The sequence below is a fragment of the Mesoplodon mirus genome (assembly GCF_964341445.2).
Source record: "Mesoplodon mirus genome assembly, chromosome: 16".
Taxonomy (NCBI): domain Eukaryota; kingdom Metazoa; phylum Chordata; class Mammalia; order Artiodactyla; family Ziphiidae; genus Mesoplodon; species Mesoplodon mirus.
The window spans coordinates 47,877,147-47,949,235 of NC_138992.1; the positions used below are offsets into that span (position 1 = coordinate 47,877,147).

General features: G+C 35.0%; 1 protein-coding gene across 1 annotated transcript; it reads right to left on the reverse strand.

Annotated features, from left to right (window-relative positions):
• Positions 1-29,088: 29,088 nt before the first annotated feature.
• Positions 29,089-30,582, reverse strand: LOC309792029 (lysine-rich coiled-coil protein 1-like). The gene is made up of 2 exons (XM_082601245.1): positions 30,457-30,582; positions 29,089-29,975 (listed from the first exon to the last, which is right to left on the reverse strand). The coding sequence occupies exon 2, from the start codon at positions 29,954-29,956 to the stop codon at positions 29,183-29,185; it is 774 nt and encodes a 257-aa protein (XP_082457371.1). The 5' UTR covers positions 29,957-29,975; positions 30,457-30,582; the 3' UTR covers positions 29,089-29,182.
• Between the last annotated feature and the right edge of the window lie 41,507 nt (positions 30,583-72,089).

Sequence of the window (72,089 nt, forward strand, 5' to 3'; positions counted from 1 at the left end):
CCCAGACCAGGGCATGAACCCGTGTCCTGTGCATCGGCAGGCGGACTCCCAACCACTGTGCCACCAGGGAAGCCCTCACTTTCACTTTTTACTTACATTTTTCTTTCTTCTTTCATATTCTGAAGTTGCAAAAGTTGGATTATTGTAATATATTCCATACTGAAGAGAAAAACATTCTTCAGCTGCTTATTTTTCCTCTCTATTCCAATTTTTAAAAATTGACTTGACATATCTGTTCATTTCAGAGTAATAGATTGAATTAATAAACTCAGGATTTTGTTCTATCATATAGAAAAACGTTATTTGAATCATACAATTTGAAATATCTCACTAATCTTGACACTGAAGTTCTATTTATCAGTTGGTAAAGTATGTTTCCTAAAGCAAATTTACCAAATTAAAATTTGAAAAGACAAGGCAATTGTTTTACCTACTTATGTTGGCTGGATTTATTTGTTTGTTTTGTTTGTTTGTTTGTTTGCTCTGATTGTCAATTAACTTAATTTTTAAGAAGGAGAGAATACATTTGAGATACATCTCCAGCCACCTTTATTATTCTTTGAAGAACTCAAGAGCAGGAGATCACTACCTTCCCACTGAGAGAAAATGCATTTTACTGTATCACTTATTCTTATTTGTTTCAAAAGTAAATTATAAAGCAAAATCTTGTCCAGTTCTTTGTTTCTTTGTTTCTTTAAGTAGTGACACAGAAGGGCAGTTTCATAGAGCACAGAATGTTTTAAGGCATGTCAATGAGCCACTGATCATATAAGAAGACTTTTTGGGGAAAACCCATAATAATAATCCTAAGGTTCGGCACATGTCCTTTTCTAGATGGCATACCTGAAAATTGCAAATTATTTACTTAAAATATAATGTGTACAGGTGATCTTTGACATCCCAATATGTTATATTAATAGGATGTTATATTGGATGAAAAAGTTAACTAAAGAGCTTTTTTTTGTACAAAAACATTGAAAAATTACTTAAAAAGTTGAAAATGTCCAGTAAGCACATTCTTTCATTCTTTTGGACACCATATGAAGCACTTTGTTCATTTTGAAACACTTTAACATTTTGAGTACATTCTTAGCTCTGTCCTATGAAGAAATTACAAGGATTAACATACAATTGTCATTATTTATTTTTCATATACTGATAATATTTTTAATTAATTTTAAATATAATAAAGAAACTTCTTGAAAAAATATTCTAGAAATATGAATTCTAGAAAATTCAAAAATGTGTCTTTATGTCATTTTCCCATGATTTTAAGCACAAAAGTAACCAAAATATAACCTTTCTGTAAACATTTATTTCCTATGTTTTTAGTAGGACTCAGTATTCTTAAATATTATTTTTTTTGCTAAAAATGGCAAAATGCTTGCATATCACTTATGTAGTCTACTCCAACAAAAATTAATAAAACTAATAAAATTTTAAATCCTTTAGTTTATAAATGAAATTTACTTTCATAAAGGATATATATTTGCAATATTGTACTGTATATATTTCAATTTAACCCAAAGATTCACAGTTCATTTTTCTGGAAACAATTTGTTTTGGAAACAATTTTAATGGTTCTTTGCATTGAAGTTCTTTGACAAGAATGTATCTTTTAAATTATTCTTTTTGGGAACATGGTAGATCATTAAATATGCAAACATAAGTAGCAATAATTAGGAAACAGATTCCTCACTGTTACTTTAGAACAAAATAAAGGAGAAAGAAAACACTTTATGTGAATCTTAATCACTTCCACGTTTCACAAGTTGGAACATCAAGCATAATAACCTTAACTGTGCACTTGCTGTAGCCCTCTACTATATAGTGATTAATCATGTAACCTTCAAAACTTGGCAAGTAGTAGTTTTGGGCAAATACTAACTAGCTGGACATGAAAATCAATGATACTTAATGGAAGCAGAGACTAGTTCCTAGTTATGGAATACATCTTTTTAACATAAGAATGAATCTGAAATCTTAAGACAATAATTATTATAATTTATTAAAGTATTTTAATGGTCAAATATTAAAGATATGAAACTATATTGTAGGAACAGTAGTTTCTTGGCATTATCAGATGCTACTTTGCTCTTCTATTTACAATAGTACACAATAGATGTACATAATAGAAATATATTTTCAGCTATGTTGGTGTAGGAACTATTTATTTTCTGCATACTTTTCTTTAACTCTCACAACTCTCCATAAAACTTTACATTTTTACTGGGGTGTAATCAATCAAAGATGGATTTGTTTACTGGTTCATAGATGATTTATCATGGAAATTGTTTAACATAGTTATAAAGCTTTCTGTTTTTAAGAAATTAATGTTACATTTTAACTGCAAGCAATAAGAGGAATTTAAAGATACAAATTTCCTTTTTAAAAAAATTCTAGTGGCCTAAGTGAACTTAAGTGACTAAAAAGAAAATAGAATCCTTAAAGTTTACCTTATGTGATATTATAATTAGTAGTACACTATGTAGTTTTACAATTGTTAAATTATGATATATTTTAAAATTCTGTCAAAATTTTTCTAAGCATTTGTGTGCTTTAAAGGATACAATATTTTTCTAAAGCTATCTGATATGTGGGTTCTTAATGTTTGTATAAATTTTCAATCTATTTTTCTGTTTAGTTAATTAAAGTTCTTCATAATTGTTAAAAATGATAATTTTAACATTTTTTTCTTGTAAAATCACATTAGATTGATAAATTTCAACATGTAAAACACATAACAAGGTTTTTTTTGGTTTTGTTTCTTTTTCCACTTGGAGTCAGAACTAAAATACTTATTTATTTTTGATAGAAAATATTCAGATATTAGCAATGCATCCAAGTGTCACACATTATCTATACCAGTAATATTGCAATGGTGATTGAAATGATAGTCACACATTCATTGATAAGGATTACTCTAAATTCAGGAATATGAGAAGTGTACTTAAATGGGAATACAACTAATCATTCTTCCAAAGGTCAAATCTGTAGCTGTGACCAAAGAGAAGAGTTTTACAAAATTCAAGGGTTAAAGATGGACTTTGGAATATCTTTACTAGATATTTTTATTCCTTCTTTACAAATGGAGAAATTGAAATTTATTAAGTGTAAACCTCGGAGTAAAATTTAAGGATATTTTTCTTTATTTTACATAAATCTAATGTGTATGGGAATTTTATCCTGACAAAAATTATTTTTCCTCTACCTACTTAGGCAAGGACGTCTGAATTTCTCCATCAGCAATTCTTTCAGGCCATAATATCTTGGGTCATTCTTTCGTTCAATGAAAATTTGTTGCGCCTTTTTTTTTCAAGATCAGCCACTATTTATAATACTAGGAATATTGCAGTGAACAATAATGTTCCTACTTTTGTGTGTGTGTGTGTGTGTGTGTGTGTGTGTGTGTGTGTGATACACAGGCCTCTCACTGTTGTGGCCTCTCCCTTTGTGGAGCACAGGCTCTGGATGCTCAGGCTCAGCGGCCATGGCTCACGGGCCCAGCCACTCCGCAGCATGTGGGATCTTCCCGGACTGGGGCACGAACCCCTATCCCCTACATCGGCAGGCGAACTCTCAACCACTGCACCACCAGGGAAGCCCAATGTTCCTACTTTCATGAAACATGTATTTAGTTGAATGGCAAGCAATAAAAAATAAGACAATAAATATGTAATATATAATAAGTTAGGTAGAAAATAACATAAAACAATTGGTCAGAGCATGAGATGAGTGCTTTTTTAGAGTAATGGTCACAAATTTCTCTTTGATACAGTGACATACAAGCAGACCTCAATAAAACAAGGGTTAACTTTTAAATCGTTAGTACAGAAGTTGTATCTAAAGGTGAAAATGGAATATGTTCCTCAAGTTTTAAATTTTTCGTCAGCTTTACCTGTGAGTTTTATACTTACATATGTTTTTATGTTACTAATTAGTGTCCTTTCCTTTCAACTTCAATAACTCCCTAGAACATTTCTTGTAAGTTTGGTCTAGTGGTGATGAACACCAGCTTTTTTTGTCAGGCAAACTCTTTATCTCTCCTTGAATTTTAAAGGACAACCTTACCAGGTAGAGTATTCTAGGTTGGATTTTTTTTTTTTCTCTTTCAGCACTTTGAATATATTGTGCCACTCCCTTTTGGCCTGCAAGTTTTCTGCTGAAGAATCTGCTGATAGTGTTACAGGGGTTCCCTTGTTTATAGCAAGTTTCTTTTCTCTTGCTGCTTTTAATAGTCTTTGTCTTTAACTTTTGGCAATTTAATTATAATATATCCTGTTGTATGTTTTTTAGGATCCATCTTATTTGGTACTTTTTGTACTTACTGAATCTGAATTGTCTGTTTCTTTCCCCAGTTTAGGGAAGTTTTTAGCCATTACTTTGAATAAGACTTCTGTTCCTTTCACTTTCTTCTCCTGGGGAACATAGAATATGTATAATGGACAGCTTGATGGTGTCCTATAAATCTCTTAATCTATTTTCACTCTTTTCATATTTTTTTTTCTTTTTGCTCCTCTGATTGGGTGACTACCACTGCCTTGTCTTTGAGTTTGCTGATCTTTTCTTCTGTTTAATCTAGTCTGTTTTTGCACCACTCTATTAAAATTTTCAGTTCAGTTACTATATTCTTCAGCTCTATAATTCTGTTTCATGATTTTTTATATTTTCTATCTCTGTTGAAATTCTCACTTTGTTCATGCATTGTTCTACTGACCTCAGTGAGCATCTTTATAATTTTGAACTCTCTATTGGGTAATTCACATTTCTGTTTTATTAAGTCGGTTTCTGGAGACTTATAGTGTTCTTTTGTTTGGAACATGTTCCCTATTTGTTTTGTTTTGTTTTCTTTTATTTTCTTTCCCTGACTCTCTGTATTGGCTTATGAGTGTTGGATAAAAGAGCCTTCTCTCCCAGTCTTGACAGCAGGGGATTAATGAATGCCAAGCCCCATCAGCTTCCAGAGCTAGGTGATTTTTGTGTCAGCCAGCCGTAACAGTTGGTGGACAATCTTCTTCGGAGGAGAACTGGAGACTTGGTTTTACTCTTGTAATGAGCTATGGGGAGACAGCAGTAACATGCCCACTAGCTCTTTCAGGCTTCTAGGAGGATCCAAGTCAGCTCCCACATTTAGGATGATTAGAAGCTGGAACTTCAGACAGCAGCTAGGAAAAGCTGCAGACAATCCCTTCCAAGGAGAAAATGAGAGATGTGTGCTTTTCCTGGGGTTTTTTTGCCCTGAGACCACAGAGGATAGTTGCAAGAAATGCATGCTCACCTATTTGAAAACATATTAAACTGATTTTATGGTCCTGTGAAACTCAAAATGCCAAACCCTGTTAGCTGTCTGAGCTAGGTGAGTTGAGGGTTCATTCTTTACGTAGCAGCTGCAAAAGTTGGGGCACTAGATGTATGGACAAGCTCATTCCAGAGAGATGCTAGCAATTTGTTTTTATTGTTAGAGCTAACTGGATGGAGACAGTAAGGGAAGTGTCACCCAGCACTTTCAGCCTCCAGAAAGTATCCCGGTCAGCAGATAGATGCAGGTTGATTAGAAGACAGACCCTCTGAAAGCAGCTGGGAAAATATACAGTCACAGCCCTTCCAGAAAAAAAAAAAAAAACTGGGAGATGATAAGCTTTTTTTTCCCCTGCTTTCTCTGTACTGAGTCCAAGAGGATAGGGATTGTTTGTGCATTTATTTAACAGCTGATGCTTTATTTTCTATAGTCCTGTGGGACTCATGAATTCAAGTCCTGTTGGTTCTCAGAGCTAGGTGATTTGGGGGCCCATCCCTCACATAGCATCCTTAAAATTTGGGCTACTACATATGTGACCCAAACCATTTGCTCCTCAGGGAAAAGTTGGGAGTTGGGAATTCCCTCATGATAGTAAGGCATTGTGCCAGGGGTGTGGTTTTTGGAGGGAAATATATTCATTTCAATGTATTTTCTCAGTCACCCAGTGCATAGGATTCACTCAGCTAGTTTCTGGATTTCTCTCAGAAGCAACTGATATGTGTGTAGTTGTATATTCAGTGCATCTGTGGGAGGAGAAAAATCTTCCTATGTTGCCATCTTGGTGGTGTTTCAGCTCACTTATGTTATAAACTGTTTTAAGAAAAACTCAGTGAGAGGGATAACATTGAGGCAAGTTTGTTATTGTGTTTCTATAATTTAGTTTTTTTCTGAGCGTTAGAGCCCTCTGGGATGAAATCTACATAAACAAATGTGATATTTTTAGCTTTTTAAAATCACTAGGCATTTTAAAACTGAGGTATAAATAGAGACAACTTATTTATTCTCTATTATAAAATGCAACTCAAATTTGTCACCTAATTAATGGCATCTAGATTTGAGCTCTCAGTTTCAAAGAGTTTGAAATTCAAATCAACAACATTGATGTACGGGTGCAGAGGAATTATATTAATATAAACACAGAAATATTGAATCAGAAACTCTCATACTAATAACTATCTGATATGAGCCTAAGGCAAAATGAAAACAGAGAGTCCCTGCTCTTTCCAAAGGCACACACATACTTATAAAAAACAGTTGACATCACAGGAATTTAAAATATATATATATTTATAATCTTCTCTTTCTCTGTTTGTTCCTCTTGCCTCCTGCAGTCTCCAAGAGTAATAAAGTTAGATTCTGATCAATATTGCTCCAATGAATTAACTCATCCATTACTCAGTGTTTGTTGAGTACTTATAAATGTTGAATATATAGAATGATATAAGCAATTTTAAAAGCCTATGTTTCAGGCACTGTGCTTGTTTCTAGGGATATACATGGGATTAAACAGAATTCCATTTTGGAGAGGGTTTATAATCTCTAATGGGTAATATAGACATTTAACTTAATTATAATAAAAATGGGATAATGCAATGACTTTTAAAATGTGAGAGAGATTATATACAGAGCCAGAGTAGCCTAGAGATGGGAATTTTATACTCTCCATGGAGGAGCCAGAGAAGGATTTCCAGAAGAGTCTATACTTAAACTAAGCCTTGAAGCATAACAAGAAATGTTTAGCTAGATAAAATAGAAATGGAGATTAATAGCAGAGGGAAGAATGCCCAGGCATGAAGATGACAGGAAGTATACCACCTGAAAATAAATATGTATGCATAATAATATCAGGTGACCAGTACCAAACCAAGACAAACTGTTAAATTATACTAACACATGAATTTTATCCTAAAAGACTTTGGGAGACATTTAAATATTTTAAGTAACTAAGTATCATGTTAACATATCCTTGTCAACACTTGGCATTGTCAATCTTTTGCTTTAACTTTAGCCTTTCTAATGCGTGTATACTGATATCTAGTTATGGTTTTCATTTGTATTTCCCTAGTGACAGATGTTAAGCAATTTTTCATGTTTATTGACATATGTATCACTTTCTTTTTTTAAGTACCAATTGTTAAATTTGTTTTTCCTCTTATTACATTGTATGAATTCTTTATACATTCTAAACACAAGACCCTTTTTTGTAATACATGTTGCAAAAAAAATTTTTCTCCTCACTCTCTGGTTCCTTTTTCTTTTTGCACCAGTGTCGTTCCTAGAGCAAACGTTTTTGACTCCTGTAAAGTCCAATTTACAAATTTCTACGGTTTGTGCTTTCTGCATGCAATTTAAGGAATCTTTCCCTACTTCAAAGTTATGGAGATTGTTTTCTTCTGCAAGTTTTATAGTTTGAGGTTTTCCATTTAGAACTATTATACATTTGGGACAAATTTACAGATATAAAGTTGTTCTAGCATTACTTGTTACAAAGACTTTATTTTTCCATTTGAATGAGATTGGCCCCTTTATGACAAACCGAATGATTAAATATGTGTGGGTACATTTCTGCACTCCTTATCTTGTTCCATTGATCTGTTCCAGGTACATCTGTCAATTCCAAATGACCTTGATTGTTCTACCCATTAAAAATTGCTCACCTTACTCAAAGTTTCTGGTATTTCATAAAAATTTAAGAATCAGCTTGTCAATTCCTACTAAAAGGTCTGCTAGGATGTTATTAATATCTATAGATTAATTTTAGGGTAACTGGACTTTCAATCCATGAACACAGTTAATGGCTCCATTTTTCTATATCTTCAATTTCTTTGAGCAGTGATTCACAATTTTAGTATAGAAGTCTTAGATACCTTTTATTAAATTTCTTATTAGTATAAAATTATGTTTGCTGTCATTGAAGATAAAATTAACTTTATGATTTATTTTTAAATTTTTTGTTATTAGTAAATAAAAATACAATTGATTTTTACATATTGACCTTGCATTCTCAACTTCTGTAAGTTGACATATTAGTTACAGTAGTTTTTTATTTTTTGTAGATTTTGAGGAATTTGCTAGGTAAAATTATGTTGCTGAAGTGAAATTACATCTTTATTTCTGTTTTTCCAATCTGTATACTTTTTGTTTGTTTGTTTGCCTTATCATAAAGCAAAGATCTCTAATTCAATGTTGAACGATATTTGAAAGAAAGCATCCTTGTTGTAAGTGATGTTTCATTCTGTAGAAATTCTTTTAGCACTTACTGAAGAGGAGGTCATATGGTGACAAATTTTCTTCATTTTTATTTACCTAAATATATTTAATTTTTTTTTACTTTATTCCTTAATAATACAGTTGCTGCACATTGAATTCTGCTGAAAGAGTTTTATTTTCCCAAGCTCTTTAAAAAATGAGCCACCATCATTTTGGTTTCTAATGAGAAATATGTTGACTTTCAAATCATCATTTCTGAATTATATAATGTGACATTTTTATTTGATAGCTTCAAAGAATATTCTTTATCTCTGTTATTCAGTCACTAGATTATGCCATATGTATATGTGGCTTTAATTGAATTATATCCTGTTTGGGGTTGGCTGAACTTCTTAAATTTGTATATTTATGTCTTTCACAAAATATGATAATATTTCAACCATTATTCCTTCAATCATTTTTCATGTCCTATTCTTTCTGTCTCCATTGAAAAGTAATACTTTCTTCTCATGGTAATTAATAAGTATCTTGTAAGCCTATACTTTGAGACTATGTAACTATATTGTGTCTTTTCATCCATTCACTCATTAATTTTAGCATGTGCTAATGATTCTTGCTTGCAACTGATATTACTAAGGTGTTAGCTAAGTGATGTTAGCCAAATGGTAGTTTTCTTTTTCCATATTTTTTCTAGTTATTGATTAGTCTTTTACTATAAAAAGTAATTTTCCTTTCTCTGCTATTAGTTATTTTTTTAGTTACTTATGTATCAACATATATTCATGGATATTTATTTTATTCTGTGTGCTTTAAGCCATTACTATATCAAATATGGCCACAGGGAACTCCTAATTGCTTCTTGTGTCCTTTGGACATGGTTCTATCATTTATTTTTCAGCTCTTACTTTACTCCTGGCACCAAAGGGTGGTTCAGTCTCATATTGTTTTTTCTCTTCCACAACATTGAAATCATCTATTTCTCTAAGAAGCTTTCATTTTATTTTATTGGAGAATGAGAATTAGAAACCCAAATCTTGTCTTGTCACTAGGTGTCCTCATGGATATTAAAGTGTCATTGCTTTCAGGCCCTCTCAGCATACAGTATCTCTATCTGTATCTGTCACTTCCCAAATGAGATGCATGTATTTTTCTGGCCTTATTGAACTAAATTATTGCCCTAGTTATGAACTTCAGTACAGTGTTGAAAAGAAGTTGTGAGCAGTAATTAACTTAGTTTTCCCCCCAAACCCAGGGGCTATTTGAAAACTCTAGAGTTATTCTTGTGAGATATAAATTGAGGAACTTGTAGGGGGTGGTAGAATTGGCATCTGGTAGACAGAAGGCAGAAAGTCTGCTGAATATTGTACAGTCAAAGGACATCCTGACACAGCAAAGAATTATCTAATCCAAAATATCAGTAGTGCTGAAGTTGACAAACCCTGTCTTAAAGAAAAGGCATTTATTTATTTTTCTATACTATGATACTAACTGTTCACTAAAAACCTAGGGAAAGAGACAAAATAAATCTTACCAAAGTGTCACCCAGCTTAATCTCAAATTAGATTTTAATTTAATTTAGATGATCATTCTTCAACCTTTATGTCTAACTGAGGCAATTTCAAAACCTATAATGTGGAATAAAACAACATATTCCACATTCAGCACCAACCATACAAGTAGCCTGGAAAATATATCTGATATTCAAAAATAAAAATAAACATATTAGGGGAAACACCCACAAGTATTCAAAATATTGGAATCAGTGTACAAGAAATTTAAAAGAGATATAAGTAGTATGTTCAACAAAAAGAGAAAAAGAAAAAAAAGAGAGAAAAAGATAGATAGTGAAATAAACTTATGGCAGAATTGGAATAGGTAATTGAAGTACAATAAATATTTGGAAATAAACTATTAAAAATCTAAAATTAGAAACTCAGTGGATGGGTTTAATAACATATTAGGCAAATAAAAATGTAAGAATTTTAAATGGAAACACACGTCAATAGAAATTATCCAAAGCACAGAGTTTGGAAAAAAAGAAAAATAAAAGAAATATAGGAGAGACATATGAGACATAGTAAAAAGAGAATATATGTGGAATTAGAGTCCCAGAAGAGTAATGAGAGATATGTAACCATAAATATATGCAGAAATAATGGAGGGGAGTTGTCAAGAAGGCAGAGTGGGAAGACAATGAACTTACCATCTTCCAGGGGCACTCCAAAATTACAACTATTTTCAGGCCAACCATTGATAAGAGCTATGCAAACACTAGCAGAAAAGATTTTCCACAAAGGTATAAAGCAGGAACCACAACAAGAACAATAGAAGTAGAGATGCAGTATAGTCAAGACCCACATTACTGGGTAAGCAAATCACAAATGAGAAGATAATCAGAACTGTAGATTTTCTTCCCAAATAGTGAGAGGTCTGAGCCCACACTGGGTTCCCCAGCCCAGGGTCCTGCACCAGAAAGAGAAGACGCCAGAGTATCAGGCTTTGAAGGCCAGCAAGCTTGTGTATAGGAAAGCTGGAGGGCTATAGGAAACAGAGATTCTGCTTTTAAAGGGTACAGGCAAAATCTCACTTAATCTAAGACCCAGTGCAGAGGCAGTAATTTGAAAGGAGCCCAGTTCAGACACAGTTGAGGATCTGGAGGAGACTCCTAGAGAGACAGTAGGCAACTGGAACTCTGCCTGGGGATAATGACTCAGGTGGCATCAATTTTGGGGAACTTGTACTACCACAAGGACACTGGTGCTGTCAAATGCCACTTTGGAGTCCTCCCTCTAGGCTTTTAGCACTAAGGGCATACCCATTCACCACCTGGTCAACACAAGTCCAAGGACACCATCTGGGGCCCAGCTGTACCCATCCTGGGACCAAACTCCAGTTATCAGTGAACCAGAACTAGCCCCAAGATTCCCTGGGCCCTGGCCTATCCCACCAGTAGACTGACACAAAATTTGGAACACCCAAGGCCCTTCAGCCAGAGACCCTGGAACTAATTTTTGCCCAACAGTGAGTGAGTACTAGCAGAAGGAGCATCTGGGCCAAGACCCCTCCCTTTTCTCTCTGTCTTTTTCTCTGGGACCCCTACAAAGCAAATATTAGTACGCTTGCTGTTGTGCTACAGGTCTCTTAAACTGTCCTCCTTTCAAAAATTATTTTCTCATTTTTCTTTGTAGCTTGAATGATTTCCACTACTCTGTCTTCCAGTTCACCTATCTGCTCCTTGTATCATCTAATCTACTGTTGATTTCTGTGAGTGTATTTTTATTTATTTTTATTTTTCCCTGTGTTATATTTGGGTATATTCTTTTTTTTTGAAATGACTTTTTTGTTTGTTTTTTATTTTTAAATTTTTATTAGAGTATAGTTGATTTATAATGTTGTGTTAGTTTCTGCTGTACAGCAAACTGAATCAGTCATACATACACATATATCCACTTTTTTAAAATTCTTTTCCCATGTAGGTCATTAGAGAGTATTGAGTAGAGTCACCTGTGTTATATAGTAGTTCCTTATTACTTATCTATTTTAAATGTGGTAGTGTGTGTATATCAAGACAAATCTCCCAGTTTATCCCTCCCCTGCCTTCCCTCCTGGTAAACATGAGTTTGTTGTTTCATCTGTGGCTCTTTTCTGTTTTGCAAATGTTCATTTGTACCATTTTTTAGATTCCACATATAAGTGATATATGATATTTGTCTTTCTCTATCCGGCTCACTTCACTCAGCATGACAATCTCTAGGTCCTTCCATGTTGCTGCAAATGACATTATTTGGTTCTTTTTTATGGCTTAGTAATATTCCATTTTATGTATGTACCACATCTTTTTTATCCATTCTTCTGTTGATGGACATTTAGGATGCCTCCATATCCTGGCTATTATAAATAGTGCTGCAATGAATATTGGGTTGCATGTATCTTTTCAGATTATGGTTTACTCTGGATATATGCCCAGGAGTGGGATTGCTGGATCATATGATAGCTTTATTTTTAGTTTTTATAGGAACCTACATACTGTTCTCCACAGTGGCTGTACTAATTTATATTCCCCTTAGCAGTGTAAAAGGGTTCCCTTTTCTCCACACCCTCTCCATAATTTATTTTTTGTAGATTTTTTGAAGATGGCCATTCTGACTGGTGTGAGGTGATACCTCACTGTTGTTTTGATTTGCATTTATCTAATAGTTAGTGACACTGAGCATCCTATCAATGTGCCTCTTGGCCATCTCTATGTCTTCTTTGGAGAAATGTCTATTTAGATCATCCACCCATTGTTTGATTGGGTTTTTTTTATATATATTGAGCTGCAAGAGCTGTTTGTATATTGTGGAGATTAATCCATTGTCAGTCCCTTTGTTTGCAAATATTTTCTCCCATTCTCTGGGTTGTGTTTTCATTTTGTTTATGCTTTTTTTTTTTTTTTTTTTTTGCTGTGCAGCAGTTTTAAGTTTAATTAGGTCTCATTTGTTTATTTTTATTTTTATTTTCATTACCTTAGGAGATGGATCATAAATGATCTTGCTGCTATTTATATCAGAGTGTGTTCTTCCTATGTTTTCCTCTAAGAGTTTTATAGTATCTGGCCTTACATTTAGATATTTAATTCATTTTGAGTTTATTTATGTTTTAATTTCATTCTTTTACATGTAGCTATCTAGTTTTCCAAGCACCACTTATTGAAGAGACTGTCTTTTCTCCCTTGTATATTCTTGCCTCCTTTGTCATAGATTAGGTGACCATAGGTGTGTGGGTTTATCTCTGGACTTTCTATCCTGTTCCCTTGATCTATATTTCTGTTTTTGTGCCAGTACCATATATTATCAGGATGGTAGCTTTATAGTATAGTCTGAAGTCAGGTAGCCTGATTTCTCCAGTTCCATTTTTCTTTCTCAAGATTGCTTTGGCTATTCATTGTCTTTTGTGTTTCCATGCAAATTGTAAATTTTTTTGTTTCAATTCTGTAAAAAATGCTATTGGTAATTTGATAGGGACTGCTTTGAATCTGTAGATTGCTTTAAGTAGTATAGTCATTTTCACGATATTGATCCTTCCAATCTAAGAACATGGTATATCTTTCCATCTGTTTGTGTCATATTTGATATCTTTCATCAGTATCTTACAGTTTTCTAAGTACAGGTTTTTTCCTCCTTAGGTAGGTTTATTCCTAGGTATTTTATTCTTTTTGATGCAATTGTAGATGAGGTTGTTTCTTTAATTTCTCCTTCTGATCTTTCATTGTTAATGTATAGGAATGCAAGAGATTTCTGTGCATTAATTTTGTATCCTTCAAATTTACCAAATTCACTGATGAGCTCTAGTACTTTTCCAGTAGCATCTTTAGGATTTTCTATTTATAGTATTATGTCATCTGAAAGCAGTGACAGTCTTAATTCTTTTCCAAATTGGATTTCTTTTATTTCTCTTTCTTCTGTGACTGCTGTGGCTAAGACTTCCAAATAAAACTCCAACTGAATAAAATGGAGAGAGTGGACATACTTGTCCTGTTTCTGCCTATCTCCACTTCATTTAGTTGTTCTTGTATGTTTTTATTTTGTTCCTTCATCTGCAATATATTTCTCTGTTATCTCATTTGTCTAACTTTCTGTGTTTTGTGCTCTTCTTTCTTCAGGCTGCAGGATCGTAGTTCCTCTTGCTTCTGGTGTCTGCTTCCTTGTGGGTGAGTTCTGGGGCTTGTGTAGGCTTCCTGGTGTGATGGACTGGTGCCTGCCCTTTGGTGGGTGGAGCTGGGTCTTGTCCCTCTGGTGGGCAAGGCCATAACAAGGGGTATGTTTTGAGGTGGCTGTGAGCTTAGAACAACTTTAAGCAGCCTATCTTCTGATGGATGGGGCTGTGTCCCTATCTTGGATGTTGTTGGGCCTGAAGATTTCCAGCACTGGAGTCTGCAGGTTTTTGGGTGGGTCTGGGTCTTGGTGACAAAATGGGGACCTTCAGGGGAGCTCACTCTGATGAATATTCCCTCGGGCATCTGCTACTTGTGTTTTTGTCCCCACAGTGAGCTAGAGTTGACTTTTGCTTCCTCAGGAGACCCTCCATGACCCCTAGGTAGGTCTAGCCCAGGTTCCCATGGAGGTAGTACTTTGTACTGGACCCCAGTGCACTTGAGGCTTTGTGTGTGGAGTCGCTGTTTCCTCTAGCCCTATGGATATTCTACACTCAATCACTGCTGGCCTTCAAGGTTAAATGCTCAGGGGATTCTTCCTCCCGATGCCAGACCTTCAGACTATCTTAGAGAGCTATTTTATGTGGGAACATCCTTGTGTATCTTGCATGGGTTTAATATTTTTTGGTGGGAGTACTGTTTTTAGTATAGATGTCTGCCACCTCTTTCCTCAGTGTATACTGGCCATTATCCTCTTGCTAAGAGGTATGACTGATGTTGTAGTAGCCAGAGCCTGCCCTGGACATTGAGCAAGACCTCCCTTTGCTCTGTGGGTGTCACTGCTGTCAGGGGTGGGGTCTGTTACCTACTTGTTGGAGTAGAGGACCTCAAACCTGTTTCTTAGCTGTGTTTCTCATCTTCAGTGAGGTAGGAGGGATTGGATCACTCTCAATGGGAGACAAGCCACTGAGTATTCCTCCTCTGGAGCTGTTCACCTGTGGGTGTTCTCTGTTGTATCACCTTTCACCTGTTGTGCAAGCTCTCAGATTACACTGTTTGGGACACTGCTCTCAGCCCCACCTCAACCATAATTATGCCAACAATTGACCCTGGTATCTCTCAGCCTTTTTATTCACAGGCCACCAGCATAGATCCACTGAAGTCAGGTTCTGGGATTGGAGTAATCATGGATCTGGACACATTGTGGGCACTATGGGGGCAGCTCAGACTCTGGTCTGGCCCAATCCCCAGGTGTACATGCCCACAAAGTCTACAGCCACTAAAGTTAGACCTATCTTGGCTGTGGAAGCACTCGTTGTCTGTTCAATTGTTCTGGAGGCACTGAGTTTACAAAGCCATTCATGGGGGTGTCAATCCATGGTTTGCACAACTGCAAAGAGAGATTTCAGCTTTTCTTGCTTAGTTGCATGGCCCCTGGTGCTCAGCTGTGGTTTCAGCCCCACTTCTGCCTGTGGGCCACCCACATGGGTCTGTTCCCAAGGCTGCCTCAGAGCACACAAATCCACCCTATCAAGGAGGGGATATGGAGGAGACAGTGTCCAGCAGTGCAAGAGAGTCCACCCCAGCAGGGACAAGGCACAGAGGAAAAGGCAGTGGTTGCTGGGGTTTTGAGAGCTTCCACTGTGGCTGGGATGGGACACAGAGGAGGAGGCAGGCTGCCATTTTCAAAAGAGCACCTGCCCCATTGGGAACCCTTCCTAATGCCCAGGGAAGGAGGGGTTGCAGTGCTGGGACAGAGGCTGTGATGCTGACCTTGTCCTTTGTGCATCACTCAACAATGGCACTTTACTTCTAAGACATTCCAACTTTCCTACATGAACATTACTGTTTGAGGATTTCCTCACTCCCATGCCTTAAGGCTGTCTCCTTGTATCCAACAGCAGTCCCCTACCCATGTCTGCTCTCCAAGCCCATGTCCCATCAGCCACTAAATTTCTGCAGCTATGGACACATCTCTCAGGCTGGGGCAGGCAGGGCTGTGGTAAACACCATCTGTGGAGGTCTCACTGTGCCCTGTCTGCCACAGACCAGTTGCTGCATTCTCCTCCAATAGATCCTGAAGCTCCCAAATGATCTCCCAACTGGTTATGGGGCTTCCCCAGATGTAGGAACCTCTCCTCTCCTTCAGCTCCCCACCAGGGGTGTAGGTTCTGTTCTGCTTCCTCTTCTCTTCCTTTCCCCTTCTTCTTTCTTTCACCCTACTCAGTTAGGCATGGATATTTCTTGTCCTTTTAGTGTCCAAAGGCCTTGGCAGGTGCTCTGTGAGAATAGTTCTATTTATAGATGTATTATTGATGTGTTTGTGGGGAGAGATGAACTCCATGTCATCCTACTCCTCTGCCATCTTGACTCCTGGGTGTATTTTTAATTTCAGTTATTGTATTCTTCACCTCTGCTTGGTTCTTCTTTATATTATCTAAATGTTTGTTAAAATCTCTCTGTGTTCATCCATTCTTCTTCTAAGTTCATTGAGCATCTTTATGATCATTACTTTGATCTCTTTACTGGATATATTGTTTAGTTCTTTTTCTGAGGTTGGAATATATTCTTCTGGCACCACATTTTGCCTAATTATCTGCTTATTTATATATATTAAGTACATTTATTATTTTTCTTAATTTTGGAGAAGTGGCCTCATGTAGGAATTGTTCTATGGGACCCAGCAGCACACTCTCATCTGGTCACCAGAAATACATACTTTAGGTGTACCTCCTATACAGGCTATGTGGGACCTTCTATTGTAGTGTGGTAGAGTACTGTGAGCACACTGTAGGCAGGGCTGGCCCCTGGGCTGGTTGGCTGCCAGGCCCTGCCTTGTTTGGTGGATGCCTGCCTGCTGGTGGTTGGACCCATGTTCTGGCTCTGAAAGTCAAAAGGCTTGTTAAGCAGTAAAGTAGATGACACATACTAATACTTACTTTATAGGTATCTCAGAGGATAAAAAGAGAGAGAAAAGGGAAGAGAAATTATTCAAAGAAATAATAGCTGAAAACTTTCCTAACCTGGGAAGGAAGCAGACATCCAAGTCTTGGAAGCTCAAGGCAGAATGCCAAACAAGATGAACCCAAAGAGACACACACCAAGAAAATTTGTAATTAAAAGGGCAAAATTAAAGATAAAAAGAGAAATTACAAGTAACAAGAGAAAAGCAATTAGTGACATAAAAGGAAACTCCCATGAGGCAATCAGCTAACTTTTCAGCAGGAAATTTGCAGACCAGAAGGGAGTGGCATAATATATTTAAAGTGATGGAAGAAAAATCCATACAACCAAGAATAGACTACCTGGCAAGGCTATCATTCAGACCTGAAGGAGATGTCAAAGGTTTTATGGACAAGAAAAGCTTAAAGAGTTCAGTACAACTAAACTGGCTTTACACGAAATGTTAAAGGAATGTCTCATAGTGGAAAAGTCCACAACTAGAGATATGAAATTTACAAAAGGAAAAATTTCATTTTTTTTTTAAGCCTACAGCACCTCGTATTCCAAGGCAGTCTCCCATCCATGTACTAACCAGGCCGACCGTGCTTAGCTTCTGAGATCAGGAAAGGTCAGGCACTTGCAGGGCGGTATTATTATAGGGAAAAATTTCATTGGTAAAGACATGTACACAGTAAAAGGAGTAGATCAATCACTTATAAAGCTAGTAGGAAGGTGAAAAGACAAAAGTAGTGAAATCATCTATATCCACTAGAAGTAGTTAATGTCTGCAAAAAGAATATAAAATATGATGTCAAAAACATTAAATTTGGAGGTTGAGTAAAAATTCAGGGTTGTTAGAATGCTTTCAAACATAAGAGATTATAAACTTAAAATAACCATGCATATATATATATATATATGTTTATATATATATACATATATATAAGTTTATATATATATATATAAGTTTATATATATACATATATATAAGTTTATATATATACATATATATAAGTTTATATATATGTATATATATAAGTTTATATATATATACATATATATAAGTTTATATATATATATAAGTTTATATATATATATATATATATATATATATATATATGTATATCGCATGGTAACCACAAACTGAAAACCTATAATACATACACACACACAAAAGAGGAAGAAATACAAACATAGTGTGAAAGACAGTCATCAAATCACAAGGGAATAGAGCAATAAAAGAAGAAAAAAACAAAAAAAGAACTACAAAAACAACCTAAAAATGGTTACCAATATGGCAATGACTACATACCTATTAATCCTGAAAAGTAACTGGACTAAATGCTTCAAAATATAGAGAGTGGATAAATGGATAAAAAAACAAGACCTATGTATATGCTGCCTAAAAGACTCACTTCATCAGATCCAAAGACACACACATACTGAAAGTGAGAATTGGAAAATTATTCCATGGAAATGAAAATGAAGAGCAAGAAGGGGTAGAAATATTGATATAACACAAATTAGAATTTAAGCAAATAATATAACAAGAGACAGAGAAGGACATTACATAATGAGAAAGGGATAAGTTGAATAAAAAGATATAATGATTATAAATATATATGCACCCAAGAGAGGAGCACCTAAATACATAAAACAAATATTAATAGAAGTAAATGGAGATATTGACAGTAACACAAAATTGTAGGGCACTTGAACAACCCACTTACATCAATAGGCAAATCTGAAAATCAATAACAGAAAATCAATAACAAAGTTTAGGCATAGTAAGACATTACTATGATCACATATGCCAATAAAATGGACAATTAATAAGAAATGGATAAATTCCCAGAAATGTATAATCTCCCAAGACTGAATCAGAAAGAAATAGAAAATATGAAGAGACAAATATCCAGCAATGAAATTGAATCAGTAATTAAAAAAAAAAAAGTCAAGAAACAGGAGTCCAGGATCAATGGCTTCATAGATGAATTCTACAAAATATTTAAAGTTAACACCTCTCCTTCTCAAACTGTTCCAAAGTATTGTAGAGAAGGGAGAAGTTCTGAATTCATTTTACAAGGCCAGCATCATCCTGATACTGAAAGCAGACAACACCACCACACAATAGGAAGTTACAGGCCAATATCACTGATGACTATAGATGTAAAAATCCTCAATAAAATATTAACAAATTCAGCAAATATATTAAAAGGATCACAAACCATGATCAAGTGGGTTTTATCCCAGGAATTCAAGAATGATTCAATATCTGCAAACCAATCAAAATGAAACCTTCCATTTACAAATTAAAGAATAAAAATCACTTGATAATCTCAATAGATGAAGAGAAAGCTTTTGACAGAATTCAACATATATTTATGATTAAAACTTTCAACAAAGTGTGCATAGAGGAAACATATTTCAACATAATAAATGCCACATATGACAAGCCCACAACTAATATCATACTCAACAGTGAAAAGCTGAACGATTTTCCTCTAAGATCAGCAGCAAGACAAGGATGTCCACTCACCACCTTTAGTCAACATAATATTGGAAGTTCTAGTCATAGCAGTTAGGCAAGAAAAAAGAAATAAATGGCATCTAAATTGAATAAAAGAAGTAAAACTTTCAATCTTTGTAGGTGACATGAATATATATAGAAAACCCTAAAGACTCCACTAAAAAAAACCTATTAGAACTAACAAATTCAGTAAAGGTGAAGGATGCAAAATTATTATACAGAAATCTGTTTCATTTATATATACTGCAAATTAACTATAAGAAAGAGAATTGCACCAAAATTAATTAATTACCATTAATAATTGCACCAAAAGAATAAAATACCTAGGGATAAATCTAATCAAGGAGGCAAAAAAAAAAACAATTGTAAATCTATGATGAAAAAAATTGAAGACAACACAGACAAATGTAAAGATATATTATACTGTGATCATAGATTGGAAGAATTAATATTTTTAAAAATATACACACCACTCAAGGCAAGCTACAGATTAAATGTAATCATTTTCAAAATACCAATGACATTTTTCACAGCACTAGAACAAAAATTATAAAACTTGTATGGAGGGGCTTCTCTGGTGACACAGTGGTTAAGAATTCACCTGCCAATGCAGGGGACACGGGTTCAAGCCCTGGTCCGGGAAGATCCCACATGCTGCAGAGCAACTAAACCCATGGGCCACAACTACTGAGCCTGTGCTCTCATGCCCACAAGCCACAACTACTAAGCCCATGTGCCACAACTAGTGAAGCCTGCATGCCTAAAGCCCGTGCTCCACAACAAAAGAAGCCACGACATTGAAAAGCCTATGCACCACATCAAAGGGTACTCCCCACTCACTGCAACTAGAGAAAGCCTGTGCACAGCAACGAAGACCCAACACAGCCATAAATAAATAAATTTATTAAACAAAAAAATCTTGTATGGAAAGACAAAGACCCTGAATAGCTAAAGTAATTCAGAGAAAGAAGAACAAAGGTAGAGGTATCATGCACCCTGTTTTCAAACTAGACTACAAAATATAGTAATCAAAACAGTATGGTATTGGCACAAAACAGACACATAGATCAATGGAACAGAATAGAGATCTTATGTGGTCAGTTAAAATACAATGAAGCATGAAAGAATATACAATGAGAAAAATATAGCTTCTTCAATAAATGGTGGGAAAATTGGACTGCTACATGAAAAATAATTAAACTGGACTACTTTCTCACACCATACACAAAAATAAACTCAAAATGTATTAAAGACTTAAATGTAAGACCTGAAATCATAAAACTGCTAGAAGAAAATATAAACAGTGTACAATCTGACATCAGTCTTAGAATTTTTTTTTTCTGATATGTCTCTTCAGGCAAGGGAAACAATAGTAAAAATAAACATGTGGACCAAATCAAACTAGAAAGCTTTTGTACAGTGAAGTAAACTGTCAATAAAATGAAAAATCAGCCTACTGAATGAGAGAAGACATTTGCAAACAATATATTGGATAAGACACAAATATACAAATAACTTGTACAAAAGTTATTTGTATATTTGTATCTTATATAAATAACTTGTACAAAATATACAAATAACTTGTACAAAACAACCTCAAGAAAACAAACAACCTGATTAAGATTGAGTAGAGGACTTGAATAGACATTTTTTTCTAAAGAAGTCATACACAGGCCAACAGACACATGAAAAGATACTCAACATTACTAATCATCTCGGAAATGCAAATCAGTGAGATATCACATCACACATGTTAGAATGGCTTTCATGAAAAAGACAACAAATAATAAGTGCTGGCATGGATGGAGAAAAGCAAACTCACATACTCCGTTGGTGGAAATGCAAGTTCTCACACTCCTATAGAAAACGGTATGGAAAGTCCTCAAAAAATTAAAACTAGAACTGCTATACGATTCAGCAGTTCAACTTCTGGGTATTTTTTGAACGGAAAAAGCCATTAGTTTAAAAGATATAGGCACCTCTATGTTCATTGCAACACTATTTATATAAACCAAGACATGGAAGCAACATAAGTGCCAATCAATAGAAGAATGGATAAAAAAATGTGGTGTGTGTGTATGTGTGTATAAAGGAATATTACTCAGCCATCAAATGAATGAATATCATTTATTCATCAGTAATGAAACCTTGTCATTTGCTACAACATGAATTGAACTAGAGGGTTTAATGCTAAGTGAAGTAAGTCATACAGAGAAAGACAAATACTGTATGATTTCACTTATATGTGCAATCTAAGAAACAACAAAAGAACAAAACAGAAAGTGTCATAGAGGCAGAAAACAAACATGTGGTTGCCCAAAGTTAGGGGAATGGGAGGGATGCATGAAATAGGTCAGGGAAATCAAGAGGTACAAACTGCTAGGTACACAATAAATGAGTCACAAAGATGAAAAGTGCAGTATGGGGAATATAGTCAATAATATCATAATAACTTTGTATGGTGACAGATGGTAAGCAGACTTATTGGGATGATCTTTTTTGTAATGTATAGAAATATTCAATCACCTGGATTGTGTACCTAGAACTAACATAGTTTTGTAGGTTGATTTTACTTCAGTTTAAAAAATATTGTTTAAATAGTATCAACGATAGTATGTAGTGATAGAAATCATATCAAAAAACATGAAATACTTGGGCATATGTTAAATAAAATTTGTTACAGACATCTATACTGAAAACTGTAAAACTTTTCTTAGAGAAATTTAAGAAGGTTTAAGTAAAGAAAGAAGTGTTAATGGATTGGAAGACAGCATCTGTTAAGACTTCCATTCTGCCCAAATTGACTTACAGAGTTAATGCAGTCCAAGCCAAAATCCTAACAGGATTTCACATAGAAATTTACAAACTCATTTACAAACTTATGTGGTAATTCAAAAGGTTTAGAATAGCCAAGATAATTTTTTAAAAAGTTAGAGGATGTATGATCCTGATTTTAAGGCTTGGTGTAAGCTAGAGTTTTGGCATAAAAAATTATTAGTGTGTTAAATAAATGAATGTTAAATATATAACATTTTTTGCCAGAGACCTGTTGTTAAATATTAACCAGTATACTACTGGGAACAAGGGAATATTTTGGGTGGTGGAAATAATCCATATATTTACTTTAGTGATGGTTTCATTTGTCAAAACTAATCAAACCATATAGTTAAAATGTGTAAATTTTATTGTATTCAAATTATACCACAATAAATTTGAATAAAAACAACAACAAAAGAGATAATAGTCACTATATGCTAAATAAGGGTAAATTACTTGTCTCAAATTACACTCAAGAAATCCAAGAACAATGAGCACTCAATGACTAAGACATGTTCACTAAGGTGACCTTGCTCATAGGTCAAATGTGTACAGTGAATGGTGTGGTCTGCCTTCATATAGACTGAGAACACATGAGAGTAAAAATAGGGAGAAAAAAATCATACATAAACACTGTTCTAGTATATCTACATTTTAAAGCATATAATTTATGAGGCAAATGATGACATAATACATTAAAAATGAATGGAACACCATTAATCAGTATATGCACATGATTAAAAATTTTGGAGATAATTAATTTATTGTGAAACCTACATTAAGTGGTAAGAATTGTAAAATGTGTCAACTTTTAAAAAATGCACAATGTTGAGGGCTCAGTTTTATTTGGGGCAAAATGAGTACTATAGCCTGGGAGACAGCATTTCAGATAGCTCTGAGAAACTGCTCTAAAGTGGCAGGGGGAAAGGTCAGTATATATGTGATTTTGGTGAAAGGGGAGTACATGCAGTCAAGCACATGTTTTTTGCAGAAGGTTTCTACTAGTCTCATGAACGTTACTTTTAGTCACGAGGAGCAGATGTCACCATGAAGGATTTTAATGCTTTTCTAGATATGCAGAGATGCAAGAATTGAGCTCATAAAATCGGCTTCTGAAAATATCTAACTATCTGAAGACCTGTTTGGCCAGTCTTTTCCAGAGCACAGAGTGCCTCATTTCTGCTCTCCACCCTGAACTTCTTTCAGGGCATGTTGAAAGTCAGCAGTTGGAACAGCACATGATTTAATCCTTGTGGAGGTAGATGGCAAGTGCCAATGGCAAGTGCCAATTTGTAGTTGACAAATACATAACATGTTCCAGACACTCAAAGAATCTTTTGATCTTTCTTATCCATGAAATGATATTTGACTTCTTGTATTCTTACAAGTTCAATTTAACAAACTATTTTCATAAATAACGAAATTTAATTTATTATATTTTATCCAACATATTTGCTACACCTAAGACAATCTGAGAGTTCCTTAAATCATTTTTTGCATTTAATTTCTTCCCATGGAAATCAAGTAAAAAAAATAAATTTTTATTTGATGAACATGTAGTTTCTCAACCTCCTTGGACCAAGCAGAGAAAGAGGTCATTTTGAATTGTAATTTCTCCTGAGTAAATAGAATTCCATTGAGAAAATATGTTCAATGACCTCTTGGTAATGTGCCACCACATACTGCCAAAAACTCCTCACATTTCAGGGAAATGTAGAATGTTCCCTTACAAAAAAACAGTACCAAAGCAGAATTATAGATTAAAATCCTTGTGGCAGACAATAAATTGTATTAAACCTGATAAAAGTCTCTTCAAGGATAGAAATACAGGTTACTTCACTCCTGAATTCTTTTAGAAAATATTTTCTATAGAGATATTTTTTACAAGATTTAAAAAAAAATAGGTGAGCACATTGAAACTTCACTCAATTTTGGAGAAAATTTTACTTAAAGCAATTGTTGTCTGATAAGTAGCTAGACGTTACTATTTTTTAAAATTCTCTAAACTTACTTTGCTTTCAGTTGATTAATAAAATGCAAATACAGTGACTTGATAAGTGTTGATTTTACATGGAATTATTTGTTTTTTAATATGAAATGGCAGCTACAATGAAATTCAATTTTTACCCCTAACATTGATCATCCATTGATAGTATGTTTATAAATTTGTTTTGTTGTCATTTGCCACTGATTTCTATTATGTAGTTAGCAGGAGGAGTATAGTAATATGAAACATAAAACTGAAAAGTGATGATGATATATATACACACTTGGAATAAACAATGAAAAGGAATCTGAATGGTATGAATGATAGTCACCACAGTACAATAAGAAGTGAGTTTAATGACATGATTGCAAATATGTTATGCTTAGCTTTCATGGTAATCTGTATATTCAGAGGACATTTTCTGTAGGTAGAGGCACAGTGATATGGGGCCCAAGTAAGCTGGGGAAGAAAAAAAAATCTTGATTATTTGTTCATTCAGCAGGCAAATATTTGCTAAGAGATAAACATGCATGTTTATTGGTACACTGATGGCCATACCAATGTGAGAAACAGACCCTCATTGTAAGAACAATTACAAGAGAAAATGAAAGTTATGCACATGGTACCTACCACAATTCAGTAATCAAGGTTTAAGGAGGCATGCTCTTAGGTGGTTAATTATAAGAGGTGATTCCTGAGTTTAAATAGTTGGATACTACTATATGTGATGTGATGTAACCTTCACAATAACCTTAAGAATAAACTATTATTTCCATTTTATAAATGATGATATAGTGGTTCAATAAGGCTAATAAAATTGCCCACATTTACACTGATAAACTGGTAAAGCTATCTAAGTTGAACGCTTTTACTAGTTCTAGTAGGCTACAATTGCAGTCCTATTACTGTATTGTAATTATTAGGTTATGTGTATCTGCTTTACTAAACTGTAAGCAACATGAGGGCAAGAAATAATACTCTAGGCCTAGCATCCAGCAAAAAGCATGTGTGTCAACTGAGATGGAGTTAGAAGTGCAATTGATTTGTTAAGAATTAGCCTGTGAAAGATTTAATGGAGAGGAAGCAGATCATTCAGACTGTGATACAGATATGCTGCCAGTGAAAGGAAAGGGAGAGAAGAAGCAGGATTGAGCAAGGAAACTTTCAGACTGCAATGCATATCTGACAATATTTTGAGCACACTGATCAGGAGATTCAGAGAAAAGACTGCCTATTTTGAGTCTCTATTTGGGCACAAATAGCCAGGTCCTAGTATTCCTATCATACTTGGTTTTGATTGAAGGAAGCCTAGGAAGAATCTGGCCTCAACTCAAAACAGACTCAGCTCCACTGCAGGGGGAATAAGCTCCATGTAGCTTAATGGCAAGTTATTTTCTTATAGAGATCTGAGTGGTACCATTCCTTGGCTATGATAGTCTGCTACTGCATCATTTCATTGAATGAACTAATGAAGTTTTAGAAGGAATGATGAATAAAAATTGATAAAAGAAATTTTAAGGAAAGCATTTTGAGTGGAAATTATTTTCAAGGAGGTAAGGGAGAAGAGATTAATAAAAGGAAAAATTAAATAAAAATTGTCTTACTAGATAAGCCTAAAACGATCATATGAATTGGAAAGAATAAAGCTGAGTTGCTAAATAGAAAATAGAACAAAAATACCAAGAAAGACATCAAGAAGTCCAAATGATTTTGTTGGAAAATGAAGTGACTATCATCTGTTAAAAATAAGACTTATTTAACATGAAAGGTAATAGATATTAATATTATGAAATTTCCCTAGAATGACAGAGAATATTTGTCAGAAACCATGAATAAATATTGCATAAAATGCTAAAATCATTCTTATTTTAGACAAGAGAAGGAAAAGATGCTTATTGTTATTGCTCTTACTTTATATCATTGACCTTCTGGTCAACACCATTAAGAAAAAGGAATAAGGGAAATAAATGCTGAAAATGAATCATCAAATCATGATTACTCACAAATACTATGAATGAATACCTAGAAAACTGAAGAAATTCAAATGAAAATTACAGAACCAGTGACAGTATATAAAAATGTGGTAAAATACTTTGAAAAATAATATATACATAAATATACATAAAGTGATAAAAAAATTAAAAGGAAAAACTCATATTTCACTGTTACTAAAATAATTTATAGAAAAACTGTAAAATTCCAAGGTCAAACATTACATGAAAATTTAATATGAATGAATAAAATCATAAAACTTTCTTGAGGGGTATATGAGATCAAATTGTTGATATATTTAATGTATTTTCAATCAAAATATTAACTATTTTGAAGAGGTATTGACATGTTGATAAATTAACCTTAATAATATGGAAAAAGTCATAAGAAAATTAATAAGGATATATTATTTATTATTTTTAAAACATTAAACACTATCTTGTTATAGTAACTGAAACTGCTTTTATAGTATAATAATATAAAATTAAGGGGAAATCATTATGTATGAGCAGAAATTTAATACATGATAAAGGTAGCATTTCAAATTGGGAGGGGGAAAAATTTCTCAGTAACTAGTATGTGCTTTAGCATTGCTCCAGTTGAGAGGGATCTATGGCTATTTGCCTTCAGTGTGATGTAAGTATGGATGTGAAGGGTATTTCCTTCCACACGATTATCACCTTCTATAGGTTCAGGGACCAACTTTTTCTGTTGAGAGTTCATTGATACCCAAAGCCATTAAAAAGAAGATTTCATTTAGACTAACCTGTATAGGGATGAACAAAATTTAAGAAAACACATTGGCCAATAGCTGATGTTTCTACACCATTAATGGAATATTCTCATGGATCCTATGAGAAAATAAGAGCAGATACTTCACACAGACAATTCATGAGGCCACTTTTAGTGCAAGCAGAGAAATCTCTGGATATTAAATTTATTATTCTTCCTATAGGTCAGTCTTGGTTTAGTTCTACTGAGATTGTATTCTATGACTGTCCCTTGGCTCCTCACTCTCCCTAAACAAAGTAAATATGTTTGGTCTTAGAGAAAACTTACTCTGATTCATATTGTAGGGGTTCAGAAGAGGCTTCCCAAAAGATGTGCCATATTGGCATGTGGATTATTTTGAGCTAAAGGTAATGGAGACCTAAGGGCTCAAGATAAACTACTCTCTGTTCCTTAATTACCTAGAATAATTTAAATTCTGGATTTTTCCAGAAAAAGAGTTATAATAAGAGATAAATTTTATCTAAATGATGCCATCTACATGACAGTGCAAACTTCTAATTACCAAACTTCTGGTCTTCTTCTCATTGCCCTGTTCTTGGAAGCTCTAGTCCTCTATCCTAGTCCTTGTTCAGGATGGTATATATACCTCATTTTACCTTCTAGTTTTGAACCTCTCATGTATGTGAGATTTCCATACACACAAATTAAAATCTGATTTTCTTCTGTTAATCTGTCTCAGTCCCAATTTAATTCTTAGATCAGACAGAAGAACCTAGAAGGGTATAGGACATTTCCTTTCTCCCCAACAATATTTTTTTCTGGTCTAATCTAAGTTACCTTGATTTTAAAAATCAAAATGCTTTTTTTTTTCAGTTTCTTTTTTTGCTTTTTTACTAAGAACATATTTTAACATATATTAAAAGTTATTACAATTATATTTGGAGAAATTCTAAATATAATTAAAATGGCATTTATTTTCACTATTTAGTTTTGAAAGATAAAATAATTGATAATATTCAATGTTGAAAAGAGTGTGGAAAATATAAAATTTCATATGCTTTTGGTAAAAATTTGGTGTTCAAAATTTTGATGGAATTTGACACTACATATAATTTTAAATGTGAGTAATATTCTATCTCACAATTCATTTGTAGAAATGTATCTTACAAACATAAAGATTTCAATCAGTACACTTTTTATAAAAACTAAAACAAAACAAAGAAATCTGTCATTTGTAATTGCTTAAGTAAATTTTGGTAAATCACCTTACTTGAAAATTATGTAGGCATTAAAGAGATACATACATACAGAACTTAAATGGGAAAGTACTAAAGTATATTACTAACTGGAGAAATGAAATTGTCCTAAATTATGTATATAACGTGAACTGAGAACCACCCAAAGCCCTCTTACTTTCTCAAAGATGCTACTCCTCAATTTTCCCTTTTATATCCCACATAATCCATTTTTTCCCTTCTTAAGGTTCATTTTCATAAGACCAAAATATGTCAAATTTCAGCAATTTTAAGAAAAGTAAGCCTTTCCTCACCCTAAGCTTCTTCTAAACATGACCGAATTTCACTGCTACTTAACAGAAAAACACCTTGAAATAATATTATATTTTTCTCTTCTCCACATTCATATTGCTAGCTTAATTATTTCAGAATATTTCTTCTCAAATTTTGTGTGTGCTTTGTTGAAATAATACAATACAAAACAGTTTACTGAGTAACTTGTGCTTTAAATTAACTTTATTTGAAATATGTGTAAATGAAAAACAAAACAAATAAAACATTTTGTGAGATAGGGATGTGATACCATTCAAAGGGTTATAAAATGCTGCACAAATTGAGAAAAAAAAAGTGTTTAGGAAAAGAGTAGCTGGGAGCTGAGGAGGGTGTCCATCAACTGGTGAATGCAAAAATATAAAATACCCATACACCTGTTCACATGAAAAGAGCGATATGAACATGGACATAGTAAAACCAAGCTCCTTAATTATTTTTTCAGTTTAACCTCAGGAGAACCAATGCAAGAGCTTCAAAATCCAAGGATAGCCTGGTCCCAAAGCATGTCCTCTTCTGTCCTTTCTTTCCCTTGTTCCTTTTTCTCTTTTCTATGCTTACGTTTCTCTTTCTTAGAGGCTACATCTCGGCTTTTTTTCTCCTTTTGTTTCTTAAGCTTTTCTGTACTGACTCTGACTGTTTCCACCTCTGTTTTGTTTCTTTGGATGCTCTTGTGTTTGTCTAAATCTGTTTCCTCATAATCTTTCTTCCTCTTATGCTTGGGCCGCTCCTTTTCTGGTTTTTCCCAGCCTTCCTCTGGGTGCCTTTTTCTATTCTGATGTATCTGTTTATAACTAGTTTGATGGGCACTGGTACTGTTTTCTAAGGAGAGGTGCCTGTAAACTCCAGATTCTACACTGTATGAGCTACAGTTATAGTCTTGTTGACTAAAGTTCAGGGCTACTGGTTTTCCTGAGAAACAGTCCCTGGTGAATTGACAGTAGCTCAGGGAGTCTAGTCTCAGCCTGCTTTCATGAGCTGGTAGCCACTGAGGTAAATGCTTCTCCACTGCTTGTGAAATATTGCATGGTCTTTGGTAGGTCTGGATGGGTTCATAAGGGAGTCTTTGATAAAACATTCTACACCTGGGTCTAGAATCAACCTCTTCTTTGTATCCACAGGTTTCCAAATAATCCTCTCTCATCTTTCTGAAACAAGTCTTTGGCTCTAAGCCTCTGGCTTTCTGCACTTTGATATAATCTTCAAGTTCATCTTGAAAAGAGTCAGATGTCTTCTTTGAATGCTTCATTAGGTTGACAAGGGATTCTCTGTAGAGAAGATGGGAGAAAATTATTCTTACTATATTATTTTATGCTGAAGATTTCCTTTACTCTTGAAAAGGGTATCAAAAAACAAAATAAAGAAGTCCAAACAAATTAAAACGTACTTTGGCATGAAAGTTAAACATCATGACATTAAATGCCAAAAAGGAGCATCAGAAAGGTCAAATATTGCCTAGGCCACTCACAAATAATTTTATCTTTCTCAGAAATGGGATGAAGAGGGTAGAAAGGAGCTGACATATAGACTTCTTTTGTAGGGCTAAAAACATAAGGAATATAGGGATACAACGACTTACACATCCATGGTGACTGGCCTGATCTGAATGTTCAAACAATTTCTAAAGTTCAGATTAGTCAATTTTTTTGTATACTGCTGTCTAAGAAAAGTAATAAACCATAGAGAAGTAATTTGATCTTTAAAATCTTCTGTTTACTCAAACAAAATAAAATGAACACATATACTCACCTGACTAGAGTATTGTAAGACTTAATAATAAAAGGATGTTTGTAAAATGGTTTGGGAATGCTGGAAATTAGAAATTCAGCTATGAGACAAAACTAATCGTAGGTATAGGGCATGAGGAAAGACGAGGGAAAATAGTTTTGTATCTTCTGAACACGGCCTTGGATTTCATTCCATTCCTTCTGATTGGTGAAAAAAGCGTTCTAGAATGCCTTCTGGTTTGTTCTCTATTAAAGGACTGGTGGGAGGGTTAAGGAAGGAAATGGAGGTGACAGCTGAGAGGGGGTAGGGTTTATGTAGAGAAAAGTTTCAAAAGAAATTTAAAGCAGATAATGCTAGTCTTTGCTTGTTTAAATTTCTTTTGGGGGGTGGGGGTAGTACAACTACTATTTCTCTCTCTCCACCCCACCTCAAATCCTGCGTTACAAATCTAGCAGAAAACGTACTCACTATGAGATGATAATGTGCTAGATATTTTTGTTATACTTTTTTGTTTTGGAGAAGCGAGGCGCCGGTTAGGGCCCGGGGGGTCGGTCGCGCCCTGTATTTCTTGGCAACACGTCACAGGCTTTAAAGCTGAATTCTGCAAACTCCCCGCCGTCCCGCGGCCGTCGAGGGGCGCGGGTGGGTGGACGCTGCGCTGGTGGGAGCCGAGGCCAAGGGTGGAGGCCGAGCCCAGGGGGTGGGGGTGGGGGGCGAGGAGGCCTCAAAGTGGGAAAGTGGCCCCCTTGCTTCCCGGCAGGAACCCGGGCTCCTCCTCCGCCTGCCATCAATCACCGCGACAAACCCATTGCCCCCAGTCTGGCTTCTCCCCCCGGGGGAGGAAATCCCTAGACCGAGTGTCCGCCCCGCTCACGGGCTGAGCGCACGTACTCGGTCTGCGCCGGGCACCCGGACGTGCGGCCCCTCTCCGGGCCGCGCGCGCCGTCGCGGGGCGCACTTGACACCCCGTAGGCGTCCCCGCAGGTAGAACTCGACCAAAGTCCCTACCTCCTCCGCCGCACGCGCCCGCACCCGCACCCCGTGCGCCCGCAGCCTCGGCGGCCCCTCACCACCCCCACCCCGGCAGAGGTCCGCTGAAGATCCTTGCCCGGAAGCCCACCCTGCCCCCGTCCCGGCGCCCCCACTCCCTGTTCTCCCCTCCCCCGCCCGTCCCCAAGACCCTCGAGGCCGCTCGCTCGCTCTGCCCCCAGGCCTCAGGGGAGGAGCGTGCGAGGAGCATCACTCGTGCCTCGAATCCCGCAACGCCCCCTTGTGTTATACTTTATTTCCAAAAATTAGGAGGCAGTGTAACCCATGTAGAATCAAACATTTCTTTTCATTAACAGAACAAGTCTGAGAGCAACCTAGAGTCACTAATGATCAGCTAGTTTTACTGGCAATTTGAGATTAAAAAGAAAGTCTAAATGAAGCCTAATTTGGTGAGTCAGAAAATTTAGCTCTTATTCTACTCAAACAGTATAAAATTTCTGACTAGAGCAAAATAATGTAACAAATAATTGATTAAATATGGGTAAAAAAAATTGAACAGACACTTCAGAAAAGAATATACAAATGGACAATAAACAAATGAAAGATGCTCAAAGTCATTCATCATCAAGTAAATGTCAATTAAAACCACAAAAAGGTACTACCCCACACTCACTAGAATGACAGAAATTAAAGAGACTGGTGAGGATGTGGAACAATTGGAATTCTCATACATTGCTGGTAGGGATGTAAAATGATGCAACTACATGGAAAACAGTCTTGTAGTTTCTGAGGAAGTTAAACATACACCTAACATACAATCCAATTATTCCACTCCTAGATATTTATCCAAAAGAAAAGGAAGTATATGTCCACACAAAGACTTATACATGAATAGCAGTGTTATTTGTAATAGCCCTGGAAAAAAAAAAAACAGATGAATACATAAATCAAATAGTGGTATATCTATAGAATGGAATCAATGATAAAAAGGAATAGATTATCAATACACTTGAAATAGATGAATCTAAAAAAAAAATCCATACAATGGAATACTACTTAACAATACAAAGAAATGAACTACTGATAAATGAAATAACATGGTTGAATCTAAAAATAATTTTGTGGAATAAAAAAGGCAAAGAAAAGAGTACATATTGCATGATCCTGGTGATAGAAAATTCTGAAAATGAAAATTAATCTATTATGACCAAAGGTAGATCAGCTGTTTCAGGAAAGATGAGGAGATAAACAGGGGCAGGATTATCAAGAGGCACAGGAATCTTATGGAAGAAGTGAATGTTTTCATTATTTTCATTGTGGTGATGGTTTCCTGGGTGAATACATATGTCACAAGTTATTAAATTATACATTATAAATATTTAAAGTTTATTATTTGCTAATTATAAATATATACATGTATTGAAAAAATTGAAAGGAATCCTTCATATATCTTACCTTGTCCTTTACTCAGTCCTGTTCACAGACTTTTTTTTTTAAAGAAAGTTTCTTTTATCAAAGTTACATTAAACAATCACTATTTTAAAATTTCATAAGACAATAGCATAATAATTACAATCATTTCATGAGAAATAAATGAGAGTACAAAAGAGGAGGAAAAAGAAGCAAAATAACTTATTAAAAATGGTATTTGAATGGAGACAGAGAACTAAAAATGCATTTTGTTCTTTGAGAAATCGTGTCTTTTGATTTTTCATTTGAATATGCATTAATCTTAGAGGAAAGGTGGGGGTTAGTACATGGGAAATAAGGAAACTGAATTCCCAACCTGAAGGTGACAAATTAATTGTTCACCATTAGGCCCATTATTCTTATCTCCTCTAGAAAATGAGATTAAATCTGATACTCTTGAAGGTTTTTCTTTGTTTGTTTGTTCTACTCTAAGACTATGTGATTTGTGACTCTTGAATAGAATTTTAAAGGCCAGGAGTTTAGAAAATAATTCCATGGGACTTCTAACATAAACACTTTATTTATGTCCAAACAATTAATTAGTATAATCCTTATGTACACCATGTTGGAGAGAACAATTTGCTGGCTCATTACAATGAATAATAGTTTAAAATGTCCTACAAAAAACAAAATGTACATTGTAAAAGAATGATAAATTTCACTAGCTTTAAACTGTGAATAGAGAATCTTTTATTGAGCATAATACTCTTATCAACTCAACTTAGTTATATTAAAAATGTATTCACGTATATGAAAGGAAAATAACCCATTTTAACTTGTAATAACTATTATAAAAAATGAAAGATACATTATAATATCTTGAAGCAAATCAATATTTACACATAATTTTCATAATATTGCTATGAAATTGATGAAATATGAATTGTGTATATTGAAAAGAACACATGGAAAAAAAATAATTGCCTGTTTCATTCGGAATATATTGTGAACAAAAAACAGTGTTGTTAAATCATGTGTGAAAAGAAATGGAAATCAAAATAACAGAAAATTTCTAAAGCTTATCTTTTTTTTTTAAAAAGCTTATCTCTTAACTTATGGAATCACTATTAGAATGATGGCCTTTAACAAATATTTGGGGAATCACTTTGAAATATCTAAGTTTAATTTATAAAATAATTCATCACTATTATTATTATTATCTATTTTTTTGTCTGTACCACACAGCTTGTGGGATCTTAGTTTCCTGACCAGGGATCGAACCCAAGCTCTGAAAGTGAAAGTGTTGAGTCCTAACCACTGGAAAACCAGGGAATTCTCAGTTACCATTAATTTTTAAAAGATAATAATTCCTTAAAATGAGACTTCATAAAGCAGCTAAAAAGTAATCATTGCATGCAGGCTGTGCACAGCTTGCACTTTTGCAAATCTGTGAATATTAAATGCTAGTCTGTTCAACTACTTCCAAAAATCAGTGTGAAGAGGGTCAAAGAAGAAAAGCACAGCAATTCTTGTGCATGGATGCACAGTTATAAGCTAAAGGAAATGTTTAATGTTCCATTCTCCTTAGGGAAATCTTTGCCTCAGAATTCTCACTACCTTTAAAAGGAAATGATTTCTTTGAAAGAGAACAATTTCAAAGAGTTTCATGACTGCGAACTGGCATCAGAAGAAACCAGCTTCATTCTATGTCTATTTACATAACACTTACTACACAATAGGAAAATAAACATGGGAAACCATGGGGAGAGAAAGGAAGTGAAAGATAAGGAAGACACAATACAGAAAAACAAAATGGTATTGTATAACTGAAAAAAGAACTCAGGCTTGTAAAGAAGGGTTATCTGTGCTTCAGACAAATATTTTTGAAGTGTAAATGATTCAATAATGAGTATTTTATTTTATAATCTCCAACTCTCAGTCATACCACAGATAATTATGCATTTCATAGATAAACCAGTCCCTAAGGTTTTCATATCAATTAACAAAATGATGAAAATAATACATTAATTAAATAATTACATAAACTTTATCAAATCTAGTTAGAACAAAGTTTTGCAAGCATTAGCTAAATTAATTAACCTATAAATGCCTAGACATAAATTGTTACCTTTCTGCTGTCAATAATTTTTGTCATTTTGGAGTTTCTTAGGTGGTTTACCAAAAGTAGGAGAAGGCTGGAATAGAAACTGAAATTAGTCAATTCCCATTTATTTACCAGTTCTGGTCAAAATGGTTTAGAAGATGGAGGAGGATTATGGATTAAACTGTACTTTCTTAAATTCTTCTGGATTATTAGAATCAATACTGCTTTTTTCTCTATAACTAGAGATAATTTATAGTTTCTGTGGTCTCAATAGCAGTTTTCAATGTACATATGTTATTCTACTTATATACAGGATCAGAATAAAAGTACATAGTGCAATTGTATCCATAATAAATGTGGAACAGATTAACATTTATAATATCTAAGACCATTTGTTGAGTTTTCAGAATTATGTTTTATAATATCCATCAGTCTAGATGAGAACCAAAAGGGAAAAAACAAACAAACAAACAGAAAACATTGATCTATTCTTTCATGACCATTAAGAAGTCCTGGTACTTTCCACAATCATTCCACACATCACCTTGCACAATCTACCCCAAAGCATTTTTGGATAACTTAACTATTCTAACACCATGACCTCTTCTAGTCTTCTTTACAATACCCAATGCAGTATCTCAGCACAATGTCTCCTCTTAACAAATTCCAGAGCATGTCTGTCATAGATATTAGTCAGCAAAACATTTATTGAGCACCCACTTACTTTGTAAAACTGATTGTCCCAGCACTTAAGAGCTAGAATTAGATGAAAGAATATAGCACAGAATGTAAACCAAAAAAAAAAAAAAACATTTTTAGTGAATGCTTATATTTTTTCTCTTCTTTTTCTAGAGCATCATAGCAGTTTTATTCACAAAAAAAGGCAATTTTCCTTCATTGAACCTGACACAGGTATGAACCAGTCATTTCAAGTTTATCTCATATCCTGGTTTTCTATTTCTCCTGTAAAATATTTCATAAAGACTGAAGTAGATCTCAGTCATGGTTGGTCCCACTACAAGAAAGAATTTTTATTTTTTACTTTATTTCCCAATTTACTGTTTTATTTCATGAGCAATCAAAATGTCCAATGACAAGACACCAGATGTAAGTAACTGTAGTTCAAAATGAATGATACTGTGAACTATGGTTGTTAGAGATTCAAACTGCAACACCTCTCAAATGTGGAAACCCCACTTCAAATAAGCATATTATATTGAACAGCTACTCTTATGACACAGAGACATTGTAAGACTTTTTATGAAACTAATACTTCATAAGGCTTTGTTATAACTGTGCAAAAAAGAATAGTATTATCATATATATGAAAAAAATATATATATGTGTGTGTGTGTGTTTTTTGTGTGTGTGTTCATTAGTAAAAAATATATATTCATTTTCTGATGGGAAAAACGAAAGGAAAATAATTAGGCTACATATTTGAGGCGGTTACTTCTTTTTCTTAGCATTGTCTCAGATTGTCAGAATGGGTTATTTGAAGGCCTGTTAAATAAAAAACACAATGTGAAAGTTTATGCTTTTATTCTTTAAAATAATGGCATTTTATGTTCTTGGAAATATTTCCCAAAGAACAAAAGCAACCTAGAAAGAGCTCAAATAAACACAATGCATGGCAAAATGCTTTAAGAGGAAGATGCTGGAGACAAAGTTCTGTTCTCAAACAATCATATAGGTAACCAAAGTGCATTTCTTGTTGAGAAAGAGAGTCTAGGGCTTTGCTAAGAGGTTTTGATTAACAAGGCTGGGTCTGCTGACCTACCCCTAGGAGCTGAGCACACTTGATAATAAGCCATTTGTCTTTCAGAAACCAAACAGCAATAATTCTTTGCCTATACAATAATATGTAACACATATTAAGAATCATAGAGTTTATTGTGTAGTTAGAGAAATCACAACAAAGTACCACAAACTAAGTGTCTTAAAACAACAGAATTTTTTGTCTCACAATTCTGGAGACTTGAAGTTCCAGATAAAAGTGTTGGTGGGGCCATCCTTCCCCTGAAGGCAGTAGGGAAGGATCTATCCCAGGCCTCTCTCCTAACTTTTGGTACTTCCTTGGTTTGTGGCAACATGACTCCAGTCTTCACAGTGTGTTCCTCCTTTGTGCATGTCTGTGTCCAGATTTCCTCTTTTTAAAAGAACCCCAGGCATATTGGGGCCTTCCTTTTTCCAGTATGACCTCATCTTAACTAATTGCATATGCAATGACCCCACTTCCAAATAAGGTCACATTCTGAGGTATCAGGGGCTAGGACTTCAACATATGAACTTTTTGGGAATACAATTCAATCCACAAAAACATGTAAATACATGTCTTCCTAAAAGCAAAAAAGTAATGTATTCTCACACCCAGACTTTGGAATAGTACCTGTAATTCTCATAATATTCATGCAAAAATCACATTGTAATAAACTCTATGCAGTGGTAAGCAAAATGAAGCCTATTTGTTTGGCTCTAATAAAGTTCCATTTTTGGGGGAAATAGTCACGACTTGTAGATAAGCAGCAAGAATAATTTCAAAAGCTACTTTTAGAAGATTTTCAGATTTTAAATCCAGTGCTTTATCTATTAAAAAAATTTTCACCTTGAAATGTACTGTTACTGAAGATTTATGACATATGTTTACTAGAAGAGTTATTTGATTTTCTTGTAGGCACAAAGAGAGACAATCTGAAATTTGCTGAAAGCTAATTCTTTTAGCACAAAAATGACATAATTAACTCATTTTCACTTTATCTGATGATTTTCTGACTGTCAAATCTCTATGAAACCACTTCTGTTAGGAGGGGGAAAAAAATCCCAGCGTTTTCCTTTTATAAAAATGTTAGTAAACAATTGTGGCAAGGCTTTGAAGTTTACACTTGTGATGCAAATTTTATACCCAGTCTACATCAAAAGGAAAATAAAAGCCTACTGATTTTCAATGTTATTGTACCTGTATATTTCTTCCTATGTCTTTAGTTTCAAAAGGCTTAAAGAGCAAAGTTACCAGTTCTTTATATTAGAAGGACCAGACCTTTAAAAATATGTATGATCAGATTTCCAGTAAAGTTAAGCTGTCATAGACTCAATTCACTTGTAGATTGCCAACAACATGAAACACATTATAGCAAACACTATGGAAAATGAAAAAGGGAGTAAAGTAAGTAGCTTGACCTTAAAGACTATAATGTTTTTAGACAAACTGAAACAACCAAAATAGAAAACTAAAAACAGGTGACATCACTATAGAATTGATTTTAATGTATAGTAGTTGTAACAATAATTATAATAATGATACATAGCATGATATGGTACTTCTCATATGCCAGCTTCTCTTCTAAATGCTTTATATATGCAAGTAGTATTATGATTAGATGCTCTAAATATCTCTGTTGTACAGGTAAAAAAAAAAAACAAAACAACAACAAGAACAAAAAAAAAAACTAAGGCAAAAAATGCTTGTGTAAATTGGTTCCTGAGGCTACACAGTTAACAAGAGTTGCAGATAGGTTCAAATCTGTCTCTAGCTTTTTTTTTTTTTTTTTTTGGCCATTACCCTATATTGCCTCTCTCCTCTTAGAAGCCCTGGAATCACATGACAAGTTAAGGTATTTTTAGTCTATACACTAATACAACTCATCAGATACAAGAAAAGTAACCAAAAAGATAAGAATGAAGAAATATCTTGTCACCAAATCAAAAATTATGAAAAGTGTCTTTCAAACTTTATAAACTTTGGACCAGATTAGCAGAATGTTGGGATAAAATATCAGATACTATAGATATGGAATAGGGGAGGAATTGCTAGTCTTCTTCCCAACAAATACCTCCCTAGACCCCACTTAAGGGAGAGATTTCATCAAAAGTAAGTGAAAATGACAAGGAATTTTTTTTTTTACTTGGAATAATGAATCTAAGGAGAAGGGTAGATTGTTGAAGAAAGAAAATATATTATTGAAAAGACCAAGTTCCAGCTTCTGAATAGCAGAGGCACAGGACTAAAGGAGAAATGTCACACAGGCTGTCTCTACTTCCCACAATCCATCCTCCCAATCTAAAGAAAAACTGCCTGTAAAAGCTTGGGTAAAGAGACAAGGGAAGGAGCAATCACCTATGCAGTTGCTATTTAGAATAAGGTGAACCACACAAAAATAATCTGGCAAATGAGGATTCACTCACTGATTTTTTTTCCTCAAGGAGGAAATGCCAATAATTATGGAAGATTTGTTTAGAAATTATTTTACTCCAGATTTACAAATTAAACTTGCTGATTGCCCTGGCTTACTTCCATACCCTAATTCAGAAAGGAGTAGTAAACAGAAAGGAAGCAGCACGGGGCCTCTGCTGATAGATTTTTTTTTTTAAGTCAGGAAAATAATGTAATAAACAAAAAAATGACCCCCATCACTATAATCAGCTCTACCAAATCCTTCTGAGAAACAGAGAGAACACTCCAATTTTTGTGCTTTTTAAAAAATGTTACTACTCTCAATAGACCACACTATTGAGACCCAAAGGAAGAAGCAGTCTTTTCCAGATAGTCAATTATAAAGAGACCCTTTCAACCAAACTAATTATTAAGAATATGGTTTGAATGTATCATAACCTTATCTACCTGACTTTTCAGGATAAATGCTGGCATCCATGTTTATTTCTGGCAAGGTTTGAAGCCTCAGGTTTCCTGGACATCCATTTTCACTAGAAATTTCATTATTAATCAGGTGTCTTCATCATTTTATCTGACCTATTCCCCTAACCCTTCCTTCCTTTTACTGTTCCCTCAAGTACTGTATATCAAAGCTAGCAAATCTTCTATATCAATAATCTTTTATTTGAACTTTTCCCAGTCCTTCTTGTCTAGACTAAAATGGCTTTCCCCCAAGGACACCACATCCTCTTTTCAAGGGGAGGCTATTTATCTCTCATTTCCCATGTATGAAAGGCTCATTTTTTCCCTTTGTCTTCTTTCTCTCTGCCCCTTAGTCTCTGACTAGAGCAGCAGGAAGATGGGGCAGGAAAAAAGTAAACGTTTCTTAAAATGTAGTGATGAATGCAAGGCAAAAATAAGTAAACTTAAATAATTAAAAGGAATGAATTAATTTGATAAACTGGTGATTTGAGTTGGTGACTTGAGAACCCACCTGCTACCCAATTTGACTTACTTCAAGAGCTGATCCTGAGCCTTCTCTTTGGTTATCCCTTCTCTTCCCAGATAAGCTCATTTATTCCCATGATTTTAAATACCATGCTAATTTCTCAAATATTCATTTCTTAAAACCAAACCATTTCCCTATAAACTAAATGCATATATAATCCAACTCTCTACTTAATATTTCCAACATATGCCTTATACACATATGCCCCCCCCAAAAAAAAAAACTCTTGTTTTCTCCTTACGCAGTACTCAAACAAAACCAAGGCCTTCTCCCAGATGTCTACTGTTAATAAATGCTATTACTATTAACCTGGTTACTCCAACCCAAATCAAGGTTCATCTGTGATTCTGCCCATTCTTTCATCCACTTACATTGAATCCATCTTCAGTTTCATGGGTTCTATCTCCAACACATCTATTTCAACATAGGCCCTCTTCCATAGCCCCAGTATAAATCACTATCATCTCTTATTTGGATTGCTTCATTACTGTATTAGTCCCACAATTAGTCTCCCTGCAGCTATGTACTTTCTCCATTTTACCCAACTGCAGTCTGTTCTGCACATGAGCAAATAAGATTGTTGTTTCCTTGTTTAAAAGCCTCTAAAAAATTCCCGTTGAACTTAAAGTTAAATCCATTCTCTGTCCTGACCAGAAAGTGCCCTAAATCATGGGTCAGCAAGCCATTTTCTGTAAAGATCCAAATAGTAAAACATTTAGGGTTTGTAATCCCTAGTGTTGTGCCTTTGTAACACAAAAGCAACCATAGGAGAAATATAAACAAATGAGCATGGCTATGTTTAGATAAAATTTTAATTATGACACTGAAATTTGAATTTCATATAACTTTACATCATATTTTTCTTATTTTGATTTTTCCGCAGCAATTTAAAAATATAGAAAACATTCTTAACTTGTCCAAAATCAGGCGGTAGGCTAGATTTGGCCTGTGGGCTATAATTTGTCAACCCATCCTAAACAATTATCTCAGACTACTTTTCTGACATCTCCCTACACCTCTTTACCCTACGTCAGTGTGCCCAGCCATACTGGCCTTTCTTCTGTTTAAAAGTACTTCAGTCTCCTCTTGACCCGGACCTTGTGCATTCATTCTTATCTTGACTGAGCACATGACTTCCCTTGTGGTGCAAATGACTTGTTATTTATCTTTATCCCTCCACAAAAATATAATTTCTTCATAATTTTGTTTCTTATTTTTCCTTTTTAAAGTGGCATTTTTACTCCATCCTGATATCCTTTTATCTTATATCACTCCAAGAAATTATCTAAAGAGTGCCAAGCATATAGTAGTTACTCAATATAAGGATGACTAAAATAAAATAATAATGTTTCCATACTCGCATATAGAAAAATAGGAACATGGCATCTTTGAAAGAAAGTGGCACTCCTTATTAAATATAAATACTATAGAATAATCACCCTTCACATGTTGGCAAAGTTAATAAACTTCAAGGAAAAGAAAGGAATGTATAAGCATCCAGATAAGGGGAGAAATCACATAGAAAAGAGAAAGTGACAGTTCCAAGTTGATCTCTTAATACACTGTAACTTTCAGGATTACAAAAAAAGTGCAGCAATGTTAAATTCTGGGAGAAAGAAAGCTTAAATCAAGTAATTACTCAAAAGTATAGGATACTATAGGACAGGAATGACAGCATGAGGAGCCCCATAGACCCAAATCCCCAACAAAAGAGTAACTGGTAAAAATTATTCTAAAAAATAAAGTCTCTGGAAATTTTCCTTAGGGCAAGCAGTTAATGAATAAACACTTATTCAAGAAAATCTAAATCTCAGTGAGAACAGTAAGAGTATAGGCAATTGAGCAATGACTCACTTTCTCCCCAGCCCCCTTCTCATCAGCAAAGCTCCACGGTGCAAAGGTTATATTCTAGACTAATGCAACTGAGAAGTTAGGCAGTTCCTTCTGCCACCCAGCTCCACTTTAAGGGTGAAGACTCTATTCCAGGCACAGCAGGTCAAATACTAAGGTTCCAATCATCCTCTATTCACTTTGCTCATTGGACAGAGGTTCAACTTACAAAAAGGAAAGCAAGAAAAATCATAAGCTACCACCCAACCTAATGCTCAACTCACAAAGCAGGAGAGTCACTTCAAGACGAGTGGAACAAAATATAGCTAGTTCTTTAAATTTACAGTTGACATAAATTTTACTATTTTTAAAATTTTTTAATATCTTTATTGGAGTATAATTGCTTTACAATGTTGTGTTAGTTTCTGCTGTACAACATAGTGAATCAGCTATATGTATACATATATCCCCATATCCCCTCTCTCTTGAGCCTCTCTCTCACTCTCCCTATCCCACTCCTCTACATGGTTACAAAGCATCAAGCTGATCTCCCCGGGCTATGCAGCAGTTTCCCACTGGCCATCCATTTTACATTTAGTAGTGTATATATGTCAGTGCTACTCTCTCACTTTGATCCAGCTTCCCCTTCTCCACTTGTGTCCACAAGTCCTTCCTCTACATCTGCAGCTTTATTCCTGCCCTGCCACTAGGTTCATGAGTACCATTTTTTTAGATTCCATATATATGTGTTAGCATGTGATATTTGTTTCTCTCTTTCTGACTTACTTCACTCTGCATGACAGACTCTAGGTCCACCCACCTCACTACAAATAACTCAGTTTTATTTCTTTTTATGGCTGAGTAATATTCCATTGTATATATGTGCCACATCTCTTTATCCATTCATTTGTCGATGGACATTTAGGTTGCTTCCATGTCCTGGCTGTTGCAAATAGTGATGCAATGAACATTGGGGTGCATGTGTCTTTTTGAATTATGGTTTTCTCAGGATATATGCCCAGTAGAGGGATTGCTGGGTCATATGGTAGTTCTATTTTTAGTTTTTTAAGGAACCTCCATACTGTTCTCCATAGTGGATGTATCAATTTACATTGCTACCCACAGTGCAAGAGGGTTCCCTTTTCTCCACACCCTCTCCAGCATTTATTGTTTGTAGATTTTTTGATGATGGCCATTCTGACCAGCGTGAGGTGACACTTCATTGTGGTTTTGATTTGCATTTCTCTAATGATTAATGACATTGAGCACCTTTTCATGTGTTTGTTAGTAATCTGTATGTCTACTTTGGGGAAATGTCTGTTTAGGTCTTCCACCCATTTGTGGATTGGGTTTTTTGTTTTTGTTATTGAGCTGCATGAGCTGCTTGTATGATATAATTTTTAAAATAAAAGATTCAGTTATTAATTTAAATTCTTAATTATATTTCCAAAAACTTGTAACTGAGAAAATTTGATTTTGCTCCAAGTCTTATATGATAAAGAGGAAAACTGTTTCATTTGAAAGAAATATGCTTTCTTAATTATCTCATTGTGCATTGTAGATATATCTGATATTCAAATGTGTCTTTTTTCAAATCCATTTTTTTTTTTTTTTTTTTTTTTTTGTGGTACGCGGGCCTCTCACTGTTGTGGTGTCTCCCATTGCGGAGCACAGGCTCCGGACGTGCAGGCTCAGCAGCCATGGCTCATGGGCCTAGCCGCTCTGTGGCATGTGGGATCTTCCCAGACTGGGGCACAAACCTGTGTCCCCTGAATCGGCAGGTGGACTCTCAACTACTGTGCCACCAAGGAAGCCCTCAAATCCATTTTTATGGATAAAATAGTGCCAACTATTAGATCAGGAGGATATCAATACTAGATATCCTTGAGTTCCACATATATAGATTTACAAACATAGCAGAGGCTCTCACCTAAAGGGTTAGTTACCAGGAGTTGGTGGGGTGGAGGTAGGGGTACCTATAGCCAAGTGATTATTTCCAAAGGGAAGTACCTATCTACTTTTTACTACTTCCCTTCTAATGTATTGGTGCATTGATCTGCTTATATTTTTGAGAATTTTTGTGTATTGATATTAGCCTAGCATTTTTTTCTATAATGCTTTTGTCAGATTTGGTGTCAGATTTATGTTGACTTCCTAAAACACATTGGAAAATGTTCATTCCCCCTCTATTTTCTGAAAGAGTTTGTGTAAATTTGGCATTATTTCTTCCTTAAGTGTTTGATGGAATTCACCTTTGAAACCATCTGGACCTGGAATTGTGTTTGGAGATTTTCTTTTTAACAAATTCAACAACTTTAACAGATAGAGGATTCTTTTAATTTTTTTTACATGTGCCCATTTGGGTAAGCTGGGTATTTTAAGGAATTTGTCCATTTCATCCAAGTTATGGATTTATTGTCATAATGTCTAAATATTACTTATTATTATTTTGAAGTCTGTAGAATCTGTGGTGATAGCTGCTCTGTCATTTCAAATATTGGTAATTAGTTTTTTTTTTCTCTCTCTCTCCCCTGCTTCCCTTTCCCTATCTCTCTCTATCTCCACTCAGTTTGGAATATCTTATTAAAAATGTCATCTCTTGTAAGGTTTTGGCCTGTTTTCCAGCATCCTAAATATTTAATGTGTCTCAGATTTCTCTACAATGTTACTCATCCTTTATGCTTATATTTAGACTTTAATTTCTGGAGTGATTAGTCTTACCTAGCAGTTTTCTTAAAAATATTGAGGACCCCTGAAAACTTTTGTTTATTTGAGTTATATTTATTGACCCTATAATATTAATAATTAAACTGAAGAATTATTAAAGCACAAAAATATGCAAGGACACATACCAGTAAGCATCTGAGTGGCTATGCCATCATAGGGTAATGTGGTCTCCAGAGAACTACATAGTAAGTTTTGATTGGATAAAAGTGAAAAAGACAGGTAACATCTTAGTACTATTGTAATCTCCTAAAAAGGTCTCAGGAACAAACAAGAGTTCCCAGATCATACTTTAAGAACTACAAGCCTAGGAAGAAAGACTCTTCTAAAGTAGTTTCATGTGAGAACAAGATTTTGTTAAGTTTTATCCAAATGGACATGCCATCTTTGGTCTGCACATTCTTTGTTTAAATTTGTAAGTATAAAATATATAACTTCTAATGGTTATCATCTAGAGATATGCTAATCATTTGGCAATATCTTTTAAATTGTTTATTTTTATCATTTTTAGCATTGTGTGTCTTGCCTCTTCAAATATAATTTATTGGTTATACAACAGCATCTCATATCTCTTTAATAAAAAGCTCTCTAGTTCATATGTACTGCAAAATTTAACAATTTATGGACTGATTCTTATCCTGGGCCATATTCTCTGGAGATATCTAAAAACCACTGTGGAAATGTGCATTAGCTTTTTCCATAAAGATTCATGAATTCTATAAAATTTTCTGAAAAGAAGCCATAAAATATAAAACTATGCCTTATAATATTGTTCCCTATTCTTCTTGTCTATATTACTTTAATAACACCATTGGCAGTCCTTATGATTTTATGAAACACAAACTTCATGCCATATGTATTTTGCCAATTTTTGAAGAAAACTGTTTATATAATTTTCTACTTAATAATACCAACACCTTTAATCAGACTATAAAAATAGATTTGTTTCTGTGATGAGAACACCCAGTACCCATATCTTTATTCCTATTATCATTTCTTCAGTAAAAGGAACCAGGATTCCTTGGAGGAATTGCTGATTCTAGGGTTGGAGCTTGGAATAACCAAGATGAGGCTGGAGCACCTTATAGTGACAGAAAGTAAGGACATGCTCAAACACACACATACACATGTACACAAATGGTTGTTTGTCAAAGGGACACACTGGAAAGAGCTAGCTTTGGACAAAGTTGGAACAATTTAAGCAACAAAGTAGTTAAAGTTATATTAAATTATAATTCAAGATATAAAATTAGTATCAATGAATCTGTACTCATATAAATAACTGAATAAATAAGTAGATGAAGGAGAATAGACAAATCTTCCATAAAGAAGAATTCCAAATAATTTATGTAGCCACCTACACCTCACAAGTGTGAAACATAAATCTCTTCCCCTTAAGTGTGAGCTTCACATAGTGATTTCTTTCCAAAAATCATAGTACGGAAAAGAGGAAAGAGAGTAAATTTAGAGTAAGAGGAAGCTAAAAAATACAATCTCATCCAGTTTATCAAGTTTAATATCAACAATGGCAAGTCATTTTGATACCATATACCTTTGATATGATGTGAGAATGGTACTTTGTCTGTCTTTGTAGTTTTCCTCCTCAAAATCCCTAAACCCTGTGGAACCATGAGAAAAATATCACACAAATCCAAATTAAAAGACAGACTGTAAAATACCTGACCAATACTCTTAAAAACTGTCAGGTCATCAAAAACAAAGATAGCCTGAGAAATTGTCACAGTCTACAGAAGTCTAAGGAGACATGATGACTATATATAAAATGATGTCCTGCATGGGATCCTAGAACAGAAAAAGAAAGCACATCGGGGGAAAATAAACTAAGAAAGTATGAATAAAGAATGGTCTTTAATTAATAATAATGTATCAATATTAGTTTATTAGTTGTGACAAATGTATCATACTATGAAAGAAGTTAACAGTAGTGAAACTGTGGATGGGGTATATTGGAACTCTACCGTTTTCACAACTTTTCTGTAAACTAAAGCTATCCTAAAATATTCTACCCAATTTCATTTTGCTTATATTCTTTATTATCAATAGATTAGATGTGTTTTTCTCTAAGGTTATTTATAAAATTAAATCCTATGCAAACCACCTGAACCCTTTAAACATTGAATATGTAATACAAGGAACATTCCCCACAGTTTAATGTTATTTTCTCTGGAGAAAAAATATACATAAGACACTTTTAAATGTCACTTAGTATATTTGAGAGTTGATTATGTTATTTCTTTTTTCTTGGATCTAATTTTTTACTCCTATGCTTTTAAAACTTCCCTATGCCACAGTCTTACTTTTGTATGTGCAAAGCAACATATGCAGGTTACTGTGCAATGGGTGGAAACAAGTTCCTTTTTATTCATCCTTTTCAAAAGCAAAGAGAAAACAAGGTTATTTGGCTGAGCCCCAGTTCTTGTTCTTCATTTCCATTTCAACTTAGTTTTATTTATGACTTGCCAAACTTTAATTTTTTGTTGTTTCAAAGTGAATTCCACTTTTTATTCATTCTTAGGATTCAAAGAGTACAAACACTAACAATTTTTGTACATTGCTAATGGGGCTTTAGGATGAGGAGCAAATCTTTTCAGGTAGGAACATTTTAAATTTGAGTGAACTCTGATAAGCAGCTGAAATGTGTTTACAAAAGTTTCCCCTGGAGGAGCTCTCACATTGAGATTAATGGCTAAAAATAGCATGATCACAGTAATAATATCTTCTGCATAGAATTGTTGAGACAGTTAAATATGGTAATTTTTATAATGTATTTATAATTTAGATGTTAGCTAGTATACTAACTATACGATACTATAGTATATACTATACTATTCTAACTATACTATACTATACTATACTATACTAAAGCTTAGGATGCTTTAGTAAAAACATCATTTCTTTCTTGCATATATTCATTAAAATACCAACCAGTCCAAGGCCTAGTCTTTTCAAAAAAATATAAAGAAACTGAAGACGTTATGAGACACAATTAATATTCCTCACCTGATTTGTAAATTTGTAGTTGAGAAAATAGTCCTCAAATAAATGAATGTTTAGTTATATCAGTGAAAGGTGAACAAGTATTTTTTTTAACCAAAAGAGTACAAACCAAACCAAAACCAAAACAAAAAACAATGTATTCATTTTTGGGAAAATATTAATTATTAATAATGATTAATGATTAAAATTATTAATTCTTAGCATTTACTCATTATTTTAATTAGGTCAATTTTTATTTGCCTACCATTCTGACATTGTTTCAGAACTTCTGCTTGGTGCTAATAATTCAAAGTTTAAAAAGACGGATGTTGTCCTTTTCTTTGATTTATTATCTAGCTGGTATCAAAGGACATGAACAATTAATTTTAAGTGACTATGTAAGTGGATGGATATTTGGATCTGAAATTAAAAAGAGAATGTAATGTAAATGTAAACTGAATTGGAATATAATCTGACAGGTGAATTGATAATAGCCACTAAGGGAGTACGTGTAATTATCTAGGGAAATAATAATTAAGAAAGAAAAAAAATAGGACAAATTTCTCAGAAACTTCAATACTTAATGTCTGTGTAGAAGAAGGGAACAGATCAGCCAGAGAGGTTATGGTTAAACGAAGTGAATGTGGAGCGATGGAAGTGGAGGAAAGAGCTTGTTTCAAGGAGAACGTGATCAGCTGTGTTCAATGTATCTGAGAGGTAAAGCAGCTAAGAGCCTCCACAAAAAATCCACTGGGGTGTCTTTCAGGTCCCTAATGAGAATCGAATTGATGAAGTAATGAGGTGGAATCTATTTTAAGGTTAATGAGTGAGAGGAGTGAGGAATTGGAGCTCATGAATGTAGATTTTGTTTTCTGTCGTGAATTTGGTTAAGAAAAATTTAAAACAGAATTTTTGCTTTAAGGTGGGGCAGAGTTGAATATACTTAATGGCTCAAAAATGTAAGAGAGACAGTTTATCAAGGACAAACTTCTGAGAATTTAGGAGGTGGAGTGTAGAGCAAAATTGACTTAAGATAAGCGAAGTAGTTCTAGATTTTGATAGGAGGCAAGATGAGAAATGCTCCAGAGGCAGAGAGATGTGGAAATGTGCTGATAGAAAACTGACTAAATATTGGGGTGATAGTTTTTATTTTATCTACTAAGTAGAAATGTGATCATGTTGAACTGGTCAGCCAGGGGATAGGAACAGTCAGAAGTTAGAAGAAACCTACAGACTGAAGAGAGTAGGAGAATTGTCTGTCTAGTGTCAAACAGCAATCAGTATCAAGGCTGCAAAGAACAAAGACCTTTATTTGGAGGATTTTAGGAATTGCAATTTGGGAGACACAGATCTGGGTAAAACTGAAAGATAGTTCCTGAGAAGAAAAAGAGCCAGGGGTTCATAAAAGCAAATCCACGAAGTTGTTAAAATTGTCTTGCAAGAATTATAATTGGCTCTGAGGCAAGAAAGGAAATATTTGTCCTTAATGGATAGGCTGTCACGAGTTATTTAGCATAAGGGTCAGATTATTATATTGAGCTTCTGTAACATTGCACAGATGTTCTGTGTGCCGATGCTAAGATAACGAGTGGTCAGAAGTTCAGATTTCATCCTGACTGAGACGTGTATAAATCCCACTTCTGCAATGGTCTCCCAGTTCGATTTCAGAGAGCTTTTTTAGCAATACTGACTCCATTTTGGTTTTCCCTTCACACTAGAGAAGTCTAATAAGAATTAAACTCATGATGATTGTTCAATTGAATTCAGGCATGAGAGATTTAGTATAATCTTTCTAGTTGTATGATTTTTCCCAGTAGCCCTTAGTATTCTGTGTGCAGGCAGTAAAAAGGCAGAGAGTAAGTTCCAAGTCAAAATGGAGTTCTTCCAAGTTAATATTTTAGAAAGAAAAGGGAGCAAAGGAGTTTAAAAGGATACCAAAAGACTGATGAGCAATACTTGCCTCCTCCTCTAAGTTTTTTAGTGACTACTACATATTTCCATACTAGGCATTGGTATACAAAGAAGAGTTAGGGTCCCTGCCTTTAGCTATCCCACATTCCAGTTTAATACACAGGTATTAATAGGATTAATTATAACATTAATTATTAATTTGTGTCATTAAAATATGCATCAAGTACATTGTCAGCACAGAAGAGGTTTTCTTAACCAAAGCGGGGAGGAGGTATTGATTTAGGGCTTATGTAAAGGTAGCCAAACTGTAAGGTTAAGACCTAGAGATGCAAAGTCTGCCCAAGACTTCTGATCCCAACTGCAAGGAGTTGGGGGTTCAACTGCAAAGTTAGAGGAAAGAGGCAGTACAAAATCATTTCCATTTCTGACACCAATTGCAAGTTTGGGAATTTCTCAAAACCACACTTGGTAATTCACTAAGGAAACTAATAGAATTTATAAAATTTATTGTACTCATGATACAATAAATAAATTACACTTACTATAAAGAAAAGATACATTAAAATCAGCCAAGGGAGAAGATGCATAGGGCAGAGCCTGGGAAGATTTAAAATGTGAAGCTTCTATTGTCCTCAGAACAAGTTACATATGCAGCATTGATGTGTAACACTACCCATCATAGCATATTGCCAAATCAGGAAGTTCATCAAAGCTTTGGCATCCAGAGCTGTTGTAGGGCATGATTAATTGGTTGAACTCAGTTTCTAGGTAAGCTAATACCCTGTGACCCGAAGTCCCCACCCTAAAGCATGTGGAGGACCTTTCTAGCTTGGCCAGCCCATACCCTAATACTGCTAGGTAGAGCTGGCCCCACCCCAAGTCTCATTATCATAAACTCTCAAATACGATCTCAGGGATTGACAATGAATAACAAAGACACTTCTAATACTAGGGAAACTTAGAGGTTACCCCTCATGAACTCTCTTTGGGCAAGGGCAAATTCCTTACTACATAGGTCTGATTCTGAAACCATTTAACTCAGATTGGAACTTGAACCCCTGTGCCGGGACTCAAACCCAGCCTAAACCCAGATTGGGACTTGAACCCAGTCTTTTAACTGATATCATACACCTGGTCTCAGGACTTAATGAAGCTCAGGTTCTTGATGTCTCATTGCAGAAATAATTTGGTGAGACAAAGTGATAGGTAAGAAGTGGATTTATTTAGAGAGAAACACACTCCACAGACAGAGTGTGGGCCATCTCAGAAGGCAAGAGCAGCATCAGGGTACAGGGTTGTCAGCTTTTATAGGGGTGGGTAACGTCATAGGCTAATTAGTGGGAGGAGTATTCCAGCCATTTTCGGAGAGGGGTGGGGATTTCCAGGAATTGGGCCACCACCCACTTTTTGACCTTTATAGTTGGCCTTGGAACTGTCCTGGTGCCTGTGGGTGTGTCATTTAGCTTGCTGATGTATTACAATGAACGTATACTGAGGCTCAAGGTCTAATGGAAGTCAACTCGTCTGCCTTCTTGGACCTATTTGATTCTAGTCAGTTTATGTTGTGTCCTATGGCTATGTCATTCTTTTAAAGGTTGTGCCCTGCCCCCTTCTCTTCTGTGTCAGTTCCCCAGAAGCAACTGAGACTGAGATGGTAATTCAGTTAAGAGTGATTTCTTAAAGTAATGCTCCCAGAGGGAATGAGAAATGGAGTGAGGGAAGGAACAGAGAAGGGGAAAGATCCAAAGAAGGAAGTGATTAAGGCCAAATATTAGACTTGAACTGACTGTGGTAGCAAGAGTCTCTAGAGAAACACTGCACAATAGAAATATAATGTGAATCACATATGTCTGAAATTTAGAACAACTTTTATTTTAGACTAGGAGCTTCTCTTCTCATATGTGCTAAAAATATGACTTGCCCCTAGCTTAGGAATAAATAAAAATAAGAGTATGATCAGAAACCTCTCCTTAACTCGTGGGAGACTTTGAAGATTCCATTGCTAAGTTATTAGCTGTCCAGCAAAGATTCTTAGACAATCAGTCTGGAATTTCTTGGTCAACATTAGTGAAGTAATTTGCATGATAAGACCCCATGTCTGTCTCCTTAAGGGAAAGTGACAGCATGAAACAATCATTTCTTTTCTTTTGCTAATAACCTCCTTGTCCCTCCTCTTTGTTATAAAAGCCTTCCATTCTGTACAGTTCCTCGAAGCACCTCTCTATTTACTAGATGCTTGATTCATGAATTAATTATTGATTAAAGCCAATTAGATCTTCATATTTACTTGGTTGAGTAGATGAAAATCCAATTAACTATCAAGTTAAGAAGAAAAAAAGGGAATTTTATTCAAACTAAACTAAAGATTATAACCCTGGAAGCAGATTCTCAGAAAGCTCTGAGAATTGTTCCGCCTGTTAGAAGTTGAAGGCATAGTCATATACATTTTTGAGAAAAAGGATCCTCCATCAAAATTACATATTGATATTTTACATAAAGGTCGCCAAAGATGCATAGTCCGAGTAAGTTCGTACAAAGTGAGCAGCAAGTCATCATGACCTCCAACATAGCTGGAAAAGAACAATATTCTTCTAAGAAATTACATTGTTAGCATCAGAAGAAAAAAAGAATATCTTATAGTTGAGCAGTTTGAGGAGCTCTGATTAATGTGTAATGCAGATACACACTACACATCCGGGAGGGAGAAGGCACAAACACCCAGAAATAATTTTATTTTTAATTTTTTTCTTGTCCTGCCTTAAAATAGAAATTTTATTTCATCAGTTGAATTTTGTTTTTTAATACTTGTAACAAAATTTTCTAGTACGCAGATCAAAAATATTAATGTGATATTTTACATTTTTTGGTACTGCCTTGAAATCTGATGTGTATTTTACACTTAAAGCACATCAAAATTCAAATTAGCCATATATCAATTACCCAATAGTCATGTGTGTTTAGTGGCTACTATGTTGAACATTGCATTATAGAATAATAGATACCTAGTAGTAATTTAGTATAGATTACTAGAGTATAAATTCCCCCTCAGAGTTTGTCCTACCTGGAGGCAAGTGAGCTGTCTTTTCACAGCAGTCAGTCATAGACTATGAATGATGTAAGCTCCCAAGCACCTCCAGCTCCCTACTGCCCAATACCAGTGTTTTAAAGAAAGTTGCAAGTACAGATAGAAGCAGAGCAAACAGAGCTGTAAGATTTATACAAAGAACCAGAAACCTGGATGGAGCACTACATATCTAACATAGGGGTTCATCATGAAAACATAGATGTTTGAATTGGTCTTGAGGAAAAGCAGATAGAAGGAGCAGAGGGAAAGAACTATTGTTAGACTAAGAACACACATCAAAAAAATCATTGAAGCTAGTGGTCAGCACAGAGACCTTCAAATATTTCAAGTATAGGTGAAGGTTAATGCATAAGGAGGAAATAACACAAATGAATGCTGCTTATATGAGTAGAGGTCAAACTCTTATGTCTTGCAAATAATTGGAAAAAGTATAAATATAATACTGAAGCTAAAAGGGGTCATTAAAGGATGTTAAGGAGGAAAATTATTGAGCAATAATATTAATAATCATACAGACACCAGATATTTATTATAGATATATTTAATTGCCCAAACAGGCATACGACTTTTAAGTACACCTCTTCTTTGATTTGGTAGCATAATCTTAAAGAGGAACAGTTGTAAATGGTCTCAGTCTGGCTTTCACAGTTAATTACAGTGAAATACCACATCCGCTATGTTGCCTTTGACTGCAACTAAGAAGATGTACTTTATACGTCTCATTCATTAAGAAAAATGTATAACCTCTGATAAGAGAACTTTTAAGGTAAAGTGACCCCATGGTGGTTAATTTGGCTCTAGTTCAATTCTGTTAAACCAGTTTACCAGAATCCAATTTTCCAAATTTACAATTTTCACAATTATTAGTAAGGTTTGGAGGAAATTATATAAGATGAAATAGACTTAACAACTTTTGGAAAATGTACTATTTCTTCTTCCTTTCCTTGTCCTCAGTATATGCATTTTTACTTAGGTCAGTGAACAGGGTCAAATTGGAATAGTTAACAATATATATTTTCTTCATTTGGTAAATACAATCTAAGTAACAGGATTTCTGATGTTTTGCATGAGAAACCATGAAATCTTGACATATATCAATTTGAACTTCAAAGAAACAAGATCCTCTCCTCTTGCTTTTTCTTTCCACTTTCCCTATTCAACATCTTTTTTTTTTTTTCCAAAAGGGACTGAATTGGAAGACACTGGTGAACTTATAGTTTTAAAATATTTTTTAAAGCTTTTTGCAATGTCTTTGGCATATACAAGGGTAATATCTTCCCTTATGACATAGGAAACGTGCAGTATTTTAACCTCTGTTTCATTCTAATTTACCTTTGGAGACCTCAAATGTTTTAATGATTTGGGGTAGAGAGTGGGGACTGGTTAGAGTGGGGGCAGGTTGAAGTGGGTGGGTTGTGGTTGTAAAATCAATTGGGATTCTTAGTATCATTCACATGAGAAGTAACAAGGGTCTGAATGAAGGCGGTAGCAGTGAAATTTGGAGAAGAGTGGGTGGGTGTGAAAGATATCTAGAAATTAGAATCAATGGAAGGAGTTAGTGAAGGAGTTGTATGAGTTTCAGAATTGTGTTTCTTGGTGGATACAGTTCCACTCATAGAATAAAGAACATAAAGAGAAAAGGATGAAGAACAAGATGTATGTGTAAGGAATATAACAAAGGAGGCAACTTTGATTGCTGAATTTGAGATATTCACTCATTCAGCAAATATTTATTCAACTCCTGCTCTCTGTCAAGCACTGCGATAGAGCATGAGGGTACACTAGTGAAAAATATCAATGACACATCTATGCCCTCTGAGAAAGTACATGGGCTATCTCAATGTGGATGTCTATTACACAGTTGTATAAAGAAGGCTAGACCACTCCAGAATATAGAAAACAGATTTAGGTTGGAAATAACAAATTAAGAAGTATTTTTTATAGATGAGCATAATCAGAGAGAATACATGGCTCCAAAGATCAAGCTGTTGGGCACACCAGTATAGAGATGAACTACAGAAAACGACTCCTTAAAAACACAGAAATGAAATTCACTTTGTCAAAATTGTAAGTTAAATTTTCATTCTAACAACAATTAATTACAATAGAGATTTTAAAGAACTTTTATATATTTATTTATATATTTTTTATAAACTTGGCCCTCTGTATCCACCGACTTCAAGTTGCAGATTCAACCAACCCTGGATGGAAATTGGAGAATGGAAATTTAGGGGTGGAAAACCAGGGGTAGGGACAGACAACTATATTTAGCTTTCCTCAGTTAACCTCAGTTGCACAGAATTGAATAAAACACAATCCAGATCTATGGCACTCTTATGACTGATTCATGCAGTTTGCTTCCTTATATATTAGTTTGTCAATTAGTTTTAAAAACAATCTAATCCACAAAGTTGAGAGCATGGAGATAATTTCCATCTTATTAGATAATCCCTTCATTCAACCCTTTCATATTTCCTCCCACCTATAGTAAGCATTATTTTGGAGTCTGTGCTCATCATTATATCTACAGGCATATCTTGGAAATATTGGGGTTTGGTTCCAGACCACTGCAATAAAGGGAATATCACCATAAATTGAGTCCCATGAGTTTTCTAATTTCTCAATGCATATGAAAGTTATGTTAACACTATGCTGTTCTCTAAGTGTGCAGTAGAATTACATCTAAAAAACAATGTACATATCTTAATTTAAAAATACTTTATTGCTAAGAAATTCTAACCATCATCTGAGCCTTCAGTGAATCGTAATATTTTTGTAATAGAAACATCAATGGTAGCCCATCGCAGATCACCATAACAAATATAATAATAATAAAAGGTCTGAAATATTGTGAGAATTACCGAAATGTAGACATAGAGACATGAAGTGAGCAAATGTTGTTGGAAAAATGCACTGACAGACTTGTTAATTGCAGGTTTGTCACAAACCTTCAATTTGTAAAAAAAAAAAAAAAAAAAAAAAACAAAAACCACCATGACCACCAACAAAAAACCCCACAGTATTTGTAAAGTACAGTAAAACAAAGTTCAGTAAAACAAGGTAGGCCCATATATGTTTTCCTGGAAAGTACAGGTGTATTATAAGAATATTTAAAAAACCAATATTTGTTATTTTAATTGCTTTTAAATATAGAAATTTAAATGTATAAATTGTTTTAGTTGCTTTTAAATTTATAAAAGGATATGTTTTTATATAACTTTCTGGGGACTTTAAAAATATCTAATACCACTGACTCATCCCTACTGTTGAGTTTGTTGTAATTTATACATTTTAACTGCTATATATTTCATTATATGAATATAATCATTTATTACATATATGACATTTTGGTGGTTTCAAGGATTTGACATTTGTGAGTACTGCTGCCATTGAATTTCTTGTCTATCTCTCCTCATTTCTCGGGCTGGTTCTGAGCAAAATTTCTCACTTATGCATGTGTGGCTGAACCACACTGAATCCACTTTGTCAGCTGCATCTTAAGCTGCAGTCCTAAACGTTCCCCTTTCTGCATGACTGAGCTTTAGCCTACTCACAAGGAATGCACCCAAACCAGATAAGTTCCCTAACAACTTCTACCCTTGCTCTCATCTGATATTAAAACTGGGAGAATACCTTTTGCTCATGAGATGGTTAATGGTCCACAAGGAATACTGGTCATGAGACCCCCAGTTTCCATCTGTGCAGACGTGCTTCTCCCTTAGTAGTAAGATTCTGTCTTTAGATTTGGCCCCTTTAAATCCCCTTATACTTCTTTCAGCAGCACAAGAGTGCGGCTGCAAATGTCTCTGGATCCTCTGCTGATCCTGCCTGTGTGTAAGTTACACACAATAAACTTTATAATTACACTTTATGGAGTTGCCTGCTTCGTTTTTCAGTCTCAAAGTTCCATCCCAATTTGGAGCGTGTTATCCAACATTCCTGCCACCCAACAATGCATTAGGTGCAACTGCTTGACCAAAGCGTATGACTTTTCAACTATGTTGTGAAAAGATTGAACCGATTTTAAATCCCTTCAGATATATAGAAATCAGATCCATATAATTTCAACTTTGGTAGTGTCAAATATTTTAATTTTATAATATAGTATTAATAATATTGATACGGTGTTGCAAATATTTTCTCTCAGTCTCTGTTCCTAAATTTTCTTATCATCTTTGAGACTTGAACAAAATTCATTAGTTTCAATACAGACAATTTAATATTTTTTAGTCAATACAATTTACATTTATTTTACATATATATTGGAATATAATTGCTTTACAATGTTGTGTTAATTTGTGCTGTATAACAAAGTGAATCAGCTATATGTGCACATATATCCCCATATCCCCTCCCTCTTATGCCTTCCTCCCACCCTCCTTATCCCACCCCTCTCGGTGGTCACAAAGAACCGAGCTGATCTCCCTGTGCGATGCAGCTGCTTCCCACTGCAATCTATTTCACATTTGGTAGTGTATATATGTCAATGCTACTCTCGCACTTTGTCCCAGATTCCCCTCCAGCACCCATATCCTCAAGTCAATTCTTTATGCCTGTATCTTTATTCCTGTCCTGACCCTAGATTCATCAGACCCATTTTATTCCTTTTTAGATTCCATATATATGTGTTAGAATACAGTATTTGTTTTTCTCTTTCTCACTTACTTCACTCTGCATGACAGACTCTAAGTCCATCCACCCTACTACAAGTAACTTAATTTTATTTCTTTTTATGGCTGAGTAATATTCCATTGTATATATGCACCACACCTCTTTATCCATTCATTTGTCAATGGACATTTATGTTGCTTCCATGTCCTGGCTATTGTAATAGTGTTGCAATGAACATTGTGGTGCACGACTCTTTTTGAATTATGGTTTTCTCAGGGTATATGCCCAGCAGTGGGATTTCTGGGTCGTATGGTAGTTCTATTTTCAGTTTTTTAAGGAACCTCCATACTGTTCTCCATAGTGGCTGTATCAATTTACATTCCCACCAACAGTGCAAGAGGGTTTCCTTTTCTCCACACCCTCTCCAGCATTTATTGTTTGTAGATATTTTGATGATGGCCATTCTGACTGGTGTGAGGTGATACCTCATTGTGGTTTTGATTTGCATTTTTCTAATGATTGGTGAACCTGAGCGTTTTTTCATGTTTGTTTGCAGTCTGTATATTTTCTTTGGAGAAATGTCTATTTAGGTCTTCTGCCCATTTTTGAATTGGGTTGTTTGTTTTCTTGATATTGAGCTTCATGACCTGCTTGTATATTTTGGAAATAAATCCTTTGTCAGTTGCTTCGTTTGCAAATATTTTCTCGCATTCTGAGAGTTGTCTTTTCATCTGGATTATGCTTTCCTTTGCTGTGCAAAAGCTTTTAAGTTTCATTAGCCCCCCCCCCTTTTTTTTTTCTGTTACTCTAGGAGATGGGTCAAAAAGGATCTTGCTGTGATTTATGTCACAGACTCTTCTGCCTCTGTTTTCCTCTAAGAGTTTTAGGGTGTCTGGCCTTATATTTAGGCCTTTAATCCATTTTGAGTTTATTTTTGTGTATGGTGTTAGGGAGTGTTCTAATTTCATTCTTTTACATGGAGCTGTCCAGTTTTCCCAGCACCACTTATTGAAGAGGCTGTGTTTTCTCCATTGTATATACTTTCTCCTTTTGTCAAAGATAAGGTGACCATATGTATGTATATGATTTTATCTCTCTCTGGGCTTTCTATACTGTTCCATTGATCTATATTTCTGTTTTTGTACTAGTACCATACTGTCTTGATTACTGTAGCTTTGTAGTGTAGTCTGAAGTCAGGGAACCTGATTCTACCAGCTCCATTTTTCTTTCTCAAGATTGCCTTGGCTATTTGGAGTCTTTTTGTTTCCACACAAATTGTGCAATTGTTTCTTCTAGTTCTGAGAAATACCCTTGGTATTTTGGTAGGGATTGTATTGAATCTGTAGATTACTTTGGGTAGTATAGTCATTTACACAATGTTGGTATTTATAATCAAAGAACATGGTATATCTCTCTATCTGTTTGTATCATCTTTGATTTCTTTCATCAGTGTCTTATACTTTTCTGCATACAGGTCTTTTATCTCTATAGGTACATTTATTCCTAGGTATTTTATTCTTTTTGTTGCAATGGTAAATGGGAGTGTTTTCTTAATTTCTCTTTCAGAATTTTCATTGTTAGTGTATAGGAATGCAAGAGATTTCTGTGCATTAAATTTTTATCCTGCGACTTTGCCAAATTCATTGATTAGATTTAGTAATTTTCTGGTAGCATTTTTAGGATTCTGTATGTATAAGATTATGTCATCTGCAAACTGTGGCAGTTTTACTTGTTCTTTTCCTATTCTGATTCCTTTTTTTTCCTCTGGTTGCTGTGGTTAAAACTTCTAAAGCTATGTTGAATAATAACAGTGAGAGTGGGCATCTTTGTCTTATTCCTGATCTTAGAGGAAATGTTTTCAGGTTTTCACCATTGAGAATTATATTAGCTGTGGGTTTTTCATATACGGCCTTTACTCTATTGAGGTAGCTTCCCTCTATGCCCACTTTCTGGAGAGTTTTTATTATAAATCATGTTGAATTTTGTCAAAAGCTTTTCCTGAATCTATTGAGAAGATATTATTGTTGTTATCATTCATTTCGTTAATATTGTGGATCATATTGATTGATTTGCATATATTGGAGAATCCTTGCATTGCTGGGATAAAACCCACTTGATCATGGTGTATGATCCTTTTAATGTGCAGAGAGATTCTCTTTGCTAGTATTCTGTTGAAGATTTTCATCTATGTTCATCAATGATACAATCCTGTAGTTTTTTGTGACACATTTGTCTGGTGTTGGTATCAGGGTGATGGTGTACTCATAGAATGAGTTTGGGAGTGTTCCTTCCTCCAATTTTTTGGAAGAGTTTGAGAAGGATGGGTGTTAGGTCTTCTCTAAATATTTGATAGAATTCACCTGTGAAGCCATCTGGTCCTGGACTTTTCTTTGTTGGAAGATTTTTAATCAAAGTTTCAATTTCATTACTTGTAATTGGTCTGTTCATTTTTTCTATCTCTTCCTGGTTCAGTCTTGGAAGGTTATAACTTTCTAGGAATTTGCCCATTTCTTCCAGGTTGTCCATTTAATTGGTATAGTGTTGCTTGTAGTAGTTTCTGAGGATGCTTTGTATCTCTGTGGTGCCTACTGTAACTTCTTTTTCATTTCTTATTTTATTGATTTGTGTACTCTCCCTCTTTTTCTTGATCAGTCTGGCTAATGGTTTATCAATTTTGTTTTTCTAAGGGAACCTGCTTTTAGTTTTATTGTTCTTTTCTATTGTTTTCTTTGTTTCTGTTTCATTTATTTCTGCTCTGACATTTATGATTTCTTTCCTTCTGCTAACTTTGGGTTTTGTTTGTTCTTCTTTCTCTAGTTCCTTTAGGTATAAGGTCAGATTGTTTATTTGGGATTTTTCTTGTTTCTTGAGGTAGGCTTGTATAACTATAATCTTCCTGCTTAAGACTGCTTTTGTGGGCTTCCCTGGTGGCACAGTGGTTGAGAGTCTGCCTGCTGATGCAGGGGACACGGGTTCGTGCCCCTGTCTGGGAGGATCCCACATGCCGCGGAGCGGCTGGTTCCACGAGCCATGGTTGCAGGGCCTGCGTGTCTGGAGCCTGTGCTCTGCAATGGGAGAGGCCACAGAAGTGAGAGGCCCGCGCACTGCAAAAAAATAAAATAAAATAAAATAAAAAATAAAACAACAACAACAATAAAAACTGCTTTTGCTGCATCCCATAGGTCTTAGATTGTTGTGTTTTCACTGTCACTTGTTTCTAGGTATTTTTTGATTTCCTCTTTGATTTCTTCAGTGATCTCCTGGTTATTTAGAAACATATATTTTAGCCTCCATGTGTTTGTGTTTTTTATGCTGTTTTCCCTGTAATTCACTTCTAATCTCATAGCATTGTGGTCAGAAAAGATGCTGGGTATCATTTCAATTTTCTTAAATTTACTGAGGCTTGGTTTGTGACCCAAGATGTGATCTATCCTGTAGAATGATCTATGCGCACCTGAGAAGAAAATGTATTTTGCTGTTTTGGTATGTAATGTCCTATAAATATCAATTAAATCTATCTGGTGTATTGTGTCATTTAAAGTTTGTGTTTCCTTATAAGTTTTCAAATTGGATGATCTGTCCATTGATGTAAGTGAGGTGTTAAAGTCCCCCACTATTATTGTGTTAGTGTCAATTTCCTCTTTTATAGTTGTTAGCAGTTGCCTTATGTATTGTGGTGCTCCTATGTTGGGTGCATATATATTTACAATTGTTATATCTTCTTCTTTGATTGATCCCCTGATCATTATGCAGTGTCCTTCTTTGTCTCTTGTAGCATTCTTTATTTTAAAGTCTGTTTTATCTAATATGAGTATTGCTACTCCAACTTTGTTTTGATTTCCATTTGCATGGAATATATTTTTCTATCCCCTCACTTTCAGTCTATATGTGTCCCTAAGTCTGAAGTGGGTCTCTCGTAGACAGCATATATATGGGTCTTGTTTTTGTAGCCATTCAGCAATCCTGTGTCTTTTGGTTGGAGCATTAAATCCATTCACGGTTAAGGTATTTATAAACATGTATGTCCCTATGAGCATTTTCTTAATTGTTTTCAGTTTGTTTTTGTAGGTCCTTTTCTTCTCTTATGTTTCCCGCTTAGAGAACTTCCTTTAGCATTTGTTGTAGAGCTGGTTTGTTGTTGCTGAATTCTCTTAGCTTTTTCTTGTCTGTAAAGCTTTTGATTTCTCCATCAAATCTGAATGAGATCCTTGCTGGGTAGAGTAATCTTTGTTGAAGTTTCTTCCATTTCATCACTTTAAGTATATCATGCCCCTCCCTTCTGACTTGTAGAGTTTCTGCTGAGAAATCAGCTGTTAACCTTATGGGAGTTCCCTTGTATGTTATTTGTCATTTTTCCTTTGTTGCTTTCAATAATTTTTCTTTGTCTTTAATTTTTGCCAGTTTGATTACTATGTGTCTCACCATGTTTCTCCTTTGGTTTATCCTGTATGGGACTCACTGCCCTTCCTGAACTTGGGTGGCTATTTCCTTTCCCATGTTAGGGAAGTTTTTGACTATAATCTCTTCAAATATTTTCTGTGGTCCTTTCTCTCACTCTTCTCCTTCTGGGACCCCTATAATGCAAATATTGTTGCATTTAATGTTGTCCCAGAGGTCTCTTAGGCTGTCTTCATTTCTTTTCATTCTTTTCTTCTTTATTCTGTTCCACAGCAGTGAATTCCACCATTCTGTCTTCCATGTCACTTATCTGTTCCTCTGTCTCAGTTATTCTGCTATTGATTCCTTCTAGTGTAGTTTTCATTTCAGTTATCACATTGTTCATCTCTGTTTATTTGTTCTTTAATTCTTCTACATCTTTGTTAAACATTTCTTGCATCTTCTCGATCTTTGCCTCCATTCTTTTTCCAAAGTCCTGGGTCATCTTCGCTATCATTATTCTGAATTCTTTTTCTGGAAGGTTGCCTATCTCTACTTCATTTAGTTGTTTTTCTGGGTTTTTACCTTGTTCCTTCATCTGGTACATAGCCTTGTGCCTTTTCATCTTGTCTATCTATGAATGTGGTTTTTGTTCCACAAGCTGCAGGATTGTAGTTCTTCTTGCTTGGTTAGGTTGTTTATTTGAGATTTTTCTTGTTTCTTGAAGCAACATTGTATTGTTATAAACTTCCCTCTTAGAACTGCTTTTGCTGCAACACATAGGTTTTGGGTCATCGTCTTTTCATTGTCATTTTTCTCTTGGTATTTTTTGATTTCCTCTTTGAGTTCTTCAGTGATCTCTTTGTTATTTAGTAGCGTATTGTTTAGCCTCTATGTGTGTGTATACTTTACAGTTTTTCTCCTGTAATAGAGATATAGTCTCACAGTGTTTTGGTCAGAAAATATACTTGATACAATTTCTATTTTCTTAAATTTACCAAGGCTTGATTTCTGACCCAAGAATTGATCTATCCTGGAGAGCACTTGAGAAGAATGTGTATTCTGTTGTTTTTGGATGGAATATCCTATAAATATCAATTAAGTCCATCTTGTTTATTGTTTCATTTAAATCTTCAGTTTCCTTTTTTATTTTCATTTTGGATGATCGGTCCATTTCTGAAAGTGTGGTGTTAAAGTCCCCTACTATGATTGTGTCACTGTCAATTTCCCCTTTTATGGCTCTTAACATTTGCCTTATGTATTAATGTTCTCCTATGTTGCGGGCATAAATATTTACAATTGTTATATCTTCTTCTTGGCTTCATCCCTTGATCATTATGCAGTATCCTTCTTTGTCTTTTGTTATAGTCTTTATTTTAAAGTCCATTTTGTGTGATATGGTAATTGCTACTACAGGTTTCTTTTGATTTCCACTTGCATGGAATACTTTTTTCTATCCCCTCACTTTCAGTCTGTATGTGTCCCTAGGTCTGCAGTGGGTCTCTCATAGACAGCATATATAAGTGTCTTATTTTTGTATCCATTGAGCCAGTCTGAGTCTTTTGGTTAGAGCACTTCATCCATTTACATTTAAGGTAATTATCAATATGTGTGTTCCTATTACTTTTCCTAACTGTTTTGTTTTTGTTTTTTAGGTCTTTTCCTTCTCTTGTGTTTCCCACCCAGAGAAGTTCCTTTAGCATTTGTTTTAAAGTACTTTTGGTGGTGATGAATTCTCTTAACTTTTGCTTGTCTGGAAAGGTTTTAATTTCTCTGTTGAATCTGAATGAGATGCTTGTTGGGTAGAGTAATCTTAGTTTTAGTTTTTTCCATTTCATCACTTTAAGTATGTCTTGCCACTCCCTTCTGGCTTGCTGAAAGATCAGCTGTTAACCTTATGGGAATTCCCTTGTATGTTATTTGTTGCTTGTCCCTTGTTGCTTTTAATATTTTTTTCTTTTATTTAATTTTTTGATAGTTTGATTAATATGTGTCTTAGCATGTTACTCCTTCAATGTACCCTGTATGGGACTCTCTGTTCTTCCTGGAATTCATTGACTATTTGTTTTCCAATGCTAGGGAAGTTTTCAACTGCAATCTCTTCAAATATTTTCTCAGACCCTTTCTTTTTTCTCTTCTTCTTCTGGGAACTCTGCAATTCAAATGTTGGTGCATTTAATGTTGTCCTAGAGTTCTCTGAGGCTGTTCTCAATTCTTTTCCTTCTTTTTTCTTTATTCTGTCCTGAAACAGTTATTTACACTATTCTGTCTTCCAACTCACTTATCCATTCTTCTTCCTCAGTTATTCTGCTATTGATTCCTTCTAGAGTATTTTTAAATTCATTTATTGTGTTGTTCATCATTGCTCTTTGCTCTTTGGTTCTTCTAGGTCCTTGTTAAACGTTTCTTCTCTTCTCTCCATTCTTTTCTGAGATTTGGGGTCAACATTACTATCATTATTCTGAATTATTTTTCTGGTAGACTGCCTATTTCCTCTTCATTTGTTTGGTCTGGTGGGTTTTAACCTTGCTACTTCAACTACTGCATATATCTTTGTCTTCTCATTTTGTTTAAATTACTGTGTTTGGGGTCTCCTTTTTGCAACTTGCATGCTTGAAGTTCCTCTTATTTCTCGTGTCTGTCCTCAATGGGTTAGTTTTGCTTAGTGGCTTATGTAGGTTTCCTGGTGGAGGGCGACTGGTGTCTGTTTTCTGGTGGGTTGTTCTGGATATTGTCTCTCTGTTGGGTAAGACCGTGTCAGGTGGTGTGTTTGGGGAGTCTCTGAATTTAGTATGATTTTAGGCTGCCTCTCTGCTAATGGGTGGGTTGTGTTCCTGTCTTTCTATCTGTTTTGTATGGGGTATCAAGCAATGGAGCTTGCTGGTCGTTGGATGGATCTGGGTCTTAGTGTTGAGATGGAGATCTCTGGGATAGCACTCACTGATTAATATTACATGGGGCTGGGAGGTCTCTGGTGGCCCAAAGTCCTGGACTTAGCTCTCACACCTTGGAGGCTCAGGCCTGACACCTGGCCGGAGCACCAAGACCTCTTTAGCTGCATGACACTAAAGAAAAGGAAGAGAAAACAAACAAACAAACAAAATAACAAAATAATTGAACAGACAGAACCCGAAAACAAATTGTAAAACAAAACTAAATATAAAAAATCACACAAACATACACACACACACTCACAAAAAGAGAAAAAAAAAAAGAAAATGAGCCACCAAACCAGTAAACAAACCCACCAATGAAAACAAGCACTAAAATGAAACTAAGATAAAGATAAAACCAAAAACAATTCGGACGCAGAAAGCAAACCCTAAGCCTACAGTTTCTCTCAAAGTTTACTTCTTCTATTTTGGGAATGTTTGTTGTCTATTCAGGTATTCCACAGATGTAGGGTTTATCAAGCTGATTGCAGGGATTTAATCCACTACTCCTGAGGCTGCATGGAGAAATTTCCCTTTCTCTTCTTTGTTCGCACTGCTCCTGGGGTTCAGCTTTGGTTTTGGCCCTGCCTTTTTGTGTAGGCCACTGTCAGGCGTCTGTTCCCCATTGAGACAGGAGGGGGTTAAAACAGTGGCTTATTAGAGCTCACTTGCTCACTCAGGATGGGGAGAGAGAGGGGTACGGCAGTAATAATTGGAATGTGGGATGTGCCTGCAGCTGCAGAGGCTGGCATGATGTTGCAACAGCCTGAGGCACACCATGTATTCTCCTGGGGAAGTTAGCCATGGATCATGGGACCCTGGCACTGAAGTGCTTCTCAGGCTGCTTGGGGGTGGGTGGGTAGTGACTTTGCTTGCACATATGATTCTTGGTGGCAAGGCAGCTGTGGTGGTGGTCCACACCTTCCTCTTGGGTCCAAGATGATAGCTGCAGCTCACACCTGTCTCTGGACCTCACTTAGGTGGTGCTCTGTCATCTGTGGGCACACAGAGCAGGAAGCCCCTCTCCTTGCACACCTCAAAAAAATGGTCTCTTGTCTCTGGCAGGTTCAGACTTTCCCCTGACTCCCTCTCAGCAAGCTGTGATGCACTAGCCCGTTTCAGGCTGTCTTCATGCAGCCAAACTCTGTCCTCTCCCTGAGGTCTGACGTCCAAAGCCCAAGCCTCAGATCCCAGCCCCCACCCACCCTGGCAGGTGAGCAGACAAGTGACTCAGGCTGGTGAGTGCTGGTTACACTGATCCTCTGTGCAGGAATCTCTCTACTTTGCCCTCTGCCTCCCTGTTGTTGTGCTCTCCTCTGTGACTCCAAAGCTTCCACCCCCATCCCCACCAATCCCTGCCAGTGAAGGGGCTTCCTAGTGTGTGGAAACTTTTCTTCTTTCACAGTTCCATCCCAGAGCACAGGTCCCATTCCTATTCTTTTGTCTCTGTTTTTTATTTTTTCTTTTTCCCTACCCAGGTACATGGAGGAGTTTCTTGTCTTTTGGGAAGTCTGAGGTCTTCTGCCAGTGTTCAGTAGGAGTTGTTCCACATGTAGATGTATTTTTGATGTATTTGTGGGGAGGAAGGTTATCTCCATGTCTTACTCATCTGCCATCTTTGAAGGTCTCTGACATAGAGTCACTTTTAAATTGAAAAAATATATATGTCAAACATTCTCTCAAATATCCTCATATTGCCTATGATATATGAAAAATATTACGTGTACTATAGCAGGAGAACTAGAATTAATCCTTCAAGAACATTGCTTCTTTTATAACATCACATAGTTCTTTTTTAAACAATTACAGTAAAATCTTATGAACCACATAACCTCAGAAATTGACTGTTAACCTCAATAATAGCACACTGCTAGAGTCATCACATATAATCTTCAAAGTGAGCTTACATTACTGTTTTGGTGCCCTTAAAATCAAATAATGAAGATGATCCAGATCTCCTAAGTAGGCAACATACTTTTTATTTATCAAAATATTCACAAACTGTGGTCACATTCATATTTTCTATTATTGCCTTTATTTGACTTATTGGAAGACCTCTTTAATATTCTGTAAAAAAATTTCACTCTGGGAAATGTATAATCTAAATAAGAAATGATATGGCACATGTGAGTATGATTTAGATTGAGATCATTAATTTAGATATTTACCTATAAAAAACAGCCTAGTTTTCAACATTTAATTCTTAGCACATAAAGGTCATGTTCAAAGTTTAAAATGTTTTATGGTTATGTTAGCAGGTTAAGGAAAATCTAAACATTATCTATTTAGAATCTCTGTAAGATAGAGGCAGACTCATTCACTCAAATGATGGTCAAAGTAGAAAAAAAAAAGTCCTGCTAACTCAAGAGAAAAGTTATAATATATACTTCCAAAAACACAGAGATGAATGCAACACATAAAAAATACAAGAATGCAATCATACAGTTTATTAATATCTTTAAAATAACAAATATACAGAGATCAAATATAAACCAAGCCCTCTAAATTGTCCAAAGGAGAAAATGCAAATATATCCATAACATATTAATTATAAAGATACCTTATTACAGATATAAACAAACTTCCTTTTCCCTAGCTCTTTTTGTGTCTGTTATAAAGTTAAATATATAATGAACACAGCAGGGGAAAAAATGTGCCCCAATTTTCCATTCCTGAGAGAGAAGCAATCTGTAATTTTTAAAATACTGATCAACTAATAAACATATATTACCCAAGAATCAAATTGCTGTGTTTCTCATACTAGAAACAAATAGAAAATAAAAACACATTTCCTACTGTCCAAAAGCTTAAAGATTCGTGGAAGCACTTCATACTCTTTATGTTCTAATAAGGGCAAATGAGAAACAAAGATAATCATAACATAAGGTGTATATAGGTATACACACACCTTCTTGCCTATAATCAGTTGTATATATATATATATATATATATATATATATATATATATATATATATATATATATATATATACATACATATGGCAGGTAAATTAGGAATATCCTCATGGAGAAAGTGGTACTTAAAATGAATCTTGAAAGATAGGCAAATTATTATAAGAAGGGGGTCAGGGTTTTTTTGTTTTTTTGTTTTGATATTGAGCTACATGGGCTGTTTGTATATTTTGTAGATTAATCCCTCATAGTAAGCTTCACTTGCTAATATTTTACTCCATTCTGAGGGTTGTCTTTTCATTTTGTGTATGGTTTCCTTTGCTGTGCAAAAATATTTAATTTAGTCCCATTTTTTTAATTTTTGTTTTTCTTTTTTTTTTTATTTAAACATCTTTATTGGAGTATAATTGCCTTACAATGTTGTGTTAGCTTCTGCTGTATAACAAAGTGAATCAACTATATGCTTACATATATCCCTATATCCACTCCCTCTTACGTTTCCCTCCCATACCCCCCATCCCACCCCTCCGGGTGAACACAAAGCTCTGAGCTGATCTCCCTGTGCTATGTGGCTGCTTCTCACTAGCTATCTATTTTACATTTGGTAGGGTATGTATGTCCATACCACTCTCTCACTTCATCCCAGCTTACCCTTCCCCCTCTGCATGTCCTCAAGCCCATTCTCTACATCTGTGTCTTTATTCCTGTCCTGGCCCTAGGTTCTTCAGAATCACTTTTTTTTTTTTTTTTAAGATTCCATATATGTGTGTTATCATATGGTATTTGTGCTTCTCTTTCTGATTTACTTCACTCTGTGTGACAGACTCGAGGTCCATCCACCTCACTACAAATAACTGAATTTCGTTTCAATTTATGGCTGAGCAATACTGCATTGTATATATGTGCCACATCTTTTTTATCCATTCATATGTCGATGGAGACTTAGGTAGCTTACTATCCCGACTATTATAAATAGTGCTGCAATGAACATTGTGGTAAATGACTCTTTTTGAATTATGGTATTCTCAGAGTATATGCCTAGTAGTAGGTCATCTGTTAGTTCTGTTTTTAGTTTTTAAAGGAACCTACATACTGTTCTCCATAGTGACTGTATCAATTTACACTCCCACCAACAGTGCAAAAGTGTTCCCTTTTCTCCACACCCTCTCCAACATTAATTGTTTGTAGATTTTTTGATGATGGCCATTCTGACTGGTGTGAGGTGATACCACACTGTAGTTTTGATTTGCATTTCTCTAATGATTAGTGAAGCTGACCATTCTTTCATATGTTTGTTGGCAATCTGTATAGCTTCTTTGGAGAACTGTCTGTTTAAGTCTTCTGCCCAATTTTGGATTAGGTTGTTTTTCTTTTTTTTTTATATACTGAGCTTCATGACCTGCTTGTATATTTTAGAGGTAAATCTTTTGTCAATTGTTTGTTTGCAAATATTTTCTCCCATTCTGAAGGTTGTATTTTCATCTTGTTTATGTTTTCCTTTGCTGTGCAAAAGCTTTAAAGTTTCATTAGGTCCCATTTGTTTATTTTTACTTTTATTTCCATTTATCTAGGAGATGGGCCAAAAAGAATCTTGCTGTGATTTATATCATAGAGTGTTCTGCCTATGTTTTCATCTAAGAGTTTTAGAGTGTCTGGCCTTACACTTAGGTCTTTAATCCATTTTTAGTTTATTTTTATGTATGGTGTTAGGTAGGGTTCTAATTTCATTGTTTTATATGGAGCTATCCAGTTTTCCCAGCACCACTATTGAAGAGAGTGTCTTTTCTCCATTGTATATTCTTGCCTCCTTTGTCAAAGATAAGGTGACCGTGAGCTTATCTCTGGACCTTCTACCCTTTTCCCTTGATCTATATTTCTGTTTTTGTGCCAGTACCATACTGTCTTGATTTCTGTAGCTTTGTAGTATAGTCTGAAGTCAGGGAGCCTGATTCCTCCAGCTGTTTTTCTTTCTCAGGATTGCTTTGGCTATTCGGGATCCTTTGTGTTTCCATACAAATTGTGCAATTTTTTTTCTAGTTGTGTGAAAAATGCCATTGGCAGTTTGATAGGGATTGCATTGAATCTGTAGTTTACTTTGGGTAATATAGTCCCAAAGAGATATCCAAGAACATGGTATATCTCTCCATCTGTATCATCTTTAATTTCTTTCATCAGTGTCTTATAGTTTTCTGCATACAGGTATTTTGTCTCCTTATGTAGGTTTATTCCTAGGTATTTCATTCTTTTTGTTGCAATGATAAATAGAGTGTTTCCTTAATTTCCCTTTCAGAATTTTCATTGTTAGTGTACAGGAATGTAAGATTTCTGTGCATTAATTTTTTATCCAGCTGCTTTACCAAATTTATTGATTAGCTCTAGTAGATTTCTGGTAGCATCTTTAGTATTCTGTATGTGTAGTATCATGTCATCTGCAAACAGTGACAGGTTTACTTCTTCTTTTTCAGTTTGGAATCCTTTTATTTCTTTTTTGTCTTTGATTGCTGTGGCTAAAACTTCCAAAATTATGGTGAGAGTGGGCAACCTTGTCTTGTTCCTGATCTTAGTGGAAATTGTTTCAGTTTTTCACCATTGAGAACGATGTTGGCTGAGGGTTTTTCATATATGGCCTTTATTATTTTGAGGCAGGTTCCCTCTATACCTACTATCTGGAGAGTTTTTACTATAAATGGATGTTGAATTTTGTCAAAAGCTTTCTCTGCATCTCTTGAGATTACCATATATTTTTTACCCTTCAATTTGTTAATATGGTGTATCACATTGATTGACTTGCATATATTAAAGACTACTTGCATTACTGGGATAAACCCACTTGATCATGGTTTATGATCCTTTTAATGTGCTGTTGGATTCTGTTCGCTAGTATTTTGTTGAGGATTTTTGCATCTATGCTCATCAGTGATATTGGCCTATAGTTTTCTTTTTTTGTGTGCGACAACTTAGTCTGGTTTTGGTATCAGGGTGATGGAGGCCTCATAGAATGAGTTTGGGAGCATTCCTCCCTCTGCTATATTTTGGAAGAGTTTGAGAAGGATAGGTGTTAGCTCTTCTCTAAATGTTTGATAGAATTTGCCTTTGAATCCATCTGGTCCTGGGCTTTTGTTTGTTGGAAGAGTTTTAATCACAGTTTCAATTTCTGTGCTTGTGATTGTTCTGTTTATATTTTCTATTTCCTCCTGGTTCAGTCTTGGAAGTTTGTGCTTTTCTAAAAACTTGTCCATTTCTTCCAGGTTGTCCATTTTATTGACATATAGTGCTTGTGGCAATCTCTCATGATCCTTTCTATTTCTGCTGTGTCAGTTGTTACTTCTCCTTTTTCATTTTTAATTCTGTTGATTTGAAACTTCTCCCTTTTTTTTCTTGATAAGCCTGGCTAATGGTTTATCAATTTTGTTTATATTCTTGAAGAACCAGCATTTATTTTTATTTTTTTTGCTATTGTTTCCTTCATTTCTTTGTAATTTATTTATAATCTGATCTTTATGATTTCTTTCCTTCTGTTAAATTTGGGTTTTGTTTGTTCTTCTTTCTCTAGTTGCTTTAGGTGTAAGGTTAGGTTGTTTACTTGAGATTTTTCTTGTTTCTTTTTCTTTTTTTTTTTTTTTTTGGGTGTTGGGGGTAGGAGTTTGTTAATTAATGTATTTATTTTGGCTGTGCTGGGTCTTTGTTTTTGTGTGAGGGTTTCCCCTAGTTGTGGCAAGCAGAGACTACTCTTCATCACGGTGCACGGGCCTCTCATTATCGCAGCCTCTGTTGTTGCGGAGCACAGGCTCCAGATGCACAGGCTCAGTAGTTGTCGCTCACGGGCCTAGTTGCTCCGCGGCATGTGGGATCTTCCCGGACCAGGGCTCAAACCCATGTCCCCTGCATCAGCAGGCCGATTCCCAACCACTGTGCTACCAGGGAAGCCCTTTTCTTGTTTATTGAGGTAAGATGTTATTGCTATAAACTTCCCTCTTAGAACTGCTTTTGCTTCATCCCATAGGTTTTAGGTGGTCCTCTTTTCATTGTCATTTGTTTCTAGGTATTTTTTGATTTCCTCTTTGATTTCTTCAGTGATCTCTTGGTTATTTAGTAGCGTATTGTTTAGCCTCCATGTGTTTGTATTTTTTACAGTTTTTATAGTATTCTGCCTTACATTAAGTCTTTAATTCATTTTGAGTTTATTTTTGTGTATGGTGTTAGGAAGTGTTCTAATTTCATTCATTCACATGTAGCTGTCCAGTTTTCACAGCATCATTAATTGAAGAGACTGTGTTTTCTCCATTGTGTATTCTTACCTCCTTTCTCATAAACTAGGTGCCCATAGGTGTGTGTGCAGAAGATCTAAATAGACATTTCTCCAAATGAGACATACAGATGGCTAAAAAACACGTGAAAATATGCTCAACAGCACTAATTATAGAAATGCAAATCAAAACTACAATGAGGTATTACCTCATCCTTGTCAGAATTGCCATCATCAAAAAATCTATAAACAATAAATGCTGGAGAGGATGTGGAGAAAAGGGAACCCTTGTATGCTGTTGGTGGGAATGTAAATTAGTACAGCCAATATGGAGAACAGTATGGAGGTTCCTTAAAAAACTATCA

What these genes read in the sequence shown, in the direction of transcription:
- LOC309792029 (XM_082601245.1), bottom strand. Translation starts at nt 29,956, where the DNA reads ATGAAGCATTCAAAGAAGACATCTGACTCTTTTCAAGATGAACTTGAA.